The sequence below is a fragment of the Bufo bufo genome, chromosome 3 (genome assembly GCF_905171765.1).
Source record: "Bufo bufo chromosome 3, aBufBuf1.1, whole genome shotgun sequence".
Lineage (NCBI taxonomy): Eukaryota > Metazoa > Chordata > Amphibia > Anura > Bufonidae > Bufo > Bufo bufo.
The window spans coordinates 591,891,429-591,963,517 of record NC_053391.1 but is presented as its reverse complement, the minus strand read 5'-3'; the positions used below and the strand labels follow the sequence as shown (position 1 = coordinate 591,963,517).

Sequence of the window (72,089 nt, the reverse complement as noted above, 5' to 3'; positions counted from 1 at the left end):
GTGGTGATTGTTTGACACTTACAAAATTGTTTACCTATCCCCAATTAGGGTCTTCTCTTTTTGTGTTTATGACTGATGCCATGTTTCAGTTAGGCCATGGATGCATTACATAGGACTGATACATGGGATATACCATTCTTCTAAATGTAGGGATCAGCTGCCTGATATAAGAAAGGGATGTATGTAGAATTTTAATTATGTGTATATTAGAATATTGTAAGATTTCCTATTATATAAACAAATAAAGTTAAAAAAAAAAAAATTGGAATACCCCTTTAAACTGAAGACAGATTGATCCATTGCCATATCCACAATACCATACATTTCTTTAAAATTTCCACTTACGAGTTGAAATGGTAGGTAAGGAAATTTGTTTTTTCTTTTATGTTTTTGCTATTTTTTCCAAGGCATATTGTTCAGCGAGTCTCTTGCTGAAGAGATTCACTGCTCAGGCCAGTGATTGACTGAGTTCCTTTCCTATCAGTGGGGACTGGAGCAACGTCAGAGCGGCAGTAGTCATGGAATGTGGAGGGGAGTAAACCTTCTTTGACATTTTAAAAGGGACCTGTCACACTGGCAGCATGTTGAGAGCTGAGCAGATTGATATTTAGTTTGTGGGAAAATATTCAGTATAACCTGTATTTAAAGGATAACTGTCACATTTAGACCCTAATTTCAATTTTCATATATGTAGTTACTAATAACATGATATTCCAGAATCAGTTACTATTAGACTGATTTACCCCATATTTAATAAGATTCAGCCCTTAGCAACCAGTCTGCATAAAACTGCAATCTCACTATTCAGTTAAGATGGCCGCCACTGCCGTCACCCTGAGGCTAATCCCGCCTGCCCTCACTAGCCAGTAACAATAGCCCCCCAAAAGTGTCAGTAACCAGAGCCCTCCCCCTAAAGGGTTAATATCCTGCAGCACAAAGGGGTCCTCTTACCACATGTTGCTTTCATTTATACACTGAGCAGATGGCAGATCTCCCTTCCCTGTTGTGCGCAGCTTCAACTCTGCATTCTCCAGCTCTGCTGAGTGAGGGAGCGTCTGCCAAGCGCAGGGACAGGGAGAAGTGCACACAGCCCAGGCACTGTTATCAGCTGCTGGGGAGGACCTGGCTTTAATCATTTACTTACAGTCCCTGGCTGTCAGTAATGTGACCTTGCACGCAGCCTGCTTCTGCGTCCTCCGTCCTTCAACAGATAGACGGAACATGCCTAGCAACCCTATTTTAAGCACAGGTAAAAATAGGCAGTACAGGGAACAAAAATGTGGAATTAAGGGGTAATTAAATACACAGTGAAAAGTTGAAATAGGGCCACCAAGGAGATATTAATCACCACAATCCAATACTCCAAAAAAATAATAATACGACAGTTATACTTTAATTCATTTATATTGTGGTTATGCTGGGCTTTGAAGTCCAGGAGACGGTCCTATCAGTGATGACAGCCTTCCCCCTATGACTGTGTATACAGACAGAGCAGTCAATCACTGATAGGACCGCCTCCTGACTTCAAAGCCCAGAATGAGCAGAGATTTAAAAGAATATATTTCAAGTTTTACGTTTTTTTTTCTGCTGCCTAAGGCAAAAATTGAAACGGTACTCCCCTCTCCCCGTGCCAAATTCTCGACCTAACTCCTTCCCTCCAGCCCTACTTTTAAAGACATACTTGGAAAATATGACATGCAGCACTACAAAACAAACAGGGTGAAACTGTGCCACATACCTCTTACATCCAGTGACGTCTCCTCTGATGTAGACAAGCTTTTTCCTTATGTTTTACATTCAGACCAGACTGCCATCATAAATTTAGTCCCTGACATTAATACTGTAAATAATTGTGCTAAGCTGTGCCCCCAATAGTAATAATGCCCCCATAGTGCCTATATTAGTAATCATGTTTGCCAGTAGTAATAATTCTCCGTATAATGGGTTTCAGCAGAAAAATTCCCCCTTATAATGTGCGCCAATACAAAAAATACCCCTTACAGTGTGCACACGTACAAAAAATGCCCTGTATATAGTGCACCAGTGCAAAACATACCCTCTTATAATGTGTGCCAGTGCTAAAAATACCCCCTTACAATGTGCGACAGTAGAAAAAATGCCCCTCATAATGTGCACCGGTCCAAAAAATACCCCTTTATAGTGTGCGCTAGTACAAAAAATACCTCTTTATATTGTGCACAAGCACAAAAAATACCCTCTTATAATGTGTGCCAGTGCAAAAAAATGCACCATTATAATGCATGCCAGTGCAAAAAATGCCCCCTTAAAATGTGTGACAGTACAAAAAAAAGTTACCTTTTATTTGCCAGTACAAAAAATGCTCCCTCGTACTGCCCCCAGTACAGGCAATATCCCCATAGACCCCCCCCCCCCCTAATGTGTGCCAGTAGAAGAACATGCCCACTTGAGTGTGCCAGTACAAAATGCCCCTATTTAGTGCCCCCATAGTGCTCCACCCCCCTTAGGGTGGCCCAACAGCACGATGCCAAATAAAAAACAATAAACTCAAATACTTACCTCCATGCAGCTGTCAGCAATGCAGTGCAGGCCTCTTCCGCCCTGTTTCCTGAGCTGTATACTGTCCGGCTCAGGCGGTACGATGATATGTCATCATGCCACCTGTGCTGGACTGGATCGGCTACAGGGACTAGGCCGATAGCCTATCAAAGGGATAGGTGGGGCAGGGAGACATCTTGCCTTGCCTCAGCACCTAACTGTATCGCTGTCTTGAGGATGGCAATACATAATTGGTGGTGGTGTGCCACTGGTGAGGTCTCCCCTGGCTTAGGGGTCTGGTCTCAATTGAGATGGCGGAGACCCCTATAGCTATGCCCCTGATGATGCACTTTTACGTGGCAAAAGTATGGTTGGTTTCCTCAGAAGTCTGTGTGCAACTGCTGCCTCCGCACACCTTTAGCTATACCCCTACTGCTAAGACCACTGACTCCCATTGCCTGTAAGGTCTATTTTGTCATTCATATATATAAAATCCAGCCTAAACTCATCTTTTGAATGTTAAACATATTAAACCCAAATATACTGCTTTCCTCAAGTTTTCTCGCATAGTTTTACTTCATGTATAACTTCATATCTCCACGCTCCCTAATTCACTCCATACAATTTCTTCCATTTAAATGTATGTGTAAGTGGTGACCTCTAGTGGCAATAGTGAGTATAACAATGCAAAATTCTTAAACTTTTTTTTTGGACAGGAAAGCTAATGAAGTCATTTTCAAGAAAACACTTTGCCAGAAGGCAGATCATTTCCCAGTATGGTCAATCTAATGCTGTTATTATTTAGAAATTAGTTATGTTATGCATTTATATAGCGCTACTATATTCTGACATTAGCATCAAGCTGGGGCTCACAATCTAAGGTCCCTATCAGTATGTCTTTGGAGTGTTGGAGGAAACCAGAGTACCCGGAGGAAACCCACGCAAACATGGGGAGAACATACAAACTCCATGCAGATATTGTCCTTGGACGGATTCAAACCTAGGACCCCAGCGCTGCAAGGCACCAGTGCTATTGGGGTCATACGCTGTACTCACAGGAGACCCAACAGTGTTTGATTTTTGCAATATCACATGCAGTTTACATTCCTTTAGAGTTTATAGAACTTCATGTGATGGTGATTTTATACAAAGCAAATCACACTAAAAAGGTTTTTCCATCAATGTTTATAAAATCAAATATTTAAAGGGTTTTCCGACTTTTTTTTTATACTGATGACCTATCCTCGGAATAGAAAAAATATATCAATAGAGCAGCACTATAGTACCTCGTGGATTTCTCAGGAATGCATCAACCAGTCCAAAGCCCCAGATCCTCAGGGTTAAGCCTCATGCACACGACCGTTGTTTTATTCCGTGTCCGTTGTTCAGTTTTTCGTGATTTTCTGCGGACCCATTGACTTTCAATGGGTCCGTTAAAAACTCGGCTAATGCACCGTTTGTCATCCGCGTCCGTGATCCGTGGTTCTAGTCCGTCAAAAAAATATAACCTGTCCTATTATTTTCACGGAAAACGGTTCAGGGACCCATTCAAGTCAATGGGACCGTGAAAAAACACGGAGGCACACAAAATTGTCATCTGCGTCCGCGTCCGTTTTTTTCCTATCATTTGCATGGCAAACTTGACTTAGACTATTTTTTACTTTCCTTCATGTCTGGTGATCCTTCAAAAATAAAGGGAGACACACGGAAACAAAAACGGAAACGGATCACGGAACAACGGAACCCCATTTTGCGGAACGGAACACAACAACGGTCGTGTGCATGAGGCCTTAGTGCGATAGTATCCAAATGAACGGTGAAGGCAGCATTTCCAATCCAAAAAAGGTTTATTCTCACAATGAATGAACGCCAAGGCGATATGCATGTGCCCAGTATGGGGTATCCAGTCGCAGCCATCCTCCAGGAAATGAAAGTTTTATTCGCTGGTGGATTGTAACGGCAATTAATGCAGGAACACAGGCTATGGGTGAACACACATGAACAGGGGACACTTTGCTGTAATTATACATTGTATTGTGAGGAGGGGTCGAATGCACCTGATATACTCCTGTTTTGCACTTCATAAGTAGCTTGAGAAAGGCTACCATGTAGCCGAAACGTTGCCCTTTATTTGACCTTTGTACTGTCTCATGGACCCTGTGTGAATAAACCTTTTCTGAATTGGAAATGCTGCCTTCACCGTTCATTTGGATACTATCCTCGGAATAGGTCATCAGTATCTAACCAGTGAGGGTCTGACACCTCGGACCCCTGCCGGTCAGCTACTCAACGTGACAGGAGCTCCTGTGAGCACCGCAGCCTCCTCGCAGCACTGTACACTGTATAGCGGGTGTGCTTGGCATCCCATTCACTTGATTGGGGCTGAGCTGCGTCAAGGTCACATGACCGATAAATGTGACGCCACTAGCCCAGGGCAACCTGCAAGAAGGCCGTAATATGGCTTGTAGATGTTTAGGGCCACTGCTTTTTGACTGTGGCCCTTGCACTCAATTGTACCTGTGTCCACTGCGGCAGCAACGATGGGAACCACTGGCACATTAATAAGATGTAGGCAGCGAGATGATGTCATTGCGCCACCTGCGACGATCCACAGGAGCAGACCCACCAGAAGAGCTTGGGTCTACATCACTGCATCGTGGGACCACGCCAGGACAGGTGAGTAGAGACTGCCCCCCCTTTTCTCTCCATGTGCCCTTACCCTAATACTGACTCCTAACTAATACTAATCATCTGATGGAGTAGAGTTAACTCTCCTGTTTTCTGAGATTTCTGAGTTGTGTTATCTAATCTAAACACCTTCAATTGCTTTTCAATGGTTTTTGTCTCAAGATAACGCGATGAGTAAAGAAATTTGAGTTAAGAGCTGGAGTGCTAACCCTGCTACATCTGTATGTACAGATACTGTATATACCCGCTGCATCGATTATACCTCTTACCACGTGACCATCAGCAGCGTGTAACCGGTGAGGTCACACCTTCTGTTACCCACTGCATTCTAGCTTCTACCAAGTATTATAATAATACACTGTATTCAGGAGGCACATATAAGAGGCACTATACATAAAGGGGGCTCATATAAGAGGCACTATACACAGGGATCTCAAGTCTCCCGGAGGTTCAGGGAGTCTCCCGCTAATAGATAGCGGCTCCCTGACGTGACAGGACAGAGTTTAGATTACAGGTTGAATTAACCCTTTAGGGTCAAATTGGTTTCTCAAGGAGATATATATATGTTAAAGGCATCCCTTCTTCTGTCTCATTCAGTAGCTATATAACTATTGAGAGAGATGTATATTTTTTTAAATACATTTACACATTTAACCCTCCATTTTAATTATATTATTTACCCCAGTGTTAAATTCACACCCCCTGGATGCTTGTTTTTTTCCTACAGCGGGGTAGAAAATTACACACAGGGTTTTAAAGAATAAACTTCCTGACTCAGACCAAGAGCCGACTCAGCGAGTCAGCAAGTGAATGGAAGCATGCGCATTGCGCAACCTAAGCTTCGGTTCACTTGCTTCTTGTCAGCTTAGCGAATGAACCGAAGATTCGATTCATGAATTGGTTCATTTGAATGAACTGATTCAAATGAACCGATTCATGTGAAACATCCGAACTTCCCATCTCTAGTTTACTCGCAGTAAACCTTTCCGGCAACCTGTAGCAGTGTCCCCTTCTCGGCACGTGCGCACAGTGCAAGAAGAAGCCGATGCCAGCAGTCCGCAATGGCGCATCAGGCTGAGCCTGTGCGCACGCGCGGGATCTCAAAGCGGGAGGAGGGGGAGGGAGGGAGAGGCGGCACTGAGGAGTAGAAGGCGGCGCTGGGCACGAACGGCGATGCGTGCGGCCGGGCACAATGCATCCACAGACCTCCCCTGCTTGGGCACCTTAATTCAATGATTGACAGGTTAGTAAAACCTGTTTTTCCGCAGAATAAAGCCACAAATAGCTTTTATTAGGCCACCTGAGAAATCAGAATGCTACCCTGGACATGAGCATATGTTTAGCTCACAGGGCTTATAGGTGGTGACAGAATCCCTTTAATCATATACATAAATATGATAATTTGGGGCAGGGTAATGAGCCCAGTCCTCCACACCATAGAGCAAAGTGTGCAGATACTGCATATGTTTGGAAAATGTAATAAAAAATTTGTGAAAGAAAAAAAAAGAAAACCTCCCTGAAATGAGAAGTGCGCCTCTCTGAAATGAGTTCTTGCAGGTTGGGATGTCTGTATACATAAAGGGGCTCATATAAGAGGCACTATACATAAAGGGGGCTCATATAAGAGGCACTATACATAAAGGGGCTCATATAAGAGGCACTATACATAAAGGGGGCTCATATGAGGCACTATACATAAAGGGGCTCATATAAGAGGCACTATACATAAAGGGGGCTCATATAAGAGGCACTATACATAAAGGGGCACATATAAGAGCCACTATACATAAAGGGGGCTCATATAAGAGGCACTATTCATAAAGGGGCACATATAAGAGGCACTATACATAAAGGGGGCTCATATAAGAGGCACTATACATAAAGGGGGCTCATATAAGAGGCACTATACATAAAGGGGGCTCATATAAGAGGCACTATACATAAAGGGGGCTCATATAAGAGGCACTATACATAAAGGGGCACATATAAGAGGCACTATACATAAAGGGGCTCATATAAGAGGCACTATACATAAAGGGGACTCATAAGAGCCAGTATACATAAAGAGGGCACATACAAGAGCCACTATACATAAAGGGTGGGCATATAAGATGCTCTTTACATACAGGGGGCACATAAGAGGTGCTATATATAAAAGGGACACATATAAGTTGCCCTATTTATAAGGGGCACCAAGCATGTGGCACTTTATAAAGGGGACACAGAGCATGTGGCACTACCATTAAGGGCACTGTGTGTGGCACTATATTCAGAAGCCACAGAGTGTGTGGCACTATATACTAGGGGCACAGGGCATATGGCACTATGTACAGAGGGCACAGAGCATGTGGCACTATATACAGAGGGCACAGAGTATGTGGCACTATATACACAGGGCACAGAGTATGTGGCACTATATACAGAGGGCACAGAGTATGTGGCACTATATACACAGGGCACAGAGTATGTGGCACTATATACAGAGGGCACAGAGCATGTGGCACTATATACAGAGGGCACAGATCATATGGCACTATATACAGAGGGCACAAAGTATGTGGCACTATATACAGAGGGCACAGAGCATGTGGCACTATATACAGAGGGCACAGATCATATGGCACTATATACAGAGGGCACAGAGCATGTGGCACTATATACAGAGGGCACAGAGCATGTGGCACTATATACAGAGGGCACAGAGTATGTGGCACTATATTCAGAGGGCACAGAGTATGTGGCACTATATACAGAGGGCACAGAGCATGTGGCACTATATACAGAGGGCACAGAGCAAGTGGCACTATATACAGAGGGCACAGAGCATGTGGCACTATATACAGAGGGCACAGATCATATGGCACTATATACAGAGGGCACAGAGTATGTGGCACTATATACAGAGGGCACAGAGCATGTGGCACTATATACAGAGCAGATAATGGCCAAAAGGATAGAGGGTAAGTAAATTCATAGGGTAAGTAAATTCAGCAAATCAGATTTCTAATAAAAGAAATGGTTTGCTCACCTATTGCGGTCAATTGGATGCAACTGCAATGAAGATCGAGTGTAGATAAGTGACGGTTGGTGCAGCCTAGATTCGTCCGATCGCCTTGGGCAGGAGCCACCCTGCCACTTGGATAACGGTATGAAGAAGAGTACGCTGGACCTTAGGTAGAGCGTGTGGACCACAGAGGGCGCACGAAACAACCGGTCAAAGGCAATATTTTGGTTTCAGCAGTATTCCATTTATTTGTAAGACAACGCGTTTCGGGGTGCTAGGGTCCCCTTTATCAAGTCTGAGCCGGAGAGCTGGAGGGATGTCACGGCTCGTCTGTAGAGACACGTGCAGCCGTGACATCCCTCCAGCTCTCCGGCTCAGACTTGATAAAGGGGACCCTAGCACCCCGAAACGCGTTGTCTTACGAATAAATGGAATGCTGCTGAAACCAAAATATTGACTATATACAGAGGGCACAGAGCATGTGGCACTATATACAGAGGGCACAGAGCATGTGGCACTATATACAGAGGGCACAGAGCATGTGGCACTATATACAGAGGGCACAGAGCATGTGGCACTATATACAGAGGGCACAGTGTGTTGCAGTATATACAGAGGGCACAGAGTATGTGGCACTATATACAGAGGGCACAGAACATATGGCACTATATACAGAGGTCACAGGGCATATGGCATTATATACAGAGGGCACAGAACATATGGCACTATATACAGAGGTCACAGGGCATATGGCATTATATACAGAGGGCAGAGAGTGTGTTGCACTATATACAGAGGTCACAGGGCATATGGCGCTATATACAGAGGGCACAGAACATATGGCACTATATACAGAGGGCACAGAGTGTGTTGCAGTATATACAGAGGGCACAGAACATATGGCACTATATAGAGAGCACACAGTATGTGGCTCTACCATTGGGGGCCCGTGTGTAGCACTAATGCTGCTATTATATTCAGGGCACAGCATGAGGAGTTTGTCTTAGCACACAGGGTGCCAATGTGTTGGTAAAGTGAGAAGCTGAAGACATCTTCTTAGTAAAATCTGCAGAGACGAGTTGTGGCTGGGAGATGTCATCAAGGATGATCTGAACCCGATGGAGGAGACGTCACCTGTAAGTCACTAAATGGGAATGATTATTCTGCTACTGACTGTGTATGATGAGTGCTGTAGTCACCTGGATGATCTGCAGCTGATGATGAGAGGTAGCATGCTGTTTTGTGAAACAACAACTCTCAGCATCCCTTTACTACTGTTCAGGCCATTCTGGGAGCTGTAGTTTCACACTGTACAAGTTTATATGGCGAGGGGATGCCTGAATTAGGCAGGGAAAATGTGTTGGAAGCAGGAAAATGTGCAAGCGTAAGGATCTCAGTGACTTTGACAAAGGCCAAATTGTAATTGGTAGATGACTGGTCAGAGTGGGATATGCTGGAAAAACAAGTCCAATCCACAGAGACTCGCAACTTACAGGATTTAAAGGGGTTGTCTGGGTTCAGAGCTGAACACGGACATGACCCCTTCTTCACCCACTCAGCCCCTCTGACATTTCATGCTCTGACGCTCTGCCTTGCCCTGGGCTGTATCACGCATTGCAAGCGCTGTTTGTTCATATTTTTCGCACTGCTAGGCGGAGGCTTCCACCTAGCAGTGTTCCCAGGGACATCACCGGGACTGATGGTTGGGCTTTAGCGCTACCCTAGCCTGTAAAAAAGTCCACCCGTTTGAGCCCGGTGACGTCACCAGCACTCTGCTAGGCCGAAGCCTCCGCCTAGCTTACACATGGAGAACAGGTATATCACCGGATCTCCAGAAAAAGCTCTTGCCCTGCGCGATTTAGCACAGAGCAAAGGAGAGCATCGGAGCATTTCATGCTACGATGCTCACGCCACAGGGGCTGAGTGGGAAAAGAAGGGGATATGTCCGGGTTCAGCTCTGAACCCAGACAACCCCTTTAAAGGATTTGCTGCTAATACCTTGGTACCAGATATCACTTATCACCTTCAGACGTTTTGTGGAGTTCATGCCTTGATGTTTTGGTGGCATGAGGCGGACCTAGACAATATTAGGCCCCTTGCAGACGAGTATGTACGGATTAGGTCGGTAATCTTTGCGAATGCATTCAGTGAAAAATGCGCAATTTCGCAAACAAAGTCATTCAGTTTTGTCTGCGATCGCGTTCAGTTGTTCAGTTTTTTTCGCGCGGGTGCAATGCGATTTAATGCATTTTGCACACGTGTAAAAAAAAAGCTGAATGTATACAAACAACATCTCTTAGCAACCTCGCCGTGAAAAATGCATCGCATCAGCACTTGCTTGCGGATGCAATGCGATTTTCACGCAACTGCATTCACTTCTATGGGGCCAGCATTGCGTGAAAATCTGAGAATATAGAACATGCTGCAATTTTCACGCAACGCACAAGTGATGCGTGAAATCCAAACGCACATGTACAAAGCCCCATTGAAATGAATGGGTCCGGATACCGTGCAGGCGCAATGCGTTCTCATCAATACTCGCTCGTGTGAAAGGGGCCTTAGGCTGTTTAGTGTATGTTGCTTCAAAGAAGTCTATTGATTCTGTAATGTCTGGACTTTCAGACCTAGTCACGTCATCTTTTGACCCTGGTAATTTGCTTCCAATTCTACGCCAAAAATTGGTCAAGATTGGGGAATTCACCTCTCATTTGTTTTCAATAGGAGGCCGCACGTCTGTTCATGTGGTGGTGCTTAGCGGAGTCATGGCTTTAAACTGCCGGCCACATGAATGACCGTATGGCCTCCCATTGAAAACAATGAGAGGCAGATTCTGCTCAGCCACTGGTGATGACCTCTAGGTATAGAATCCAGGCCAAATTTCCGATGTCAAAGACGCCTTGTGAGCGGGGCCTAACTGCATGTACACACTTTAATACTTGTGCTATACCATTCATATCTTTCTGCAGATGTTTGAATAGACTGCACTCAGTGATTTGTACCAGTTTGATTACTGAAGGCTTAAAACAAATTGATGTGTTGGAAACAGTGATGGCCAGTTCGCCGTGTTCGCCCGCGAACACATGCGGGCTGCCATCCTAACTCACAAGTCCGGCGATGCACAGGTAAGCCCTTACCTGTGCCTGTGTCGGGAGCCGGTCTGAAACAAATGCGGTCACCGGGAGCAGGCAGTTCCGAGAACAGCCCGATGAAGGCCCCCGGCGGCTGTTGGCGGAACTGCCTGCTCCCGGTGACCGCAGTTGTTTCAGACCGGCTCCCGACGCAGGCACAGGTAAGGGCTTACCTGTGCATCGCCGGACTTGTGAGTTAGGATGGCAGCCCGCATGTGTTCGCGGGCGAACACGGCGAACTGGCCATCACTGGTTGGAAATAAAAACGTCCCATAACGGTATATGTTTACACACAGCAAATTCTTTAATTAATATTCATTTTTTGCATAATAACTAATTACTTCTATTATTCACAAAACTGTAAAGCCGCAGTATAATCACATTCCAATGTTCTATCTAATCAGATATATTTTTTAATATGCATGAAATATAAATACTTCTAATTGTGATTAATAAGCACCAGTCAAAACGTGTAGGAACAAATTTACACAAAACAATAGGAAATAGTCATATTATACAAAAAAGAAATCATGTAAAGCCGCCCCAATGTACACAGTTCTATATTTCATTTCAAGTTTAAACACAAATTACAATAAAATGCAGAGTTCCCAGAATCAGTACTTCAGTAATGTGGCATTTAATGGAGTATACCACAATAAAATTACTATTGTGTCTGCAAAGACAATTATTCTCCCTCCTAACCTGAAGATTTATTTCTTGAAAGGAAATCTTAAAGGAACACATCTGGTAAAAAAAAAAATAGATGGTACACTGATTTATGGCTAGTGAATGGTTGGGGGTGGGGGGTGTTCGGTTGCAGTACATAACTTCTCTCATTTTTGGGTCATCATGTATCACCCAGGCAGGTCCTCTACTAGGTTTAAATCAGTGTATCGTTTTACTTGAAGTGTCCCTTTAAGGCCTAGGTACAGTAGATGTTTTATACTTTAATACAGAATTAGTACATATAAGATTAAAGGCCCAGATTTACTAATGTGTCTGTGCCAAAATCTGCCTAAAAAATCGTACATATTGGAAGCAGGGCTCAGCGAAAATTGGGAGAAGCGTCACTGAAAAGGGCAAGCAATCTAAGATCCACCATTTTATGCCAAAATGTCAGCACAAAATCTGTCTCATAATAAGCCAACCAATAGCTGGTGTAGAGCAGGGATCAGAAACCTTCGGCACTCCAGCTGCTGTGAAACTACAACTCCCAGCATGCACGCTTAACTTGGCTGTTCTTGTAACTCCTACAGAAGTGAAAGTAGGATTCTAGGAGTTGTAGTTTCAGAACAGTTAGAGTGCCGGAGGTTGCTTGATCCCTGCTCTAGAGTAAGGGCTCATGCACACTAACGTATTTTCTTTCCGCTTCCGTTCCGTTTTTTTTTTGGCGGACCGTATGCGGAACCATTCACTTTAATGGAGCTGTAGAAAATACTGAAGTTACTCCGTGTGCATTCCGTTTCCGTTTGTCCGCATAGCCGTTCCACAAAAAAGTAGCGCATGTCCTATTATTGTCCGCAAATCACGGTCCGAGGCCCCATTCAAGTCAATGGGTCCGCAAAAAATACGTAACGCACACGGAACACATCCGTATGTCCTCCGTATTTCATCCGTACTTTGCGGATCCATACTGTAGAAATGCTATGCTCAGCCCATATTGCTCACGTGTTTGGTGATTAATAAGTTACTGTTTCCGTTTCCGATCCGCAAAAAATGGATCAAATACGAAAACAATACGGATATGTTTTGTGGAATAATAGAACGGAAGAGGACAGAAAAAAAAACTTCAGATACAGACAAACGGATCCGTGAAAAACAGACCGCAAAACAACAACGGTCGTGTGCATGAGCCCTAAGAGAAAGGTTCTATCCCTGCACCAGATTTATCATCCAAGCCACACAAAGAAAACAGTTCCTTATCTAGTTTGTGTCTAAATGCTGCAAGATCCCAAAAAAGTAGGTCTCATTCTTAAAGTCACAATACGCACACAAACCAGATCCGAACTGCTTTTTCTTCAGGGATATTGAGCTCTGTAAAAGAAAAAAAGGCACCAACCACCTTTTCTCAAGTATCCTGTAGTCTCCTCTCCAGTCTTGAGCAATCATTCATCCAGTTGATTTTGCCTGGAGCCGTCAGGGATGCCCCTAAGGCCTCTTGCACACGACCGTATGTATTTTGCGGTCCACAAAAACGGATCCGCAATAAATATGGATGACGTCCGTGTGCATTCCGTATTTTGCGGAACGAAACAGCTGGCCCCTAATAGAACAGTCCTATCCTTGTCCGTTATGTGGACAATAATAGGACAAGTTCTATCTTTTAGCGGAACGGATATACGGAAATACGGAAACGGAATGCACACGGAGTACCTACCGTTTTTTTTTTTTTTTTTGCGGAACCATTGAAATGAATGGTTCCGCACACGGACCGCAAACGGAAACAGCAAAAATGGAACGGAAACGGAAATAAAATACGTTCGTGTGCAAGAGGCCTAAAGAAGAGGTGAAACCTGGGTTGGGCATTCCTGGAAAAGGCTATGATTTTATGATAGGTGCACATTGACTTTTAAACTTTTTTAAGTATAATAAATCATGGGGTATGTAGTGTTCAGAGAACTTCTGTATTCAAGTACGGCGTACAAGGTTCGGGTTATCTAAGAATTCCGTTATGGATACCGCTACCACGGAGTTCTTAGATAACCCGAACCTTGTACGCCGTACTTGAATACAGAGGTTTGCTCATCCCTAGTGGTATGCTATCCAGGAGTGGTAGTGCTTTACTGTCAGATGCTGTTTTATTGTTCTGTCCAATATTTAGGAGCAGATCCAAGGGAGAACAACGGCTCCAGCTAAATCCAACTGATTGCAGGAGATCGGAGAGGAGATTACAAGATACTTGAGGAAAGAGTTATCATCCAGCCTGGGCCACTGTGATAAATCTGGTGCAGGTCTAGACAGCCAGATCTGCAAAATAAGGATGGGGTCCATGTGCGTGCTGCATTTTTTTGGCTGACCCATTAGATACAATGGATCCATGGTCCGCATTTTGCTGACATATTCTATCTTTTTGCGGAACAGACGTACGGATGCGGAAAGCATATGGATGATCCATGTGCTTCCTACATCCCTATGTCCATTACACAAAATGATAGAGCATGCCCTATACTTGGCCGACCACGGACCCACTAAAGTTAATGGGTCTGCAAAAAATGCGGATGCAGCACGGATGGCATCCGTATTTTGCATATCCGCAATTTGCGGAGCACAGAATACATATGGTCATGTGCATGAGGCCTTAAGTTTAGCAAATCTGTTTCTAAAGCGCAAGTTATTAAGAATGGTAAGATTAGCATTAAAATTCTATAATGCCCCCCATATGTCCAGGCCCCTCACAGAGGTTGTACTTCACTCCCCAGCACCCTCGTCGCTAGGAAGGCTTGTTCCCATCACGGGCTGCCCCCCTTCCCCCCCAGCGCTGGATGTTTTTATCCTTGCGACCGGGAGATGCAGCGGTGGCCATGCTGGTATGAGATGCGATGCGGGTGCTGGGGAGCGAGGTAACAACAATCTGTGTGAGGGGGCCGGGCATAAGGGGGGCATTATCGAACTTAGATAACCCCTTTAACCATTCTAAAATGTAGCATAGGCTGTAGCGATGAACTTCTTGCCTTCGTCATAGAAGGTTTTGGTCCATTCATAAGTTTGTATGTCTATTTCATGTCCTCCCATGCTGACAGTGCATCTGCAGGTGAAATGAAGAGAAGTTAGTAGTAGTAGTAATTATCTATGCATAATGTTACATTGTAATTATTATATAAACTCATGCACATAGATGTATAATGGTTCCAAACAACCTATAGGTTATATGTGGCCATCATATGATACCCACAGACCTATTTTAGGCCCTACTGTACCTCTTGGATTCCATGTGAACTGCACAGAAAAATAATAATAATAGTAATAATAATAGTGTACTATGGACTGGAGCTATTCTTTTCAAGTTCTTCTCCAGTAGAAGCAAAAATAAAGCAAACATCTCCATAATAGAGTATTTCATTGAGCATACTACAGTGTTTTTTCTGTCTGGTTCAGTAGGAAATTGGAGACCTATATTATTACAGTAGACCCCTCTAAAAAAAAAAAAAAAAAAAATCCCCTATTACATCTCTACGTACTAGAAGGTTGTACAGAATCACAATATGGTCAGGCGCCTAAGGCCATATAGATGTAATGGGAATATTTAAGACACAACTTACTTTCTACCAGGGCGGGTGATGAAGCACAGGCTATAAAGTGCAAAGTCAAACTCAGGACTGGAGCCAATTATTTGGGTGCCAACTTGTTTATAGAAACCGTCCCACTCGAACTGTTTCCCCAACACATCGGGGTAGGTTGTCCACTGTCAAGATAAAAAATATATAACTAAATTGAAAATACTACATTAAGCTGCTGTGGATCATATTACATTGGGACCATTTTTCTAGAACTTGTTGCTTTCAATGTGTTATAAAAGGCAGAAGCCAATCCAAAAAAACTTGATAGCTCCTGGACTAAATGGGTTCAATGTATTATGAGTAAAAGATTGGGTTGGGGGAAGGGGAGGATTTAGTTGATGACCCCAGTGCAGCCGCCTGCAGCTGTCCGGGCACAGCGTCTTCTGACAATGAACATAGTGAACTTAACCTAATTTGTCCTTCAAACAACCGTATCTGAGGTGTCAACAAGACAAGACGGCGGTGACTTGTAATCAAATTGTGTCCCCACCACTTGGAACTAAACTTGATTGTCTTGTGTGCTCTGCTGCCATTCTCATGGGTACAGGGATAGATTGCAGTGCAAGGAATTTGTAATAGTTAATGTAATTATGTCTAGTAGAAAAGGCTGGAGGTTTTTTCTATGTGACCCATGAGCGGTATACAACAATCGCTTATATATCAATGCTCTGGGTGAGATGTATCATCATTGTCTAAGCAAACAGAACAGATTCTTGTTCATATAATAGATGTCACTGGCAGTTTTACATATATTACATTACAATGTCTGTCCAAACGCTGATCTATATATGTCCTCCCTGGGTCAGTGCTCTGTATCTCTTGTGTTTACCCTACCACGGGCCCTTTTAGACACAAGTCGATCAACTTTCGCTTATGTAGCCTGTACATGGGCTGATTGAAACCGTATGGGGGGACAAACAATCAATACCACGATCATTTATCCTCCATACACTTTACATTATGTCGGCAGCACATCCCCTGTTTACTCCGAGAGATGTGCTGCCGACCAGCGAACATTCTTATGTGTCGGTTGGTTGATCGGTGGGGAGTGATAGAACTTACCGGACCATCATAATTATGACTGTAATAGTCAATCTTTTTCTTCTTTTCTAAGCGGTAGAACTGAATCCAACTGTGGAAACCAGATACTTTGTTTTTCTTGACTTCACCTGGTAACAGTCAAAATGGGATTTGTTCCGGTTTAGAACTTGCAAATCATATTAGACAAAGGCATCGCTATATCTACATATAGAAAATATTCTTTTTTTGTAACAAGCAAACTAGTAATTTTACTATTGTAATTTAGTGAGTCATACTGGCTCCATTATTTTTAAGGGGTTCTTAGAAATTAGAAAAAAAGGGGCTGCATTTTTCCCAGAAACTGTGACACTTTTGTCCTTGGGCAGCGCCTGGTATTGCAGCTGAGTCACATTCAAGTTAAAAAGGTTTTCTGACTGTTTTATACTGATGACCTATGTATGCTTGGTGATACCCCTGTGTATTAAAGGGGTTCTGCATTTTGTTTTAACTGATGATCTATCCTCTGAATAGATCATCAGCATCTGACCGGCGGAGGTCCGACACACAGGACCCCCGCCAATCAGCTGTTTGAGAAGGCAGCGGCGCTTCAGCAGCGGCGCTTCAGCAGCACCGCGGCCTTCTCACTGTTTACCGCTGGCCTAGTGACGTCACGACTAGTATCAACTGACCTGGCCGGGGCTAAGCTCTATTCAAGTGAACGGAGCTTAGCCGCGCCCAGGCCAGTTGATACTAGTCATGATGTCACTGGGCCAGCGGTAAACAGTGAGAAGGCCGCGGCGCTGCTGGAGCGCCGCTGCCTTCTCAAACAGCTGATCGGCGGGGGTCCTGGGTGTCGGACCCCTGATGATCTATCCAGAGGATAGATCATCAGTTAAAACAAACTGTAGAACCCCTTTAAGCTTATTTAGCCTCTATTTTAAAAATGTCTTCATGGGGTTTTAAACCCATCTCCTTCTCAATTCAAGGTGAAAACCATGAACACTGAGCTATAAGGCTCAATGCTAATTAGTAGAAGATATTCTCTGTCTAAAAACCTCAGTAATATTTTCCCATGTATTATGTATTCATATATAGATAAAGTAATCATTTTATATTTTTTTAATAACCGCAAAAAAATGTATGGCACAAAATAAATTACAATAAACTCTCCATTATAGAAAAGCAATTAAAATAATTGAAGCACTGTCTCCATCAAATGACAGAAATGAACATCACTTGATGGACTGCACTGACGATAAGGCCTCATGCTCACGATCGCATCCGTTTTGCAGGCTGCAAAATACCATGCATCCGCATTTTTTTATTGACTTCAATAGATATTTAGACCACATTTTAAGGCCCAGAATAGGTCATATTTTATCATTTCTGGAACGGACATATGGATGTGGACCCCAAAATTGGTATAGTTGTGTGCATGCGGCCTTATAGTCAGTGCGGTCCATCAGGTGGCGTTCATTTACATCATTTGTTTGGGACGGCACTTTATTTCAATTGTTCTCCTTTTATAATGGACAGGTTTGTGCTTATTGTAATTTATTTTGCGCCATAAAACTTTTTGCAAAAAAAACAAAAACACCTGCAATATATGAATACATAATACATGGGAAACTACTAATGAGGTTTTTAGCCAGAGAATATATTTTTCTTGTCAGTATTGAGGTCTATAGCTCACTGGCTACGGTTTGTGCCTTTAATGCAGATGATGGTGGGTTCGATACCCAGCAGAGACGTTCTAAAAAGAGGGATTAAATAAAAGTAAATTACACAGTGGTGTCCCCAAAAGGGAAATAGAGTTTTTTTTTTTTAAAGGAGCAAAATTTCAAATTTGATATTTTTACCTGTGTAAATTTGGCTGGTATTTTTTCTTTAGTTGGGGTCCAGCATTCAGGACACCCGCCGATTGGCCTTCTCACAGCTTACCAAGCACAGCTCCATACATTGTATAGCGGCTGTGCTTGGTATTGCAGCTCAGATCCGTTAACATGCACTGCTCCTAGGCCATGTGACTGATGAACAGACTTCCAGTGATTGGTAGGAGATGCACTGGGAACTAATTTTCAGCCTATCAGTATCCATGGAATACAGATGACACATGGAGGGCAATACATGGACACATAGACCAAACATGGATCCTTCACGGACATCTTCATGGATGAACCACTTATCATCTTGTCATGAACATCGTCACAGACACGGACATGTGGAAGAGGCCTAATACCTGTTACAAATTTGTGCTTTTGGTGATGTACTTTGAAAGTTTCTGGATCAGACACAGTTGTATCCACGTCTCAGCTGTGACTATGTATTGGGTGTTGGCTCCAGGATACATTAGTTTATGTACTTTTATGTAAACAAAAACTTAATATGTATAGAGCAGTTGAAAATTAAGATGAAAGACCTGAAGTTAAATTGTCTTTCCCATGAAATAACTCCTGCCCATTTACAGTACAGACCAAAAGTTTGGACACACCTTCTCATTCAAAGAGTTTTCTTTATTTCCATGACTATGAAGGCATCAAAACTATGAATTAACACATGTGGAATTATATACATAACAAACAAGTGTGAAACAACTGAAAATATGTCATATTCTAGGTTCTTCAAAGTAGCCACCTTTTGCTTTGATTACTGCTTTGCACACTCTTGGCATTCTCTTGATGAGCTTCAGGAGGTAGTCCCCTGAAATGGTCTTCCAACAGTCTTGAAGGAGTTCCCAGAGATGCTTAGCACTTGTTGGCCCTTTTGCCTTCACTCTGCGGTCCAGCTCACCCCAAACCATCTCGATTGGGTTCAGGTCCGGTGACTATGGAGGCCAGGTCATCTGGCGCAGCACCCCATCACTCTCCTTCATGGTCAAATAGCCCTTACTTTCAAAGTTTTCCCAATTTTTCGGCTGACTGACTGACCTTCATTTCTTAAAGTAATGATGGCCACTCGTTTTTCTTTACTTAGCTGCTTTTTTCTTGCCATAATACAAATTCTAACAGTCTATTTAGTAGGACTATCAGCTGTGTATCCACCTGACTTCTCCTCAACGCAACTGATGGTGATGGTCCCAACCCCATTTATAAGGCAAGAAATCCCACTTATTAAACCTGACAGGGCACACCTGTGAAGTGAAAACCATTTCAAGGGACTACCTCTTGAAGCTCATCAAGAGAATGCCAAGAGTGTGCAAAGCAGTAATCAAAGCAAAAGGTGGCTACTTTGAAGAACCTAGAATATGACATATTTTCAGTTGTTTCACACTTGTTTGTTATGTATATAATTCTACATGTGTTAATTCATAGTTTTGATGAAATCATAGTCATGAAAATAAAGAAAACTCTTTGAATGAGAAGGTGTGTCCAAACTTTTGGTCTGTACTGTACCTTATTAGGGCATTTGGACATCATAGTTGGGGGTTCCAGCTTGTATCATCTTCGGTTACCCAGAGCAGTGAGACCCTGTTAATTCAGATGCATATTACACCATCAAGCATTGCTTTGAAAGGTCACCACATAATGCTACATTTGCCCTAGTGATGACAAATGATCACTGGGAATTCCAGGGGTGGCTGGTTGTTTGGAAGGGATTGTCTTGATGAGTGAAGTCATGGTGAGTGTGGCACTTGTAGTAGTGGTGGTGGTTCACAGTTGCTGTCCTCACTTCTGCACTCTCTGGGGCAGTGCATTGAATGGAGAGACACAACCCTTTCCCCCCTCGGGGCATACCCTGGTACTGGGGCTCCTGCCTGATGGTGGATGGGGTGCCTTTGATGTTAGATGCGTGTTGTGATGGGCTGCAGGGCAGGAGGCCTGGGCGGATAATGGTTGATGGAGGTGCAAGACAATAACCAGGCCGTATTTGCGGGTAACAAGTCCAAGGAACTTTACTGAGGTAGTGTTGGCAGTTCATAAACAAAGTCACTGGTAGTAATAAGTTCAGTTTTTCTCTAGAGAACACACACACAATATTTCCAATGCTGAATATGGGATGGCAGGCTGTAAGATGGCTGACTCTGAGTTTCTCTATTAAATCCAAATAACTTCCCAATTCAAACAAAGGGCTGCAAAATGTCTCTCACAATATGTAATGCAGTTCCCAGGCTGCAGAGTGAAGATCCTCAAATGGATAGCCAATCCATTACAGAAGTGTGGTGGGCGCAGAAGCAATATACCCTCTCCACAAGCAGTAAAGTCTGTTGCCATAAACAAGCGATTACCTTTATTATTTGTCGCTGTACCAGTCCTGGCCCTGTAATGACCCTTTACTGTGTAAATCGAATGCTTCCTTCTTTCAGAGCTTTGACACTTGTGCATCGCAAGCAAGTATGAAGGGTCCATGTAGTAGGCCTCACACTGCACAGGAACATTCATCTCCCCACACTTTGGCGGCCTAGACCAGACTACACAGCAATCCTAACCCAGACAGGGCAGAGCCAGCCTTACTCCACTGAATAGGGCCAGGTAGCTAATCTGCTTTACCCATATACAGATCTTGGATTTACAGACATGGCATAGAAAATTAACCATTTAGCAGTGATATTAACTCTTTAACAGTGATCCTCTGGGTCACTGCACATCTCCTTTCCACATACAGTATACTGTATGTACATGTTCCAGTCTCCTAAGACAGAACAGTCAATTGATTATACATACCTACAAACACATGTTCAAAGCCACTTGAGTCTTGTTCCCCAGAAGACCGAGAGTAAAGTCCAAACCACATCTTCCTCAGGTCATCAACAAACTGCTTCTCATTTCTGTACAGTCCTACAGATAATACAGTATATATAGGTATTTGTATACAGATATATAAATTTAATTGTATGGTTAAAACGTCTCATGCAGATTTAAAACCGCCTCACTCATGGAAATTCTGCTATTGCGCACGCTCCCTGGGCTCTCCCCCCTGTCCATAAAACACTCAGCCTGATCATAGAGAGAATTGTGTCGCTGTAGAGTTACAGGTGCACAGTCCTCTCTATCTCTTTGCAATGTCTGCTGTTACAAACTGAACTAGACTAGAAAAGACTAGAAAATTAACTTCATGAATGAAGGATTAACCCCCCAGCTTCCTTAGACCATCATGGATTTTAATGTGAAAATGTTATCAGCTCTACAGTATATCCTAAAGTATTTTAACATTAAAGGGGTTTTCCAGGACTTTCATATTGATGGCCTATCCTTAGAATAAGGCCTCATGCAAACGACCGTTGTGTGCTTTGCGGTCCGCAAATTGCGGATCCTCAAAACACGGAAGGCATCCGTGTGCGTTCCGCAATTTGCGGAGCGGCAAGGACAGCAATTATTATAACTGCCTATTCTTGTCCGCAAAACGGACAAGAATAGGACAGGTTATATTTTTTTTGCGGACCAGGGAACCACACGGAGTGCTGTCCGCATCTTTTGCGGCCTTATTGAAATGAATGGGTCCGCATCCAAGCCGCAAAAACTGCAGCTCGGATGCGGACCAAAACAGCGGTTGTGTGCATGAGGCCTAAATAATATCAGATCAGTGTGGGTCGGACTGCCAGCAACCCCACCAGGCACCCGAATTGCAAAACTCTGCCTAATGTCCTTGTTCTAGTGAATGGGAGCATAACCGCAGTAATAGTAGATGCTGATTTGTAGATACAGAACTTATTTCCAGTGCCAGAACTCAGAATTGGTGCGGTTGCTGGAGTCGGACGGCTACCTTTTCTGTGCCCTAGACTACCGAGAATATAGACATTAACCTTTTTACTAGACCTCAAAGGATGATGTCATTAACCTTTTCATTGTGCCAGACCACTAGGGATGTACACATTTACCGTGTAGCTACCCTAGACTACCAGGAATGTTACAATTAACCCTTCATATGACTTAAACCATCAGGGATCCTGATAATAGCCATGTTCTTGGCAATAAACCCCTGGGTTCCCTTATCTGCTATAGACTACCAGGGGTACAGACATTAACTCTTTCACTGCCCTGGATCACCAAAATTGCAGACATTAGCCCCATGTTACTGTAAATCCATTAAGTACCCTAGCTTATTGTGGCTAATTATTTGGGGCTATACTGCAGTATGTATTTGCTGCTCTTTTTTATCCCCCAAGTAAAAGGGAAAAGTGCCCACCCCCTTAAAGGGGTTCTGCACTTTGTTTTAACTGATGATCTATCCTCTGGATAGATCATCAGCATCTGATCGGCGGGGGTCCGACACCCGGGACCCCCACCAATCAGCTGTTTGAGAAGGCATCGGCGCTCCTGCAGCGCCGCGGCCTTCTCACTGTTTACCGCAGGCCCACTGACGTCACCACTTGTATCAACTAGCGTGGGGGGGGCTAGGCTCTGTTCACTTGAATGGAGCTTAGCCCCGCCCACGCTTGTTGATACTAGTCGTGATGTCAGTGGGCCTGCGGTAAACAGTGAGAAGGCCGCGGCGCTGCTGGAGCGCCGCTACCTTCTTAAACAGCTGATCTGCGGGTGTCCCGGGTGTTGGACCCCCGCCGATCATCAGTTAAAACAAAGTGCAGAACCCCTTTAACTGTCCCAATCAGTAGCTACAAAGATGTAGATAGAACATTTGTCCCAAGTCAATTTGTTCAATACAATAATATCATACAGTACAGAGTTTTTGGATCATTGGATTCCAGATTAAAAAAAAAAATATATATAGATTATTATACAATTTGGATGGATCTGAAGACTCATATATACAACAGGCCTTAATAAATGAGAGGTCTTATGGCTGTAGAATGAGGCCCCAACAGGTACTGGCAGTTTCTATCTTGGCCAATTTCTTTCAATAGCTTTGTACGATCAGTTTCTGGATACTCTATTATTAACATAAATAAATTGAATAATCTTGCAAAACATAGAATCCTCTTTACTGTGACATTTCACCAGGTAAAACCTTAAAAAGTACCTTTTTTGTGGAAGAATTTATAAAGCTCCTTCATAACTTTTGTTTTCATAATCTCCTTTAAGAAAATCTCCTGCTCCTCCAGTTCCTCTTCTGTGAATGTTTCATCTTTTCCAGTCTTCCTGTCGTAATTGTCCAGTAGCTTGATAAACGCTTTATATGTAGGACGTTTAAATATCTCTTCATTCACATACTTGTACAATCTGATAAAAACAAGATGCTGTGTAATGAATCATCATCAGCAACTACCACTCTCATCATCAGCACTGGTCACATACTCTATGAATTGGTTTCTTCTCTTTCCAGATGAGATGACCTCTTTGATTTGCAAAAAAAAAGGCTTTGCAGAAATGACATTGCAGGGACCAAAACGGACACGTTCCCCATTGCCCTAACAATAGGAAGTGCACCAGTTATGTAAATGCCACATGGCAGATGGGGGGACCTGTCAGGCAGGATTTACATAGCGTACATGATTAGTGACCGCCCAGAGATGGACACAATAGTCGGATGTTTTGAGTTCTCCGGTCCAGCATACCACTTGATCGGAAGGCGTATCGGAAGGGGCATTACATATTGTCAGGAGCTGTAAGCTGCACTTCTATTAAGGCTACTTTCACACCAGCTTGCAGCGTTATTCTGTCTGCGATGGGGACGCAATCAAACGGAACGGAATACATTCTGGTGCACTCTGTTTGTTCAGTTCAGTTTTGTCCCCATTGACAATGAATGGGGACAAAACGGAAGCGTTTTCCCCCCCCGCTATTGAGATCTTATGACGGATCTCAATAGCGGAAAGGGAAAGCGCAGATGTGAAGTTGTAAGCAAGGATGCAACTAAAAGCTCAAGGGCTCTGCTGCAAAAATTCAACTTGGACCCCAGTGCATCTTCTCCGTCTCACCAGCTGCAGCCCACCCATAACTTTTTAGCAGCATTGCTGGGTCTCTTAAGTGACCCATCAATGCTACGCTAGCGGCCAGGTTCGCTGCTAAGGTTTTAAAAGATCAGGGGCACAAGATATATACATTTTCATCCCACTCCCATATCTTTAAGACAACATTTCTAACATGGCAGGCTCACATACAGTGGCTCAAGGGATTGCAGCCCAGATATATCTTTTGTGATTGGAGTTTTGCGTTTCCCAATTGCGCCTTTAACACCACCTTTTGCTTTGTATACAGTTCTACGCAAGTACTTGCTCTCTGGTGTCAGTTAATGTATGAACAGTCAACTTAAACTACTTGAGCTGTACTGTAGGTTGTGATATGGAGCTCACAATGGTGGTGGTGTAGTATAATCAGAAGTACAGTTGAGAATCCCCTTCTATACAGATGAGTGATATGAGAGCACTTTAACTCTTGCAGCCGCCAATCTGCATTCTTTTCCACAGCCTCCCTTCCTTTACTTTACAGTATGCTGCTATTTCTTTTGCCATTAAAAGGGTAATGATCTCCTTTCTGACAGTGGAGGATATTATGTAGCTTGTGCATCCATAAGTCTTCTTCTGTCTGCTCTATTCCTATATCTCAGTGCACCATAAGATTTTGGCCTCATGTACACGCCCGTTGATGGGCCGCTCCGTGCATTGGGGACCATAGATTGCGAATCGAAGTATTCGAAGTGGACTTCGATCTGAATTTCAGGAAAAAATCGATTTGCCGCAAAGCCGAATTTCCTCACGCTTTGTGGTAACGAATCAATTTTCCCTAAAATAGCGTTAAAAAAAAAAAAAAAATTCATACTCATTTCATCCATTTGGGCGGGAAGAGGCCGCCGGCCGGGAAACATGGGTTGTAATTAAATTGTTTCTTGATACCTTTCACCCACTCCCCAAATGATCGTAGGAAACGGCTGTGTCAGAACTTACGGGTGATCAGCCAGGTCATCTTTTTTCTTAGTGTTCTCAGACATTTCCTGCTTGTTCAAGATAATATCTTTGTCTGCTGCTTTGTTCACATCTGACTGATACAAGATCTCGGACGCAGCCTTGATGTCGCTCTTGCTGATATCAGTTCCTAAAAAAAACACAAAAGAAAAAATGATTTAAATAATCCTGATAATTTTGTGAAGACTTTTAATTGCAGTTGGCGGTGGTAGAGAAGGTTGGAGGTTGATGGATGATTAGCCATTGAACAAAAGATCACCTGGTGAATTATTGTCCAAAAATGTTGCCCTATAGAAATGACCTTTTTGGAAAGATCGTTCATGAACAATTGGTTGCTGCCTAAAACAATCATTTTAGTTGTAATTGTCTATTTTGTGTTTGTAGCCACCTTTAGATAGCTGCCATCCAAACACTACTTCCTGACTCTTCCACAAATGCAGCGACCTTCAGGGAAGGCGAGGATGGGGGTAGTGGCAGTGGATATGCTGGTGGTAGCAGTACTTTTAGTTCACAATTGCAATCTCAACTCTAGTGCTCCCTAGGGCCGTGCAATGACTGGAGGATGCTTCACCCTTTCTTCCCTCGGGCCACAACCTGATATTGGGGATCCTGCCTGGTAGTAGTTGGGATGCTCTTGATGGAGTAGGCTTGGACGGGTACAAGGTAGGAGTGCGGATGCAGAGGGCCAGCTGATGTATGGTGGAGTCAATAATCAGGCCGCAGATTGTAATAAATAACTTTTTTTTTTTTACTGTAGTGAAGATGGGGTAGTAGTACATAGAGCAGCACAACTGCACAGATCCAAGTTATGCCACAGTGCAATCCTTTCCCAATAGCAGTGCATGGATAACAAAAATGATGATACTTGTACAACCTTTCTCTAAAGATACTCTTCAGTCTCTCAACAGAACCAGAGGCATGCAGTGAGTTTTCTTTTTAGCTATTTCTGCAGTTCTCGAGCTGAAGCGTGAAAAACTAAGATATGGATGGCTAATCCATCTCAAAATGTGGTAGGATGCTTTTACAATATTCCCTTCCACAGCAGCAAAGCCTTTCTGCCATAGATGTCCCCAACACCTTGCTGGCCTGGTAGGTTCTAGTCCTTCTTTTCGCCTTTTCTTAGGCATACACTAATAGTAGAGTTGCTTCTTTGGCAGCTGAAGTCTCAGAGACAGAGGTTCTAGCGCTCAGAAGCTAGGACATGTAGGTCTTGTTCCTGGCTATGCTCAGACTAATCTCACTAACTAACTAACCAGGGGCAGACTCATTCCATCTCCAGGTAACTTAACTGCCAATTTGTCAACTGTTGTCCATACAATGCTATTCAGTGCTTATACATAATAAATCACAAAATTTAACTCAATAATTGAATTACCTGTCATAGTAATAATTATCCCTTTGCAGTAGTCCTGCTGGGGTACTGCATGCATTTGCTCTCAGTAGGGAGAGGGGCATAAACCACTGCTAGATATTGCTTATTTCTTGTCATAACAAACGATTAGGCACATTGAAATCCAGCATGCCCAAACCCTTCTTTTCCCTGACATCTGCCATGAGGGGAAAGTTGGGACACCCCCATACAAGTTAGATGGTCAATTCATCTAGCCAAAATGAGCATGGTCACCTTAAGATTTCTCTCTCTAGTACTGCATGTTATTTTCATACTGCCCTGAGTACGGCTATCTTCAAACTTATGTTGGATGCAAATTCCACCAGTTCTCAGCCTCATTCACGGCCATTTTGTGGTCTGAAAATTGTGGATCCTCAAAACACGGATACCGGCCATATGTGTGCCACATTTTCACATTCTGTACATCCAATCCTATGTTAAAAATTGCTTAAAGAATAGGACATGTTCTATTTTTTCATGCAGGACGGCAGAACCGACATACGGATGCGGACAGCACACGGCGTGCTGTCTCCATTTTTTGTGGCCCCTCTGTAATTAATAGTGCAGACTAACAATATGATCGTGTGCATGGGGCCTAAAGGATGGACACCATTACAAAACCCAACAAAACCAAAGTCAAAAGGTCTGTTAGGAGTCAGTCTCATCTATCGTATGATAGAACTGCCATTGTACACAAAGGGGGTCATTTATCAAACTGATGTAAAGTAGAACCCATAGCATCCAATCAGATTCATACTTTCATTTTCCAAAGGAGCTGTCCAAGATGAAAGGTCGAATCTGATTGGTTGCTATGGGCAACTAAGCCAGTTCTACTTTACACCAGTTTGATAAATGACCCCCAGAGACATTTTTGATATATTTGACATGCAACATGTTTGAAGCAATAGGACATTCCCTATAGTCCATGCTTCTCTATATGCAAGTGATGAGACAAAACTGACATGTGCTCTGTAGCTCAGATTTATTATACACACTGTGGCCTTGATTTATCATAACTGCGCTCCAGACTTCTGGCATCAAAAAGTCGCACATTAGGGCTTTTGCGACTTTTTGCACTCATTTGCGCAAAATTTTGCAACTCGTTGTATTTTTACACCACTCACTCCAATTTTGTAATATGGGTGGGAAAGTGGGTTTGGTTAGCTATGTTAAAGGGAACCTGTCACCGGGATTTTGTGTATAGAGCTGAGGACATGGGTTTGTAGATGGCCGCTAGCACATCCGCAATACCCAGTCCCCATAGCTCTGTGTGCTTTTATTGTGTCAAAAAAACCGATTTGATACATCTGCAAATTAACCTGAGATGTGTCCTGTCCCTGACTTATCTTACATACAGGACTCATCTCAGGTTAATTTGCATATGTATCAAATCGGTTTTTTTGACACAATAAAAGCACACAGAGCTATGGGGACTGGGTATTGCGGATGTGCTAGCGGCCATCTAACAACCCATGTCCTCAGCTCTATACCCAAAATCCCGGTGACAGGTTCCCTTTAATGATTTATTATTGCGACATCTCGCTCCAGGAGCAGGAAAAGTAGAGGAGCTTCTCTAGACACAAGTGTTAGGTTTAAGGACAAGACAAATTTATCAAACAACATGTGACATTTGATAAATCTCCAACACAGACTAAAGCAAAATTGACTTTAAATATTCTCCTTATGATAAATTCCCCCTGTATGTCATGTATATGACAAAGCCCCTCATGTGCAGCTGGAGAATACCCTACATGCCCATATTAGTGACCTTTGAAGAGGTTCTGTGACATACAGCACCAAGGCATTAGCAGCAGACGCTGTCACTCCTGTGATGAGGTGGGGCCTCCATTGATCTCGTTCTTTTTCGCATAAGGCCTCTTTCACACTTGCGTTGTTGGGATCCGGCATGCACTTCCGTTGCCGGAGGTGCCTGCCGGATCCGGAAAAACGCAAGTGTACTGAAAGCATTTGAAGACGGAACCGTCTTCCAAATGCTTTCAGTGTTACTATGGCACCCAGGACGCTATTAAAGTCCTGGTTGCCATAGTAGGAGCGGGGAGCGGGGGAGCGGTATACTTACAGTCCGTGCGGCTCCCGGGGCGCTCCAGAATGACGTCAGAGCGCCCCATGCGCATGGATCACGTGATCCATGCGCTTGGGGCGCCCTGACGTCACTCTGGAGCGCCCGGGGAGCCGCACGGACGGTAAGTATGCTGCTCCCCCGCTCCCCGCTACACTTTACCATGGCTGTCAGGACTTTAGCGTCCCGGCAGCCATGGTAACCACTCTGAAAAAGCTAAATGTCGGCTCCGGCAATGCGCCGAAACGACGTTTAGCTTAAGGCCGGATCCGGATCAATGCTTTTCAATGGGCATTAATTCCGGATCCGGCCTTGCGGCAAGTGTTCCGGATTTTTGGCCGGAGCAAAAAGCGCAGCATGCTGCGGTATTTTCTCCGGCCAACAAACGTTCCGTACCGGAACTGAAGACATCCTGATGCATCCTGAACGGATTTCTCTCCAGAATGCATTAGGATAATCCTGATCAGGATTCTTCCGGCATAGAGCCCCGACGACGGAACTCTATGCCGGAAGACAATAACGCAGGTGTGAAAGAGCCCTAACCCCCAGACAGTTGATCAGATTGCGATCTGGGGACTTTGGAGGCCAAGTCAACAACTTTTTGTCATTTTCCTTGCACTGTACGAAGGACAGGGTGTCAGGAAACCGGACTGTTTGGCCTAAAGCCAGATGTATGGCCACCCTAGTTCAGGTAGGTGGTATGCGTTTGGCTCCTTTCACACTGGCGTTTCTGGGTCCGCTTGTGAGATCCGTTTCAGGGCTCTCACAAGCGGCCCAAAACGGATCAGTTCAGCCCCAATGCATTCTGACTGGATAAGGATCCGTTCAGAATGCATCAATTTGGCTGCGATTGGTCTCCGTTGCGTTTTTTAGACTGTCACTAAAACGCAGCTTGCAGCGTTTTGGTGACCGTCTGACTATGCGGAGCCAAACGGATCCGTCTTGACTTACAATGTAAGTCAATAGTGACGGATCCTTTTTTCACTGACACAATATGGTGCAATTGAAAACGAATCTGTCCCCCATTGACTTTCAATGTAAGTCAAGACGGATCCGTTTTTTTTATGAATAATGCAAACGGATACGTTCTGAACGGATACAAGCGTTTGCATTATTGGTGCGGATCCGTCTGTGCAGATACAAGACGGATCCGCACCGAACGCAGGTGTGAAAGTAGCCTTAGATCCACATGAATAAAGGAACCCAAAGTTTCTCATCAGAACATTACATGGAGCTTCACACTGTCTCCTCCAGCTTCCCTTCTTTATCCTGGTGCCATCTCTTCCCCAGCTAAGCAACACACGGGGGGAGAAGACTGTCTTAGTTGTCCATAGCAACCAATCATATTGAGTCTTTCATTTTCCAAAGGAGTTCTGAAAAATGAAAGATTAAATCTGATTGGTTGCTATGGGCAACTAAGCCAGTTTCCTTTGCAACAGTTTTGATAATTCTCCCCCAGTGTCAATGGTTTAAATGTCATGTGTATACCAAGTACAGTATTGCACCATGGAGGCTGAAAATGCGTGTGTGAATAGTTATTACTGTAAAATGATATGAATGCTCCTGTATACAGTGTTCTAGGTGCAGTAATACCTGAGTTGTCAGTGTACGGATCCTCGTGCGACTTGTCATCGATATCTGTTAATTTAAAACACACATTTTATTTAAGCAATCACCTTAGCTCAGGAAATGAAGCAACACAAGGCTGTAGGTAACACTCTCATCATCCACCTCACTGCCAGTCTAATTATGCTAATGTATGCTGTAAATGTATAAAGGCACAATGGGAGGGACAATTTTTTTTTTTTTAAGAAGTGATGCCAGGATTTTATGGTTTTTGCTTAAATATAGATATAGACACATTAAAAATAACCACCACAAATTCTTTAAAAATATGTTAAACATAAAAATGTGCACTTTCAGCAGTACAATTGGTTAATGTGGCTATATTACGCATGTCTGCTTCTAAAGGCAGTATATGAGAAGGGAATAATTAACTGGGGACAGTTGCCAGGAGGTAGGCTGGCCCTACCCTCCTGATTAGAGTGTTTTTGGCAATTAGGCCAAGAGAGATGTTTTTGCTTTTTGCTGGTGTAAACTACAGAAGCTGTAGCTTAAAGCAGAAAAGTATAATCCTTATTCAGGGATGTCCGATCCCTGTGAGTGCAAAGCGGCAAGAGAAGTAACTGGCCATCTGTTGACAGACTGCACTTCACAGTTGGGCATTGCAGAGATAGTAGGAAAGAGATTGCATGCCTCTGATCAATTGGCAAGATTGCATTGTATAACTAAAAAGAGGGACTGTTACCATTTCCACCCCTATACACAGCCTTTGCCTACCCTGTGATATATCTGAGGGACTATGCCCATTATCTGTACAGTGACACACATCATCAACTCAGTAAAGAAAATACTATATTTTATTTTAACCAAGCCAACCTGGTCATTTGTCTGTCCATCTAACCTGGCCCCCTGGTCTCTTGCCTTGCAACCCTCTGCTCATCTAACACCAGACACCCCAGGTACTGCTAGGGAGGAGCCCCCAAATCCTGGATGTGCCCCGAGGGGAAGAAGGGTTGCGCACATCATTATTGAACGCCCAGCCTGGTGGAGCACTGGAGCGGTGCACTGGTATAGTTATAGGGGGCGCAGCAGTCTCAGTTGCAACCGGAACCCTTGCCAGTGGCGCTGTATTTTTCCCTTTATAACATGAAGCAGTCACTAGTATGCTGGATGGGGAAGTGAAATGCTGTGAGTGCTGTACTTACCCCTCCTTCCTGCTTGCTATTCTCATGGCCCACGCTATTTTGTCCTGGCTGCCTACAGCATCAGGACGTACAAAGCACACTGTGAACTGACGCTGCAGGCAGTCAGATGACTGCAGCGCGGGACCTGAGAAGAGAGCATGGGAGACAGCTGGACCAGGAGAGTGGCGGTGGAGCAGGAGAGGTAAGTTAATTTATTTATTTTAAAGTCTGATATGAGGTCTGATATGGGGGTTCTGGAAGTCTAACTGGGGTCTGATATGGGGGTCTGGAGGTCTAATGCGGGTCCGATATGGGTGTCTGGAGGTCTAATAGGGGTCTGGACGTCTGGTCTGAGGTCTAATGGGGGTCTGGAGGTCTTGTCTGAGGTCTAATGGGGGGGTCTGGAGGTCTGGCTTGAGGTCTGATATGTACATCTGGAGGTCTAATAGGGGTCTGTCTGAGGTCTGATATGGGGGTCTGTAGGTCAAATGGGGATCTGGTCTGAGGTCTGATATGGGGGGTCTGAGAAGTCTATTGGGGTCTGATCTGAGTTCTGAAACTGGGGTCTGATATGGGGTCACATGGGGGTAGTTCTCATCAGAGGTTTGATTTGGGGGTCTGATCTGAGGATCTGTTATGGGGGTCTAATCTGAAGTTTGATATGGAGTCTGATCTGAAAGGTAAGGGCAGGGTTGTCTTTAACGCGGGGCAAAAGGGGCAGCTTCCCCGGGTGCCCAGTTGCTTCTGGGGGGCCCAAGGCATCTGCCTCTTGAGCCCCACTGCAGTGGCGTAACACCAATATAGGCAGACCATGCCGTTGCTATGGGGTCCGTGGCACAGGGGGGCCCAGAGCACATGGAAGGCCCCGCCCCCTATGTCTACTCTGCACAAGACACAGACTGTAGACAGTTTTTATTCATGGTTAATGCATTGAGGCGGCCCGCCCACTTCTCCCTACGGCTCCGACTAACAAGTCAACCCGACTACCTCCCCCCCGGCCCGCCCACTTCTCCCTACGGCTCCGAGTAACAAGTCAACCAAACTACCTAACCACCCACCCAGAACCCCGCCCCGCTCCTTGGTTCACGCGCCCACTCCCTGTCTGACCTCCAGCTGCGGGCGTGCACCCGCCGTTGTACTTGTCCTCCACTCTGCGCTTACGTGCTGCCCGCCATCTGGCCATCAGCCAGTGAGTGCACCCCCCCTTCCCGATACTGTTTTCTGAGAAAGGCATCTGAGCTTATCATGTGTGATATTTCTGAGAGGTGTATCCAGTACTGTCATTTATGAAACAGTTTTCTAAGTTATCCAAGTTTTCTATGTGTGTCATTATCTGTGAGCATCTGTATCTAAGCTTATCATCTGATACTAATTTCATATGTGATACTATCTCTGGGCTGCCGTATCTAAGCCTATCATGTGTTGTATACTTTCTGCCCAGCTCTGTATGTCATATGTGACACTGTCTTTTCAGGGGTGTATCTAAGCCTATCATGTGTTATACTTTCTGCTCAGCTTCTGTATCTAAGTTTTTCATGTGTCTACTGAGATGTGTATCTAATTTTATCATGTGTGATACTGTCATCTGAAATGTGTATCCATGTCTATCACTGTCTTCTGAGAGGTGTATCTAAGTCTATCATGTGTGACGCTTTCTACAGTGCTGCCCATAATTTTTCAAACCCCTGGCAAATTTTGACTTAAAGGGAACCTGTCACCTGGATTTTGTGTATAGAGCTGAGGACATAAGTTGCTAGATGGCCTCTAGCCCATCCGCAATACCCGTCCCCATAGCTCTGTGTGCTTTTATTGTGTAAAAAAACCCGATTTGATACATATGCAAATTAACCTGAGATGAGTCAGAGCTTGAAAATATGACTCTTCTCTGGTCACACAAGTAAGATATGACTCTTTTATGATAATTTGCATAAAAGGCGCGAAGTACAAAAATGCATAATAATTAAAATTAAAAGTGTAATTTATATGTTTAGAGTAACACAATGAACATTTAGAAACGCTCAGTGAGGGTAGCATAGTAGTGGTGACAGGTTCCCTTTAAAGTTACTTTTATTCAACCAGTAAGTAATTTTTGGACGGGAAATGACATAGATGTCTCCCAAAAGATAATAAGACGATATACAAGAGGCATTATTGTGGGGAAAAAAACATTTCTCAGCTTTTATTTACATTTGAGCAAAAAGTGTCCAGTCCAAAATTATTCATACCCTTCACAAACCGTTACAGTCTGTGGGAAAATCAAGAGTTCTATACCATTCCAAATAGTCCAAGCTGTTCTAAAGCATTCTAATTACCCTGATTAATTGGGAACAGCTGTTTTAATCAACTCAACAGGTGAAAAACAGCAGCTCTCTGCAGTTGGTTTGTGGACAGTCATGGCTAAGACAAAGGAGCTCAGTAAGGACCTGCGGCTGCGCATTGTGGCTGCTCACAATTCAGGAAAGGGCTACAAGGCCATTTCAAAATGTTTTAAAGTTCCAGCGGCTACAGTGCAAAGTATTATAAAAAAATACAAGATGTTCCGCACTGTGGAAAATCTCAGAGGACGTGGTCGGAAGCCAAAAGTGACACCTGTGCTGGCCAGGAGGATAGTTAGAGAGGTGAAAAAGAATCCAAGGATCACCACCAAGGCCATGCTGGTGAATCTGGGCTTTGCTGGTGGCAATGTCTCAAGGCAGACAATCCAACGGACACTGCACAATGCAGACCAAGGAGGACGCCGCTTCTCCAGATAAGGCACACAAAAGCTCGCTTGACCTTTGCAAAAGCTCATCTGGACAAAGAAGAAGACTTCTGGTCTTCTGTGTTATGGTCAGATGAAACAAAGATTGAATTGTTTGGTCACAATGATGTTTCTTTCATTTGGCGTAAAAAAGGAGAAGCCTTCAACACAAATAACACCATCCCCACTGTCAAACATGATGGTGGGAACCTAATGCTTTGGGGGTGTTTTTCAGCCAATGGACCAGGGAACCTAATCACAGTAAATGGCACCATGAAAAAAGAGCAATACATGAGGATTCTCAACGACAACATCAGGCAGTCTGCAGAGAAACTTGGCCTTGGGCACCAGTGGACATTTTAGCTTGACAATGGCCCAAAACACACAGCAAAAGGGGTGAAGAAATGGTTAGCAGACAACAACATTAACGTTTTGGAGTCCAGACTTGAATCCAATTGAGAATCTGTGGAGGGAGCTAAAGATCAGGGTGATGGCAAGAAGACCCTCCAACCTGAAAGATTTGGAGCTCATTGCTAAAGATGAATGGGCAAAAATACCTGTGGAGACATGCAATAAGCTGGTCTGCAATTAAAGCAAGCGTTTGATTGCTGTAATAGCCAATAAAGGCTTTTCTATTGATTATTGAGAAGGGTATGAATATTTTTGGACTGGACACTTTTTGCTAAAATGTAAATAAGAGCTGAGAAATGTTTTTTTTCCCCACAATAATGCCTCTTGTACATCGTCTTATTATCTTTTGGGAGACACCTATGTCTTTTCCCGTCAAAACATTACTTGCTGGTTGAATAAAAGTAACTTTAAGTCAAAATTTGCCAGGGGTATGAAAAATTATGGGCAGCACTGTAAGTCTATCATGTGTGATAATTTCTTCTGAGAGGTGTATCTAAGTCTATCATGTCTGATAATTTCTTCTGTGAGGTATATCTAAGCCTCTCATGTGCCCAGAATACTGTATAGCATTACATATGGCTATAATTTTATTTGATACTTTTGTGCTGATTCTTTTTTTTTCTCTATATTAAGGTACACTATAGTCACCAGAACCACAACAGCTAAACGTAGTAGTTCTGGTGGCTATAGCATGTCTTTGCAAGCTTTTTAATGTAAATACTGCCTTTTCAGAAAAAAAAAAAGGCAGTATTGACATTACTGCCAAGGAACACCTCTAGTGGTCACTCATCAGACGGCAACTAGAGGTGCTTCCTAGTCCAATGTTGCACAACGTGCAACACTGGCATTCACACTAAACACTCCTCATAGGAATGCATTGATTCAAAGCATCTCTATGAAGCCACGCATGCGCGATAGCCTCCCAATGCTTCTCTATGGGAAAACAGTGGGTTGGCTATGATATAATCACACACTGCACATTCCTGTGCATTGTATATGAGGCGTGTGGATTGTTTGTGTGTGTGTGTGTGTTGTGGTGGAGGGAGTGATTGCATGCGTGTGAGAAGGCAGGTGTGGGAAGGCGGGATCCAGGGGGCCCAAGTAAATTCTTTCCCAGGGTCCAATCAATATTAAAGATGGTCCTGGGTAACGGGGTTATTTTTGTACTGGAACACACTATAAGGGGGTGTAGTATTTGTACTAGCACACATTAGGTGGTAATTTTCTATTAACACAAATTATAAGGAGCAGTATTACTACTGGGGGGTGTGGGGATTTACTCTGGTAGTTGGGACTAGTGGATGCAGTAATCAAACAGCGGTGTTTATTCACACATTGGTGTATAACAAAATGCATATAAGGTGTATCACAAAACGCAGGTGGCTTGGTGTTTGTTCACACACAAGGAAGGTCCATATACAATAAAAGTCACCTTTTCTCCTGGGTGTTAATTCACACCATGTTAGCAATTCAGCCTCATCAAGTCCATAGGCGGCCTGTTCGCCTTTAGAGGGGCCTGAGTCCTCCAGCTCGACTCAAACCTCAAATCCCAGCACAGTCCTCAGTTCACAGCACACAGACTCCTGAGCTCCACTGTCAGAGGGAGGTAAATCCACACACCTGGCAGTGCTGGCTGGTTTTTATGCCTGGAAAAACCCGGCCTGGAAAATGGGGAGTAGTCACCCACCCAGCACTTTGACTACTCCCAGTAAGAGCCATGCCGAATCAGCTATGACAGCCATGCTAAATCTCACAGTGTTAATTAGCAATAGCTGCTGCTGACACATAAAATACCGGCTCTTAGTTCACCAAGCCCAGGAACCTCGGTGACACATATCTTCCATCCACGATGATTCCAGGTACCTTTTTACAGGGGCTATGGGGAACATGATTACTAGTATGGGCACAATGGGGGCATTATTACTATTGGGGGCACTGCTAACACTAGATAATTATTTCTGTTGGTGGGTTTTTCAGTTGGACTGTTTTTGCAGTATAATATTGGGGAGCACAGCTGGCACAGTATTGGGGGTGGCAGGGTGGGGTGTTCTGAGTGTGCGAAGATGATGAAAAAGTAGGAAACTAAGATATCTGTTTGTCAAACTCTGCAGAGATGAGAGATGGCTGAAAAAAATCATCATGGTGGACTGGTCCGAATGGAGAAGATGAGGAAAGAGAACGTCTACATCAGAGGAGACGTCACTGGATGTAAGAGGCATGTGGTGCTGTATTCTCCTGTATGATTTGTAGAGCTGTATGTAATGTTTTCCAAGTATGTTTTGAAAGGGGTTGTTCACTTTTTATTGTTGATGACCTATCCTCAGGGTAGGTCATCAATATCAGATCAGCTGTTTGAAGAGAAGACAGCATTCACATGAGTGCTGCCTTCTCTGCTCTGTTTACCTGCTCTACGCAGCAATTGCAGTGGTGAGCAGTGTAATTACAAGTATGGCGTCCCCATTCACTTCTATAAGGTGGCTCTGTAGTATACACTTGATCAGACAGAGCCGTCCTATAGAAGTGAATGGGGACGCCATACTTGTAATTACACTGCTCACCACTGCAATTGCTGCGTAGAGCAGGTAAACATAGCACAGAAGGCAGCATTCTTTAGAAGCAGTGCCTTCTCTTCAAACATCTGATCAGCCGGGGTGCCGGGGAATAGGTCATCAATAGTAAAAAGAGGACAACCCCTTTAACAGTAGGGCTGGAGGGAAGGGGTTTGGTTGAGAATTTGTCACGGGCAGACAGTTGTTTAAATTTTTACCTCAGGCAGTAGAAAGGCTAGGTGCTCCCCTGCCCCTTGCCACAAAGCACTGGGGGATGGCCAAGCTGAACTCTTGCACCAGGGCCCATGAACCTTTAGCTACCCCCCTGGGAGCAGGGTTAGCCACTGTGAGGACAACAACCACCCTCATTGCTGCAGACACCACTCCTATCCTCTACATCTCATTATTACTCTACTATGCACCAGCACATTGCAACTACTGCAATTGCTGTATTCAGAGTGTTTTGTGTCACAGGGAATTAGATTTGCATTGTTATACTTTTCTTTACATCTTCCTTGACAGGAGGTGTCTGCAGATTAAGCAATGAGTAGAAAGTCCTCACTATTTTATACTAAGCATTGTAATTGCTCAAGAAACAGCTGTCTGCAGATGATAACCCTAACTTATATCTCAAGTCTGTTTCAAAGGTGGAACATTGACTTATAGGATAGTTACCTTCCGTCTGGTGACACCAGAGGAACAGCTTTTGTTTCTTTTTTTTTTTTAAATAGAGCTAATTTACACAACCGTATGGACATTACATAATTGTGGATGATCAGGTTTCTGTCAGTAGCATAGACTTTGAATGAAAAAACAGGATTCATGCTTCCTCTCTGTTTAAATGCTCCTAGCTACAGTCTTGTTGCTGGAATGAAAGGGGCATCGGGGCCTCTCATAATAGTGATTACTGGAAGTCCCATTGTTTGAATCCTCACCAATCTAGCATTAATCATCTGTTTAGGGAATAGATGATAAATGATTCTGGCTGGAATATCCTTTAATATTTTGTAGATCCCCATCATTTTGCTAAAACAATTCTGAACCATTGAGACATGGACTTCACAAAACCTCTGAAGATTTCCTATGATTACTGCCACCAATACGTTAGTAGCAGATCCTGTAGATCATTAAAATTTTGAGGTGGGGCCTCCATGGATTGGATTTATTTTTCCAGTAATCTCACAGACTAGAGATGAACAAACTTCTTTAAATTTGATTCAGAACTAATTAGTCCGAATCGACCATGAGATTCAATTTGGGTACGAATCGATTCTACCCAAACTGAAAGTACTATGAATGCCTGGAAAATCCCACTGTCTCTCCTTGGAATCAAAATTTGCCCAGAAATTCTGACGCTGACGAATCTGAATTTAGTTTTTAAAAAATTCTGGTTGAATTTTGATTTTAAAGAATTGTTTTGCTCATCTCTACCTTAGACGCTCCATCAGACGGAGATTTTTGAGGTATTTGCAGTCCAAGTCAACACCCTGATCTCTTTGTCATGTTCCACAAACCATTCCTGAACGATGTTTACAGTGTGGTAGGGTCAGGGGTGCACCTAGCCTTTCTGCTGCCTGAGGCGAAAACTGAAACGGTGCCCCCCCATGCCAATTTCTTAACCTAACCCCATTGCCACAATGAAAGCGCTCATTGCCCATGGCCCTTCCGCTGCCCCCCTCTTGCCCCTACCTAGTGCTGCTTGAGGCAATCGCCTCACCTGGCCTCTTTGGTGGTGCACCCCTGGCTAGGGCTTGCTATCATCATCCTTGGTCTGCAACAATGTTTAGGTAGGTGGTACATTACAAAGTAACATCTATGTGAATGCTGAGACCCAGGGTCTTCCTAGCAGAACATTGCTCAGACCGTCACACTAACTCCTCTGGCTTGCTATCTTTCCATAGAGCATCCTGATGCCATCTCCTCCCCAGGTAAGCAACAGTGGCTTAAATGTCATGTATACCATATACTGTATAATATTGCACCATGTAGACCGCTAGTTCAAATTCAAGTAGCATTAAGTCATATTCTAGAATCAATCCTTCCTTTCTGCTGGTATTTATACCTCTAGCTTTTTGGGGAGGCTGGAACAGTATGTGTAGTTATAAAACTGAAATGTTAAATTCTGGTGGTAGTAATACCTGATTTATCAGTGTAATGGGCCTCGTGAGACGCCTTGTGAGACTTGTCATCAATATCTGGTGAAATAACAATACATAATGAGAAAATATCGTCACATAATGCTGTAGCTGTAGAAAGGCACAACGTATTACAAAAATATAGACAAATATGTTAGATATAAGATTGAGGAATACAGCACTACCTGAACTGCCATGATGAGGAACGTCATTCAGTTCTGAATCAATATCTGTTATAGAGAAAAAGGCAAGAAATCAGTCGGTATGTTATTTATTATGTGTACATTCAACGATGCAGGGTCAATGTGTTGTATTATGCATTGTCTATTGCATGGGGCTGCATACAGGGCTGGTTCTAAGTTATTAGCATGTACTATATGATTTCTGATTTTCACTTTTTACATCAATCATGGCATAAACTCTTTAGGAGCAAAAACACCATACTGTGGCTCAGTGGTTAGCACTGCAGCACTAGGGTCCGTCCTAGGTTCAAATCCAACCAAGGGTTTCTTCCCGTGATTGCAGGGGTTTCCTCCCGCACTCCAAAGACATACTGTGGTAGCAACGTTCCTCCTGCATTCAGTTTGCATTGGCTTGTGTAATCAGGCCAGTGCAAACGAGCACCGATGGATGCGTTCTCATCCATCAGAGCTTGCGCCGCCCCAAGACCGGGCAGTGTAACACCACATTAAAGGGGTTGTGCGCCTTTTATTTATTTTTTTGTGGGGGTAAGCGGTTGGCAAACCTCCACTCTAGGGCAGACCTTTGAAAGGAAGCATACTTCCCTGCACTGTCTCCCAGCTCCTTCTCTCCCTGCTCCGCTAGGCTCCCTAGATGTAAACTTCTCTTTTGACGCCGCCCTGCTCCCCTTGCATCATGTGACCATTTGACATGACATAACGGGAACAGGTCACTGCTGCAGCCACGGAATGGCTGCAGCAGCTTTTAAACGTAATGTTTCATCAGAGAATGATTGTTTAAATCACATTTTTATGTTTAACATATTTTTAAAGAATATTTGGTGGTTCTTTAAATTTTCTATGTCACTATATTTAAACAAAAACTGTAAAATCCTGCAGTTTTCACACTAGCCACTAAGCTTAATAATTTGCGCCACTTTGCGGCCTGTACAGATCACTTTACTGCATTTATCTACTTATCTGTACACAGAGGTTTTTATTTATTTACTAGCAAAAGGACCCGGCTTCGCACGGGTATATTTCATCTATTTCATTTCATGTTTGTGTGTGTCGTTAAAAGATATTGACAGTATCCCCATTACAGTGAACTCCACAGTCCCCCACCCCTTAACACTGACCCCCCGCACTAGTGTTATGCCATTCCATAAATGGAAGCCTTTAAAAGGCATTCCGTTTTGCTCCCTGCTAATAGAAGTCTGTGGGCAAGCATAACAGATCCGTCTGGTCTCCGTTATGCAGGATGTATCCGTTATGCTTGCCCATAGACTTTAGGGTGGAGAAAAACAGAATGCCTCTTAACCCTCTCACCCCCCGGAGTTTTTTTTTTTTTTACGTTTTCGTTTTGCGCTCCCTGCCTTCGCAGAGCCATAACTTTTTTAGTCAGTTCACATAGCCATATGAAGGCTTTATTTCTGCGGCACAAGTTGAACTTTCCAACGCCATCATTTAATATTGCATATGATGTAGTAGGAAGCGGGGAAAAAAATCCAAATAGGGTGAAATTGCAAAAAAATAAAGAAATTCCACCACAGTTTTACGGGTTTTTTATTTACGACGTTCGATAAAACTAACCGGTTACTTTTATTCTACAAGTCAGTACGAATCCGGCGATACCTTATATGAATAGTTTTTCTTGCGTTTTGATAGTGCTAAAAAAATTCAAAAGTGGGAAAAAAATCAGTTTTATTTTCTTTTCCGCCATATTTTGACCCCTATAACGTTTTTGTAACTATGTGTACGGAGCTGTATGGGGGCTCATTTTTTGTGAAGCGATCTGAACTTTTCATTGATACCATTCTGGGGTGTGTATGACTTTTTGATCATTTTTTATTTAATTTTTTGTAGAAAATGAAGCAAAACGGCGAATCGGCCATTTGGACGCTCTTTTTCCGTTTTGCTGTATGCCATATGGGGAATATACAGTACAGACCAAAAGTTTGGACACACCTTCTCATTCAAAGAGTTTTCTTTATTTTCATGACTATGAAGGCATCAAAACTATGAATTAACACATGTGGAATTATATACATAACAAACAAGTGTGAAACAACTGAAAATATGTCATATTCTAGGTTCTTCAAAGTAGCCACCTTTTGCTTTGATTACTGCTTTGCACACTCTTGGCATTCTCTTGATGAGCTTCAAGAGGTAGTCCCCTGAAATGGTCTTCCAACAGTCTTGAAGGAGTTCCCAGAGATGCTTAGCACTTGTTGGCCCTTTTGCCTTCACTCTGCGGTCCAGCTCACCCCAAACCATCTCGATTGGGTTCAGGTCCGGTGACTGTGGAGGCCAGGTCATCTGGCGCAGCACCCCATCACTCTCCTTCATGGTCAAATAGCCCTTACTTTCAAAGTTTTCCCAATTTTTCGGCTGACTGACTGGTCTTCATTTCTTAAAGTAATGATGGCCACTCGTTTTTCTTTACTTAGCTGCTTTTTTCTTGCCATAATACAAATTCTAACAGTCTATTCAGTAGGACTATCAGCTGTGTATCCACCTGACTTCTCCTCAACGCAACTGATGGTCCCAAGAAATCGCACTTATTAAACCTGACAGGGCACACCTGTGAAGTGAAAACCATTTCAGGGGTCTACCTCTTGAAGCTCATCAAGAGAATGCCAAGAGTGTGCAAAGCAGTCATCAAAGCAAAAGGTGGCTACTTTGAAGAACCTAGAATATGACATATTTTCAGTTGTTTCACACTTGTTTGTTATGTATATAATTCCACATGTGTTAATTCATAGTTTTGATGCCTTCATAGTCATGAAAATAAAGAAAACTCTTTGAATGAGAAGGTGTGTCCAAACTTTTGGTCTGTACTGTATTTTTATATTTTTATACTATGGGCGTTTTCGCAACACCCATGATGTTTATTTTTATTTTTATTTCTTTAATTTTTCTTTTGGGAAAAGGAGGGTGATTTTATTTTATTTTATTTTTTTTACACTTTTTTTTATAGTTCCCATACAGAACTATAACATGCAATCATTAGATTGCTATTCTCATAGACTCCAATGCACTAGCATTGGAGTCTATTGGAAAATTGCTTGTTTCCTATGGAGCCATATTACAGACAAGGGCTTCACACGAAATACTATGCACCAGCCTGTCATTCACAAGCTACGGCTCCTCTGATCGCCGCACGGGGTAGCCAGAGCATCACCAGAAGCGCGCGCTTTCAGTTTTCAGCGCGCTCAGATGCCGTGGTCAGGATTGACCATGGCATCTGAGGGGTTAAATGTCCGCGATCCGCATTACTGCTGGTTGTGGACATGAGCCGCGGGTGTCTGCTATAAGAAGCAGGCGGCCACCCGCGGCTATGACGCCCGCATCGCTCAGGAGCGGGCGCATCTTTAAAGACCCGGCCAGCGCCGTACTATTATGGCACTGGTCGGGAAGGGGTTAAAGGCTTCCGTTTTGTATTCCATCTGGCCATTCCGTTATATTCCGTTATAAACTGAACCTATAACTGAATGGCATAAGGCTAGTGCGAAGTATGCTTCCTTCACATGTGAATGTGGTGCAGGTGTCAGTGACCTCCAGTCGTCCCTCATGAAAAACTGCAACTCACAGCCCACTCCATTCACTACTATGGGAATTCCAAGAACAACAGCCCAAATGTGCATGCTGAGAGTTGTAGTTGCACAACAGCTGAATCCAGCAGCTTGCTTATTGCTGGTCTAGAAAGTAGACGGTTGTCAGTGTTTCCATGAATAAAACAATGAAGGCCCTGTAGTTATTGCTGCAGCCCACCAGAGGGCAGGAGACTTCTTTACTACCGATTCATCTCCAGTACTGCACATTCAGTTAAGGCTTCAAAAAGAGCTGATAATTAAAGGGTTTCTATCACTTCATATGACATAATTAGCTGGCAGACACTAGCGATCGCGAGAATTCGGCCGCTGCGTCACACGGAGGAGGACATGGGTGGGCTGGAGGGACGCGCTGGGCGGCCGCTGTGTATGAAGGTAGACGGAGCCTCTAGGTGCTAATGACGCCCACATAGCACCTAGAGGCTCATTAGCATATTTATAAAAGTTAGTTTTTTAGCAAAACCGCTGCCCCACAAGTGATTATAGTAGGATGGTTGGCCAGAGCAGACACTAGCAGATCGCTAGTGTCTGCCAGCTAATTATGTCATATGAAGTGATAGAAACCCTTTAAACAGAAGGTATTCCTCCTTTGTACACAGAACTTTTGGGTTCTGAGGCTCTATAATGAATGACTAATGCGACTTCTGGCACTAGATAAAGCAGAGGGCTGGACGCCAAACCATGCACGAGGAATGCAAGACTATTCTAAGCCTCTTTGCCGTACAATATATGGACGCTGTATAGCATTTATTAATATAGTTACACTACCTATACACCTATACATTGGGCCTCATGCACACAACCGTATTTCATTCATTTCAATGGGTCTGAACAGTGGCGTGCCTAGGGTGTTTGCTGCCACCCAGGGCAGGTCCTTTCTCTGGCACAATCCAGTAGTATTGCCCTCATTGTACAACCTTCACAGTAGTTTTGTACAGATGTGTGCCCCCTCACAGTAGTTATGCCCACATTGTGCCCCCCTCACAGTAGTTATGCCCTCTCTGTGCCCCTTTCACAGTTGTAATGCCCTCTTTGTGCCCCCTTCACAGTAATATTCCCCATTGTGCCCCCTTCACATTAATAATTCCCATTGTGCCCCCTTCATAGTAATAATCCCCATTGTGTAGCCCTTCACAGTAATAATGCCCATTGTGCCCCCTTCATATTAATAATCCCCATTGTGTCCTCTTCATAGTAATACACTGTTCCCCTCAATCACAAATGTAGTATTACATGCCTGCTTTTCAAATGAATAAGGCCTCATGCACACCACTGTATCCATTTTAGCGGTCCCCAAATAGCGGAAACTGACCATGTACATCCCGCATTTTGTCCTTCCGCAGGTTCTGCCCTATATTAAAAAAGCTTATTCCTGTCCCCAAAACGGATAAGAATAGGACAAGGGTCTATTTCTTTTTTGAGGCTGTGGAACGGACATATGGATGCGCACAGCACACCGTGCGCTGTCTGCAGTGGTGTGCAGAAGCAATGAGCGCTTCCATCAATACAGATGGAAGCACTCATTGCTGGAGCGCAGGGAGCTGTGGTCCTGTCACTCACTGCTCAGCTCCCCACTCTCCTTCTTCAGGCCGGGGGCGCTCTGAATGGTGAAGCAGGAAGACTTCTCCGTGCTCCACCATTCAGCCTGCAGACACAGATTGCGCTGCCAGCCTGTATGGGCGGAGCCTGCAGTCCAGAAATCTGCATAAGCTCCGCCCACACAGTGCTGTAGAGTGATCTGTGCCTGCAGGGAAGAGAGGTATGTGAGTTTCAGGAACGAGACAAGGTGAGTAGTTACTGTGTTATTTATATTTTTTTAATACAGAGGAGGTAAATAAGGGATTTATTACTATGGAGGGGGCACAGAGGGCTTTATTACTATGGAGGGAGCACAGAGGGCTTTATTACTATGGAGGGGCACAGACAGAGGACTTTATTACTATGGAGGGGGCACAGAGGGCTTTATTACTAGAGAGAGAACACAGAGGGCTTTATTACTATGGAGGGGGCACAGACATGACTTTATTACTATGGACGGGGCACAGAGGGCTTTATTACTAGAGAGAGAACACAGAGGACTTTATTACTATGGAGGGGGCACAGAGGGCTTTATTACTATGGAGGGGGCACAGAGGGCTTTATTACTATGGAGAGGGCACAGAGGACTTTATTACTATGGGGGGGGGGGGGGCACAGAGGGCTTTATTACTATGGAGAGAGCACAGAGGGCTTTATTACTATGGACGGGGCACAGAGGGCTTTATTACTATGGAGGGAGCACAGAGGGCTTTATTACTATGGAGGGGGCACAGAGGGCTTTATTACTATGGAGGGGGCACAGACAGAGGGCTTTATTACTATGGAGGGAGCACAGAGGGCTTTATTACTATGGAGGGGGCACAGACAGAGGACTTTATTACTATGGAGGGGGTACAGAGGGATTTATTACTATGGAGGGGGCACAGAGGACTTTATTACTATGGAGGGGGCACAGACAGAGGACTTTATTACTATGGAGGGGGCACAGAGGGCTTTATTACTATGGAGGGGGCACAGACAGAGGGCTTTATTACTATGGAGGGAGCACAGAGGGCTTTATTACTATGGAGGGGGCACAGACAGAGGACTTTATTACTATGGAGGGGGTACAGAGGGCTTTATTACTATGGAGGGGGCACAGAGGACTTTATTACTATGGAGGGGGCACAGACAGAGGACTTTATTACTATGGAGGGGGCACAGAGGGCTTTATTACTATGGAGGGGGCACAGAGGGCTTTATTACTATGGAGAGGGCACAGAGGACTTTATTACTATGGGGGGGGGGGCACAGAGGACTTTATTACTATAGAGGGGGCACAGAGGACTTTATTACTATGGAGGGGGCACAGACAGAGGACTTTATTACTACGGAGTGGGCACAGACGGCTTTATTACTATGGAGAGGGCACAGAGGACTTTATTACTATGGGGTGGGGGCACAGAGGGCTTTATTACTATGGAGGGGGCACAGAGGGCTTTATTACTATGGAGGGGCACAGAGGGCTTTATTACTATGGAGAGGGCACAGAGGACTTTATTACTATGGGGGGGGGGGGGGTGGCACAGAGGGCTTTATTACTATGGAAGGAACACAGAGGACTTTATTACTATGGAGGGGGCACAGAGGGCATTACTAATGTGAAGGGGGCACAATGGGCATTTCTACTATGGAGGGGGCACAGAGCCAGAGGGCATTACTACTATTAAGGGGCACAATGGGCATTATTACTGTGAAGGGGGCACATTTTTTTTTAAGTATTGGGGGAAGGGGGTGCTAGAGAAAGGACCTGCCCCGGGTGCCAAACACTCTAGGCACGCCACTGGCTGCATTAAACATTGGAAAATTCCAAAAATAAAGGCTTGTTAGCGCAGGATCTGAATCCTTAGCATGTTCTGCTTTATTATCTGCTCTGTTATGTTGGACTGATCTAGTATCATATCCGTATTGCTAATATATAACCATAGGTTCACCTACTGTATATAGGCAGACTTTAGTGCAAATTTGGCATGAGTAGCTGCGTCTTAAACCACACCCCTTTCCCACAAAGCCACACCTTTCTCAGTTAAACCACACCCCTTAGTGAGCCCAGTGCAGCGGAACGTTTCGAAAGGAAATGCACCAAATTATGGCGCGTTTTACAAGGTCTTGGCGCAATCACTTTAGTAAACATAGCCTATGAAATGCTATGTTCAGAGCATCAGCCCCCTGCCCATGTGGATGTTCCACGCTGGTTTATTACATTGCAATGTTCCCTAATAAAAGGTTTCTTTTCTTACAGGAGCAGATGGAGTAGTCCTTGCAGCAGTCTCCGAACCTTTCACAGTGAGCATTGCACTGACAGCTGAAGGACTTGTCTGGCTTGTCTCCACAGCGATTCTCACACGAATTCTTGCATTCTGCACAAGGGAAACAAAAGAAGATGTTAGAAGATGGTTTGGTTTGCAATTCAGCAGCATCAGAATGGTTAAAGTCACTGGCGAAATGTATCAAAAAGGACCTATCACCTCTCCTGTTGTGTCTGTTTTAGGAAATACTTTATGTTGTGCCAATTCTCTATTATTCCTACTAGAAGTTTATTAATGAATTGCCAGCAGTCTGCAATAAAGGTCCAGCTAGGTGTTACCAGTTGGGAGCGTGTCCCTGCGCAGTCTGACCCTGGCAGCATTGACTGGCAATGAAGGTCACCCAGCTGGACCTTCATTATAAACTGCTGGCGATTCACTGATAAACTTGTAGTAGGAATAATAGAGGAACAGCAAGACATACAGTCATAAGAATGCATGCTCCAGGATTGTTATTACATGGGAAATGTGATTAGGTAGTAAAAAAGACATGTCAGGAGAGGTGACAGGTCCTCTGTAATAGTGTCACATTGTACAGGTGGCGTGCCAGGACCACAATCATTAAAGAGGTTCTACACCTTTTCATTTACTGATAATCTATCCTCTGGATAGGTCATTAGTGTCTGATAGGTGGGGGTCCTACACCCGGGATTCCCGCCAATCAGCTTTATGAGAAGACAGAGGCGCTCATAGTAGCCCCATAGCCTTCTCGTAGCTTTCAGTGATGTCACATGGCCTTCTCGTAGCTTTCAGTGATGTAACATGGCCTTCTCGTAGCTTTCAGTGATGTCACATGGCCTTCTCGTAGCTTTCAGTGATGTCACATGGCCTTCTCGTAGCTTTCAGTGATGTCACATGGCCTTCTCGTAGCTTTGAGTGATGTCACATGGCCTTCTCGTAGCTTTGAGTGATGTCACGTGGCCTTCTCGTAGCTTTGAGTGATGTCACATGGCCTTCTCGTAGCTTTCAGTGATGTCACGTGGCCTTCTCGTAGCTTTCAGTGGTGTCACGTGGCCTTCTCGTAGCTTTCAGTGATGTCACGTGGCCTTCTCGTAGCTTTCAGTGATGTCACATGGCCTTCTCGTAGCTTTCAGTGATGTCACGTGGCCTTCTCGTAGCTTTCAGTGATGTCACGTGGCCTTCTCATAGTTTTCAGTGATGTCACGTGGCCTTCTCGTAGCTTTCAGTGATGTCACGTGGCCTTCTCGTAGCTTTCAGTGATGTCACGGGGCCTTCTCGTAGCTTTCAGTGATGTCACGTGGCCTTCTCGAAGCTTTCAGTGATGTCACGTGGCCTTCTCGTAGCTTTCAGTGATGTCACGTGGCCTTCTCGTAGCTTTCAGTGATGTCACATGGCCTTCTCGTAGCTTTCAGTGATGTCACGTGGCCTTCTCGTAGCTTTCAGTGATGTCACGTGGCCTTCTCGTAGCTTTCAGTGATGTCACATGGCCTGGGTGCAGCTCAGCTCCATTGAAGTGAATGGGGCTGAGCAGCGCCCAGAACTGGTATTCAGTCTGAATGCAATGTTTTTCAAGGTTTTTATAGCTTTTAACACAATTGCCCAGCCAAAAGACACATTAAAGGGGTTGTGTCCCCAGTATATGTTGATGACCTATCCTCAGTGGGGGTCTAACTCCTGGCACCTCCACTGATCTGCTGTTTTGAGGGGGTGGCACTTGCATGAGCGTTATTTCCTCTGCAAGATCATACTGCGCGTCGTCTCGGAAGTCTTGGCTGCGCTGTGTAATTACAAGTGCTTGTTCCACTCACTAAAATGGGAGAAGCACTTATAATTACACCGCGCCAGCGCTGTAAACGAGATGACGAGCATCATCTCCTCTTTGAACAGCTGATCGGTGAGAGCTGTGTGTTATAGTATATATTTATTACTGTAGAGTGTTATTCTATATGTGGGGTGGTATACTATAGACTGTATACTGTCAGGTGTTATACTATATACTGTGGGGTGGTATACCATTTACTGCATACTGTGCAGTCTTATACTATATATAGTATGCTGTGGGGTTTTATCAGGGCCGATTCTAACTCTTCTGCTGCCTGAGGCAAAAATGTAAATGGCAACCCCCCTCCCATTAAAAAATAGTATGAAAGCCAAGTGTAACACCCCAGAGTGGTGTTACCACTACTGCACCCTGCTACTATCTCTAATGGGCTAATATAATGTCATCTTATGTATGTCTTTCCAGGTCCTCCACACTGTGCATTTCTAATATTATGTAACTGTTTATTACATGTAATATGCCTGGTTCACCAGCAGGTGGCAGCAAATATGACAGAGCTGTACTTATATAGAATGGAACTTACCATTCCATTCTAACCTCCTCTGGAGAGGAGTGGGCTAGCCCTACTTCCTACTTTCCTTATAATTGCTGTTATATTGTTTGGATCACTGTAAACCAGCAATCTAGATAGATATAAATAATCATAAAAACAGGGAAACGCACAAAAAACGCAACAATAACGCATGAAAAACGCAATAGCGTTTTTTGACATGGAAAATCCACATATATTCGCAATAGGCTTCTATATTTGAATCTTCCCCCTTTTTTTAGGAAGTGATTATGTCTCTACTCACCGACTATACTGATGTGGAAAGATTTTAAAAATGGAATCTTAATTCCTTTTTTATATATATATATATTTATTTTTTTATACATGTCATTGCTGTCATTCTCTTTTTCACTTTTTTTCTTACAATACCCCTCATTATGTATATTCATGATAAGATGGGACTCCAGTCCACCTTTTACCTAATCTCAATTGGAAATCTGGTTACACCCCCATTGGAGATATAAAAAGATGCAATTATACGGGATAACGTTGATAGCCACTGATGAAGAAGCAAGCTGCTTTGAAACGCGTATGGCCATTGCGTTATCCTGAGGGACTCTGATACTAAATGAAAGTACTTTAACTATCCATAAATTGGCAATAGCGTACTGAAGGAATTTGAAATCCGGCCTACAAACCTGTCACGTGGGACGCCACGTGACTCGCCGTCCAACACCTTCGACCACCATCTGTTTTAATCACGCAGGAGATACGGTAAAACCGAATTATTTAACATTTGTTGACATTTTCCTGTGCCACAACTCCGTTGAATTAAGAGGAATATTCATACAAGTGTACACTATACTAAGTGCCATTAAGTAATGGACCGTGTGAAATTGGCAATACTATCAAAATAGATACAAATTAGGCCAGTATGGGTCACAGTAGATCCGATTGACCTACTATCTTTGCAGTTCTCATAACCTGATATATTCTACCTTGTTCTTATGTATTACACAGAGAAGTGACACGGTATAACTATCATATAAAGGAGGACTATTGGGACATTATTAACCTATCCTTACCAACGCTATATGGATTGATATTTTACTATCTGATAAGGGTTTGCAAGACTAATAACCCAGTCTAATTCTTTGTATTTATTTCTAATTTACTGTTTTAATTCATTGCTTTCATCCTCCGATTCCTTACAGACAGTACCTTGACGCACCTTGCCTGCTATTTCTACTCCCACATACACAGCCCCGATTAGCTCGTAATGTCTTATGTATAGTTTTTATATGTATTTTAAGAATTTTTAACCGTTGTTTGAAATTAAATATCTTTCTATCTTCAATTTCGGGTGATAGAGTGCCTGTTCCACCAGAAGTTATAGAATTTTACAGCCCTACTTCCTGCAGGAAGGGTGTGGACCAGTACCAGTTAGTTCCAGTTTACCCCCTGCTAGGGGAAGGGTGTGCAGGGGCACGTCTCTGCTGGACATGCCCACGCCAGCCAGAGCACCTTAAGCTCTGCTGGCCATGGAGGCCAAAGCTTAAAGCCTCAGGAGCCAGGAGGAAAGTTCCCTGGCATAACCTAGAGTCATACTACAGAGAAAAAGTGCAACATCAAGAAGAAAGCAAAGATACTATTTAAACTTGTCAGTACAGCAGAGTCAAAGAGAAAGAGAGCAGAGTTGAGTTTGCCTGCCAGTTTAATGCTAAAGCCTGTTGGAACCAAGACAAAGCCCGCAAACTGTTTTGGAAAATTGTTTATTCAAAGTAAAGCTGCCATTAAACCTCATTTCCAGGTCTGGACTAAATTCTTTTCAATCCCTCATTTATTCCCCCTATTTATTGCTTCGGAGTCAAAGCCTGGTGTCCAGCTGTATCCAGGTAGGAGCACCGTGACACACAATAAGAGACATTTAGGCCGCACTATACCACTCGACTTTCCTACACCTGGGACGAGATATAGGAGGCCCCTGGGGGGAGGCGCCCATTGCACAAGTAGCCACCGAACTATGAGATCTGTGGAGGTACAAGTACAGATAATGTTATTGATATCACCTGCAGTCCTATGTAACACCACAGATAACACAGTGATACATCTGAGTACAAATACTATAGTAGATGTTACCTGCAGTCCTATGTAACAGCACAGATAACACAGTGATGGCTATCTTAATACAGAAAATGCAGTAGTGTTACCTGCAGTCCCATGTAAAACCACAGATAACACTAGTGTAGATCATGTGGTAGTGTTACCTGCAGTCCTATGTAAAACCACTGATAACACTAGTGCTGATAATGGGGTAGTGTTACCTGCAGTCCTATGTAAAACCACAGATAACACTAGTGTAGATCATGTGGTAGTGTTACCTATGTCAGTAGTGTGCCTCTCCCACGGGACTCCATGCTGGCGGCACTGCCTCCTCTTCTTTCTTCTTGCCCCGCACAGAACGTCCTGATGCAGCCGCGTCAAGACATAGGAACACTGTGGGCATGGTGATGGTGACACGGACAGACACATCTGTGCCCCTTTCATATGGTAATACCCTCTTTGTACCCCCTCACAGTAGTTATGCCCTCTCTGTGCCCCCTTCAGAGTAGTAATGCACTCTGTGGTCCCTTCACAGTAGTAATGCCCATTGTGCCACCTTCACAGTAATGCCTTTTGTGCCCCCTTTACAGTAGTAATGCCCACTCTATGCCCCCATAATAGTTATGCCCCTCACAGTAGTTATGCCCTCTTTGTGCTCCCTTCACAGTAGTAATGCCCATTGTGCCCCCTTCATAGTAGTAATGACTACTGTGCCCCCTTCACAGTAGTAATACCCCCTGTGCACCTTCACAGTAGTAATGCCCATTGTGCCCCCTTCTCACTAATAATGCCCATTGTGCCCTCTTCACAGTAGTGAACCCCTCTGCCTCCCCTTTATAGTAGTAATGCCCGCTTGTGCCTCCTTTATAGTAGTAATGTCCTCTGTGCCCCCTTTATAGTAGCAATACCCTCTGTGCCCCCTTTATAGTAGCAATGCGCTCTGTGCCCCCTTTATAGTAGTAATGCCCTCTGTGCCCCCTTTATAGTAGTAATGCCCTCTGTGCCCCCTTTGTAGTAGCAATGCCCATTTTGCCCCCCCTTTATAATAGTAATGCCCTCTGTGCCCCCCTTATGGTAGTAATGCACACTGTGCCCCCCTTTGTAGCAGTATTGCCCTCTGTGCTTTCTCTGTTAAAAAAAATGAAAACAACAAAAAACACAGTACCTACTCACCTTGTCCCGTTCTTGAAGCTCACAGTCCTCTCTCCCCTGCAGACACAGATCACTCTGCAGGACAGTGTGGGCGGAGCTTATGCAGATTCCTGGGCTGCAGGCTCCTCCCTCACCGACTGGCAGTGCGATCCCTACCTGCAGGCTGAATGGTGGACCAGGGAGAAGTCTCCCCGCTTCACCATTCAGTGTGTCGCCAGCCTGAAGGAGGGAAGGAGCGCAGGGAGCTGAGCGGTCGGTGAGTGATTGGACCGCAGCTCCAGGAGGGAGAGGGCAGGGGAATGCACAGCTTAAGGGTCCATTCACACGTCTGTAGTGTATTGTGGATCTGCAATACACCCGGCCGGCACCCCCATAGAACTATCTATTCTTGTCCGCAATTGCGGACAAAAATAGGACATGTTTTATTTTTTTACGGAGCCGCGGACCAGAAGATTGGGGGCGCGCTACGGAAATGCAGATGCGGACAGCACACTGTGTGCTGTCCGCATCCATTCCTGCCCCATAGAGAATGAATGGGTCCACACCCGTTCTGCAGAATTGCGGAACGGGTGCGGACACATTCACGGACGTGTGAATGGACCCTAAAGGGAACACTGGTGGCATCCACCAGCAGTGTTTGACTGCTGTGTGGTTGCCGCCCCCTCAGAAATACAGAAAACTGCCGCCTGAGGCGAGATTCTCATCTCTCCTCATGGCAGAAACGGCCCTGAGTGTTATACTATATACTGTGGGGTTTTATACTATATACTATATATTGCAGACTGTGGAGTGTTGGACAATCACTATGAGGGTCTGGGGTGTTATACTATATAATGTGTGGTGTTGCACATTATACACTATGAGGGGATGGGGGTGTTATACTATACACCGTGGGGTGGTATACCATATACTGCATACTGTGCAGTCTTATACTATATGGTATGCTGTGGGGTGTTATACTATATACTTTGGAGTGCTGTACATTATATGGTATGAGGGGCTGGGATTGTTATACTACAGTATATACTGTGGGGTGGTATACCATATACTGCATACTGTGCAGTCTTATACTATAGATGGCATGCTGTGGGGTGTTATACTATATACTGTGGGGTGTTATATTATATACTGCATACTGTGGAGTGTTGTACATTATACACTATGAGGGGCTTGGTGTTATACTATATATGTGGTATAGTATGTGAAAGGGAAGATGGTCAGGCCAAATCGAGGGAGGGGTCCAACAGCCCGGGCCTATGATACACTGAATCCACCCCTGTCTGTATTAGCCCTGTACTACTGTCTCCACATTTACCTACCTACTGCACAGAGACAGCCCCCGCTCCTCTCAGCTCCCTGGGCTCCTGGTACCGATCATCCTTCTACATAGTAAATCCAGTTTGAAAAGACATGTCTGCCAAGTTTATCCAAGGGATGTGGATGTTCTGTTTTTATTTTCTGATTGTAGATTTTTTAAGGCTACTTTCACATCTGCGTTTTCCTTTCCGATTTTGAGATTCGTCATAGGATCTCAAAACAGGAGGAAAACGCTTCAGTTTTGTCCCCATTCATTGTCAGTGGGGACAAAACTGAAATGAACGGAGTGCACCAGAATGCATTCTGTTTGGTGGCGTTCCCATGACACACACCAAAGTGCTGCAACCAAGCAGTGTTTTTGAGTGCGTCATGGGATACGGAACAAGACGGATCCAGCATGAAACACAATGTAAATCAATAGTGCTGGATCCGTTTTCTCTGACACAAAAGAAAACGTATCCGGCGCCCATTGACTTACAGTGGTTTTAGTACCGAATCTGTCTTGGTCATTTTAGAGATAATACAACCGGATCAGTTCATAACGGATGCGGACGGTTGTATTAACATGACGGAAGCGTTTTTGCTGATCCATGACGGATGTGAAAGTAGCCTTATTAGCCTGAACATGATTATGGGGGCGGCCATCTTGCTTGAGCCATTGTTGACAGAATTTAGAGGTTGACCATGTTGTAATATACAAAACTCAGTTGGATGCCCAGTACAGTCTATTACGTTAGTGCAGACCACCAAGTATAATAAACCTGAGTGCAGATGGGGGATGGTAGGCATTGCTGCGTAAGCCACGGGGAAAACAGTCTTCTGCGAGACCCCAGGCCCCATCTGTCTGAACAGCTGGATGGACACTTCTGGGGATCTGTGCGGTGTGGCAATGTAGGGCAGAGCTAAGCGAGTGCTCTCAGGGCGCAGCTCCGTATTTGGCTGCGAGCCCTTACATGAGACATTCTGACAGTCTACCTGGGATTGGCGGGGGATCCAGCGTGCTCTCCACATTTCTGTTTCCCAGTACATGTTCTCTAAGTTAATGAACAGGCAGCTACGTTCCTCCTTGCCACATTACAGATATAATTATACACTTTGTGTACTATACACAATACTGGATCCAGTTTAACAAGGTTCGTCATACGTTATCACTCACATTAAAACATATATTTTTTTAAAGGGCCACAGTTTTAAAAGGGACATTAGCAAAAATATTTGGTCTCATGCTTTATGTCTTGAAAACTAAGGTTGTCTCACTTCAGCAAATGGCAATTATCATGTAGAAAAATTAATAAAAGGCCCTTACTTAGGGCTCATGCACACGAACATATTCTCTTTCCGTGTCCGTTCCGTTTTTTTTTTCAGACCGTATGCGGAACCATTCACTTCAATGGGTCCGCAAAAAAAAATGGAATTTACTCCATGTGCATTCTATTACCGTATGTCCGTATTTCCGTTCCGCAAAAAAATAAAACATGTCCTATCATTGTCTGCAGTACAGACAAGGATAGTACTGTTCTATTAGGGGCCAGCTGTTCTGTTCTGCAAAATACGGAATGCACATGGATGTCATCCGTATTTTTTGCGGATCCGTTTTTTTGTGGACCGCAAAATACATACAGTCGTGTGCATGAGCATTAAGGCTGAGGTCACATCAGCGTTCAGCCTTTCCGTTCTGCTCCGTTATAGGAGCAGGAGAACGGAAAGGACGGATTCGGCACATAAATGAACCGAACTGAGCCTACAGACCCCATAGACTATAATGGGGTCTGTTAGGTTTCCGCTCAGAGGAAGATTTTTGAAGCAGAGACAAAAGTTGTGCATGCAGGACTTTTGTCTCAGCTTCAAAAATCTTCCTCTGGACGGAAACCTAACAGACCCCATTATAGTCTAAGGGGTCCGAAGGCTCAGTTCGGCTCATTTATCTGCCGAATCCATTCTTTCCGTTCTCCTGCTCCTATAAGATCTCATCTTGTGTATTATTTCATTATTTGATGCAGTTGGGATTTTTCGAAATTTCTATATTCAGATTATTTTTGCGCTATTTCACAAGAGAAAACTATTGATGTGTGTAGATATATGAAGGAAAATGGATCGTTCATGCAATGAACCATAAGTGTCCCTCTTTAAAAGTCCATAAAGTTGTGACGTATGACTAATGTACTGTGATTGTCCATATTGGCTCCTTTGCTGGCTGGATTCATTTTTCCACCACATTATACACTTCTCATTTCCAGGGGTTATGACCACCGTACAATCCAGGAGTGCACACCATAGGAAAAAGTATCATCCTATGCACACTCCCGCTGTCCCGGCCACCAGAGAGGCTGAGGGTTCTCTCCATAGTGTGCAAGCAATACTACCTCTGCTGGATTACATGGTGGTCGTAGCCCCTGGATACTAGCAGTGTATAATGATCTATCCTCAGGTCTACTAATTGGACTTGAGGATAGGTCATCAATTTCAGAAGCCTCGAGAACCCATGAAGCATCATTCTTCCTGTCATGACTCAGGCCTTGTGCTATTATGATCAATGGTTTTTCGAGCAACTAAGGGGAAGTTATTTTTGATATACAGCATATGATATGGGTGTAGATAATACAATATATAGTGAAATTCAGTTGTGCAAGTTTGTACTTAGCTTTAGCCTGTAAAACAGGATTTTTTATTTCTGCAGTCTTCAGTCTTGTGCTGGAAACTAACTTTTGGAAGATTCACTTTATGAAACTTTATGTTTTGACTAGTCAGTAAGTGTCTCATGGTCTTAATGCTACCTGCTAACATAATGTAGTTATAGTTTATACCCGCTGACTCATTCTATGAAACTGAGCAATCTAATCCTTCTCTCACATGTCAGCTCGTAAGGATGACTCTACCCATAAATATCTGATTTAATCCTTTTATCTTCCCACTTGTCGCATTGTTAAAACATAAGCCTAAATGTCTTTCCATTGAGACAGATTCGACAATGAAAGCTATATGACAACACTCTCCAAATCCCTATTGTTGACATAATCTAACTTTTACAAGTTAGTTCCTGGTAGTTATTGCCATAGTTGCTTGCAAACAAGATATTAAGAGATTTAGCAATAAAACTAAAGATTACAAATTGTTTATTCTGTTCGGTCCTCCAATATATGAAACTTCTAATGTATATGCTGTACAGTTACACTTAGTAAAGCCATCTTTTTGAGATAATTGTGGTGTATAATGATCAGTGAAGTTTACAAAAATTTTATTTAGGCTGCTTCACCGTCATTTCACAAAGATCTCCCCCCCCCCCCCCAATCCGCGGCAAATTAAATTTTCCCCCAAATTCGGATCGAAGTCCGCGATCCCTCTGTTCCGCAAAAAGATAGAGCATGTTCTATCTTTTTGCGGTGCGGAGGCACAGGCGGAACCCCAGAAAGCACTTCGTAGTATTTCCGTAGTGTTCCGTTCCGTGCTTCCGTTCCGCATCTCTGGATCCGGGATGCGGAATGACAATGTAACGGTGCCTTTGTATTGCGGATCCGCAAATGCGGTCCACAATACGGGAACAGGACACCAACGGTCGTGTGAACGAGCCCTAAGACAGGAGTGTGGTGTGACCCTTGGGCCAATTTCCCTTACTTTGTATCCTAACAATGGTAGCACTCAGGAGAGCTAGGACCCTGAACATATTTCCAGTGGCTATTGGAAGAGGGAATACGAACTAAATCTGGGCATGCAAATAAGATCAAAAACCCAACAATAGGTGTAAATTCTATGGTTATGGGGGATTACCAACTTACCTCTGGTGGCAAATATTGGAGGAATTGATGATTGGACACATTGGATTTCAACATGACCAGCCTACTGTTGCCACAAGAGACAAGTTGTCAGGGGCGGACTGGGAACTTAAAGTGGCCCTGGAAAAACTCTAAAAGTGGCACCATGTTGTAGACAGGTCCAAATTAACCAAAGATGAGGCAACACAAGTAGACAGGGCAAACACAAGTAGGCAGGGACAACAAAAGTGTGGAATAAGGCAGCAATACCACAGTGCAGCACAAAATACTGATGTCCCTGCTGCAGTATTCAACTTTATTACTGTCCTGAGGACAGCGATATGGTTGAATTCAGAATGGCACCTGTGGCCATCAGCCAGGTGCTTAGTACTTGATGCCCCTAGCATTAATGCTAAGAGAATCATATCCTTATTAACTCAGCTGGCGGGGGTGAGCAGGTCTTCTGTGGCCCCCTGGGCATCAGAACCCCGGGAAACAGCCATACCAGCCTTGTTAGTTGTTGCCAAACACTTGTTACCAGTGTCGGACTGGGGTGCCTAGGGCCCCATCAGTGGAAATTATTCTAGGGGCCCACCTTACAGCTACCAAAAATAAATATTACTTGTTCATTTTTCGGGCTCATGCACATGAATATTTTCAGTTTAGCACACAATACAGTGTGCAAAACAGAACAGTATTGTGCACTGCTCTATGTTAGATTGTTTCTCATTAAACAGCTCATTGTAGTTGATAACCTAATCTGTTAAGGTCCCTTTACACAGGGCGACAGAGCAGGAGATTGTTGGGAAGGAAGCGTTCCTTCCTGACAATTGCCTGCTCTTTAACGGAGGAGAACGCTGTATTTACATGCAGTGATCTCCATGTATGGGGAGCAGTGATCACTACTGTCATTGTTCTTCCCCATACTGACTACTTGTTTGCCGGCAGCAGATTGTGATTACACAGCACAATCTACTTCCAGTAAATGATCATTTTTATGTGCACACAAAGGATCGAATTACTGTACCCGATGAATGAGCGTTTTGTTAGTTCATCAGGTAATCAGCCTACACGGCATCCACCGCAGCCGGTACGCCCAAGAGCTACTAAAGCGAGCAACATGGTAACCCGTGTCACAGTGAACTACTGTACACTTTGACAATATGTCTATCTTTATTTTTTTAACATAATAAAGCATTTTTTTTTATCATGTTTCCATTTCTGAAAGCCATATATTTTTTATTTTTCTACCAATGATCTTGTGTAGGGACTCCTTTTTTGCAGGAAGAGTTGACATATTGTTGCATTTCTTGGTTGCATATGATTTTTAGATCGTTCGATATTACACTTTTTTGGTGCAAGGGGACCAAAAAAAGGCAGTTTTTTTTATTTTATGGCATTCGCCTGAGGGGATAGATGATGTCATTTTTATAGAGCAGGTCGTTACAGACGCATCGATACTTAATATGTCTATTTTTTTTATTTCTATTAAATGGATTTTCTCATCTCAGACAATGGGGGCATATTGCTAGGATATGCCCCCATTGTCTTATAGGTGCAGGTCACACCTATGCTGGATCCCACACCTATATTGAGAACAGAGCCGTGAAAGTGGTGGAGGGCGCACTGTGCATACGCATACGCCCTCCATTTATTTTCTATGGGGCCGCCACAAATAGCCGTGCGGTGACTCGGCTATTTCCGTCGGGCCCATAGAAGTGCATGGGAGCGGTGGCTGGTCATGAGCAGTGCGCTCCCATTCACTTCTATGGGGAGACTGCTTGGTGGTGGCCAGATTGGAGTCCTCCAGCCACCACCTTGTGGGGCTCCGCTACTGATATAGGTGGGACCCACATCTATAAGACAAGCCATATGCCCCCATTGTCTGAGATAAGACAATCACTTTAAGTTTTACACAGTGAAAAATATCTTTTTGTGTTACCATTTCCTGAAAGCCATATTTTTTTAAATTTTGTGGGCGATTGTCTTATGTAGCAGCTTAAGCATGTTAGGAGTTTTAATTTCCAGAGGGGAATGCAGTAAAATGTGAAATTATATTTTTATTAAACTATAGATTTACCTATATTTCACGCTGCCATACACGGCGCCCAGCTGACGCTGCCATACACAACGCCCACCAGACGCTGCCATACACAGCGCCCACCCGACGCTGCCATACACAGGGCCCACCTGACCCTGTCATACACTGCGCCCACCTGACGCTGCCATACACAGCGCCCACCTGACGCTGCCATACAGAGGTCCCACCTGATGCTGCCCTACACAGAGCCCACCTGACGCTGCCATACACAGCGCCCGCCTGACGCTGCCATACACAGCGCCTGCCTGACGCTGCCATACACAGCTCCCGCCTGATGCTGCCATACACAGGGCCCCCCTGACGCTGCCATACACTGTGCCTGCTTGAAGCTGCCATACACAAGGCTCGCCTGACGCTGCCATACACTGTGCCTGCCTCAAGCTGCCATACACGGCGCCCACCTGACGCTGCCATACACAGCACCCACCAGACGCAGATAGAACTACTTTGTGCACATTACACAAAAAACTGTACAATAGACTGGTTACACTGACATAGCTCTGCTTTATATACACCTTCCATACATAAAGTACCTCTGCATTCTCCACCAGCACAGTCCTACACGGAGCCTGTGTTCCCCTAACTCCTCCCACACACATGGCTGATCACATGACTGTGACATCACCACAGGTCCTGTAACCATAAAGTAGTGTCTAGTCCAGTCTCTGGAGCTGCTTCTGGTGAGAGAGCTGTCTGTGATGGGCGGGGCTTCTCGGGAGAGGGGCGGGGCTTCAACTAGTCAAGGGCCCACCGAGCATTTCCCAGACTCCCCCGAGGATTTCCCCGACTCCCCGGTGGGCCAGTCCGAGCCTGCTTGTTACTACCCTCTCCTCCATCTCTCCGCACTGATCACATTACATCAGATAATGACCAAGTTGTCTGACTTAGACAACAGTTTTATTTGACACGTACATGTTACAGGATCTTTCATGACATCCTATTCTAAAGCTAGCGACATTAATATGAAGTTGACAGCTTCCACTCTTCAGGGGAAGCTTTCTACAAGACGTTGGAGTTTGTCTGTGGGGAATTTTGCTCATTTAGCCTGAGGATTAGTCTGATACTGATGTTGGAAGAGAGGGCCTGGCTTGCAATCTCTCTTCTAGTTCATCCCAAATGTGCTAAATGGGGTTGAGGTCATGGCTTTGTGCAGCCAGTCGAGCTCTTCCACACCAAACTCACTAAACCATGCCATTATGGTCCTTGCTTTGTGCTCTGGGGCACAGTCATTCTGAAAGGGAAAAGGGTTTTCCCCAAACTGTTCCCAGAAAGTTGGAAGCATATAATTGTCTAAATGTCTTGGTATATTTAAATATTAAGATTTCCCTTCACTGGAACTAAGGGTCCTAGGCCAACTCCAAAATACAACCCCATAGCATTATCCCTGCTCCACCTAACTTTACAGAATTGGAACAATGCAGTCAGGCCGGTAACGTTCTCCTGGCATTTGTCCATGAAACTGCCAGATAGAGAAGGTGATTCATCACTCCAGAAAACACATTTCCACTGCCCCAGAGTCCATTGGTGGTGTGCTTTACACCACTCCATCTGATGCTTGCTATTGTGCTTGGTGATATAAGGCTTCCAATTAGCTGCTCTGTCATGAAAACACATGCTGTGAAGCTCCCTGCATATAGTTTTTGTGTTGCTGTTAATGCCAGAGAAGGTTTGGACTCCGCAGCTTTTGAATCAGCAGAGGTTTGGAGAATTTTATACAATATGCACCTCAGCACTCGATGGCCCAGCTCTGTAACTTTATGTGGTCTCCACGTTGTGGCTGAGTTGCTATGATTCCTAAACGCTTCCACTTTGTAATAATATCACTCACGATTCATGGTAAAATATCCAGGAGGGAAGAAATTTCATGAACTGACTTGTTACAGCGGTGACATCCTATTACAGGACTACGCTGGAATTCGGTGACCTCTTTAGAATGACCCAATTATTTCTGAGCTGTTTGCAAAGGCAGACTGCATAGCTAGGGGCTGGATTTTATATCTATTGCAATGGGACCGAATGAAACACCTGAATTTAGTGATTTAAAGGTATATCCCAAAACTTTTGTCCATATAATTGATTTATATATTAAATAAGAACCATATGAAACTACAGCAAGTCAATTTCCAAGTTGCTTCTTATATAATGGGGTTACTGTATCTATTAAAGTAGAGTCCATGGCATAATTTGTTACTTTTCACATACTTTATAACCCTATGTCCACAATTCCGAAAAGTGTGTAGAAAAAATGTTTTCTCGAGTGAAGGAAGAACCAAATTTACCATTTTGGTGTATTTAAGCACCAGCCATTTGTACAGGATGTGTATAGTACAATATGCTTAGCTATGCCAAATTAATCATACCACTTGTGTCATTTTGATAAATAAAAAATTGTTTATAAATCTCCCCCATTGTGTATGCACCAATGGTTTTACTAGTTAAGTGGTCATGTGGTCGAACAAACATATGAGAAAGGTTATACAAAATGTAGCAGTAAGAATATAAAGACTAGTTATAATTATTACTAATACCCTTGATGTTTAGGATAATAATTGCTATTATTGATTATAATCTTACTAGCAGTGTGGAAGAAAGTAACCTGTCAACTTACTATCACTGGAGCAGGTCTCGAATGCCCAATTGACTGCAAAGCCAGACAGCAAAAGGACAGCAAGCAGCGTCTTCATTGTGGATGAGAATGCTGCACCAGTCCTCGACTGAATCCAATTTATTGTGAAATACTCATTATAAAGAAGGGTGTGACTTCTTCTATGCTAATTTGTCAAGGAGGTGACACTCCAAAGGTTATAATCAAGAAACAACTTGTTATTACATTTCTTCATTACGGCATTTCTTCTGACAGTGTAAAGAATATTGTTTCCTTATACTATTGTCTATAGCAAGCAGGATGGTACCACCCAAATGCTGAATGCCTCTAATATTTCAGATGGCTGCTCAAGGTGCATAGCATATACCATTATGCTTGAACTCAGCGATTTCTTCTATAACCTAAATTAAAGGGAACCTGCTGTCATAGGGGCACATTTATTAAGATCGGCGTTTTAGATGTCGGTCTTAATAAAGGCCTGCTCTGGCGGTGTATCCGCTGAAACTAACTTCGGCGCATCCAGCGCCGGTCTAAATGTAAGACAGCTTACAGCCTGTCTTACATTTAGACCATTTTCTATGCCTACAACAGTGGTAGAAAATGATGAATAAGATGGGCCTACCGGGCCGTTCCCTTCTCCATCCAGGTCATGCCCACTTTTTTAGACTTGAAGTGAGCTAACCCTTGCGCCACCATGTGCACCTGAAATACGCCTAATTTAGGTGTATTTCAGATTAAGAAATAGCCCCCATAGTACAGGAATAGCTGAGCAGAATCATATATAGCTTTATGGGAAATTATTCAGTAAAACTTGTAATTAATTTATTTAAGCCACTGCTCATTCTTGGCTCAGGAATCATGTAGGAGGTCCCATCAGTGATCGACAATAGAGATGAGCCAATTTTTTAAAAATTCAATTCGGCCGGTTTGCCGGATTGTTTGAAAAAATCTGGTTGGATCCGAATTTATTTGCGTCGAATCTTGTTAAAAAACGTCTATTTCCTGGCTGCAGAGAGCCTTTATAGTGGTGTAGAACACTGTGCCTTGCAGTAACACGCATAGGGAGTCTGCTGTGGTAGTGAAACAATACTGTGAGTCCGTATGACATTCAGATGACAGGCGTCGCTCTTAGAATCACTGCACACTTCACTTATTTGGGCAGTCACGGGCCAAAATTGACCAAATAACTCAAGTATGAACTCAGCCTTACAGGTCGATGTTAGCACCAAGAAGAAGCGCACTCATTTTACACCGTCGTCAGCTGATTCCACATAGATGTCTACAGAACCTGTTCTATTAAACGCTAATACAAGTAGAGCACCCCGGACAGAGTGGAGAGGGTGTCAGCAGTAAGTTTGTGTTGATGTCACTGATTATTTGCCCTTCCTCTCATCCGTCAGAACAATAGCCCCAAAAAACGGATCATGTCTGTTGAGCATCCGCGTTCACTCGGTCAGCATTTTGTCAGTAATCCATCAGTATTGCTAATACCAAAAAAAAGGAGTGGATCCAAAACAGAAATGACACATGAATGGAATATTTGCATGTACAGTTGTGTTCAAAATTATTCAACCCCCAATGCTGTAAAGGGTTTTAGGGAATTTAGTGTACATTTGTAATTGTGCTCAGAATGAAATCTTACAAGGACTTTTTAAAGAACCAAATGCAACTAAAATGACATCAATTGTTTTTGTAATACAGTATTAAATGTTTTTTTTTGTGATTTCTTCATTGACACAATTATTCAACACCTTAAAGACTACCACTCTTAAGAACAGAGGTTCATTCAAGTGTTTTCGATCAGGTATTGAAAATACCTGTGGATGTCAAGGAGCAGCAATCAAGCATAATAAGCACCAATTAGGCAGATTTAAAAGGACTGTGATACTCATCTCCTTCTAGACATTTACTGGTGTGTTTACAAACATGGTGAAGTCAAGAGAATGGTCCAGGAAGACAAGAGAAGAGGTGATTTCTCTTCACAGGAAGGGCAATGGCTATAAGAAGATTGCAAAGATGTTAAACATACCAAGAGACACCATAGGAAGCATCATTCGCAAATTCAAGGCAAAGGGCACTGTTGAAACGCTACCTGGTCGTGGCAGAAAGAAGATGCTGACTTCGACTGCTGTGCGCTACCTGAAGCACAAAGTGGAGAAAAGTCCCCTTGTGACTGCTGAGGAACTGAAAAAAGATTTGTCAGATGTGGGTACTGAAGTTTCAGCTCAGACAATAAGGCGCACACTGCGTAATGAAGACCTCCATGCCAGAACTCCCAGGCGCACCCCCTTGCTGTCTCCAAAGAATAAGAAGAGTTGACTGCAGTATGCCAAAAGTCATGTGGACAGTTTTGGGATAGTGTTCTGTGGACTGATGAAACAAAATTAGAACTGTTTGGGCCCATGGATGAACGCTATGTTTGGAGGAGGAAGAACAAGGCCTATGAAGAAAAGAACACCTTGCCTACTGTGAAGCATGGCGGGGGGTCAATCATGCTTTGGGGCTGTTTTGCTTCTACAGGTACAGGGAAGCTTCAGCGTGTGCAAGGTACCATGAATTCTCTTCAGTACCAGGAGATATTGGATGAAAATGTGATGCAGTCAGTCACAAACCTGAGGCTTGGGAGACTTTGGACCTTTCAACAGGACAATGATCCCACGCATACCTCCAAGTCCACTAGAGCATGGTTCTAGATTAAAGGCTGGAACATTTTAAAGTGGCCATCGCAGTCACCAGACTTAAATCCGATTGAGAACCTCTGATGGGACTTAAAGAAAGCAGTTGCAGCGCGCAAGCCTAAGAATGTGACTGAACTGGAGGCTTTTGCCCATGAAGAATGGGCGAAGATACCCGTAGATCGCTGCAAGACACTTGTGTCAAGCTATGCTTCACGTTTAAAAGCTGTTATAACTGGAAAAGGATGTTGTACTAAGTACTAAGATTGAATGTCACTTGGGGGTTGAATAAAACTGATAATGATGTGAGCATTTGTGGTTATTTCATTATAAATGTTATGTTATATTTGTCTGACTTACAAGTGCCTCTTTGATTTAATTGTAAACAAGATGACTGAAATGATCAAAATCAATGTCAAACTGGCCAAAACACTCAATTTCAGTGGGGGTTGAATAATTTTGAACACAACTGTATTCTGTGTTTTGTACCCACTCCTGCTTTTGGCTACCAAATCACAAGCCAATTCTGATGGGACCATACAGGCCTTACAGCTGCTACACAGACAGGATCCGTTGTTCGTCTCATTTTTCCTTTCTTCTGACAGATCAGAAGAAGGGTGAAATAAATGATGATGTCACCAAGGCCGAAAGGAAAAATAGTGGCCCAGTCATGAATTGGGGAGGGTGGGAACAGTGTCGGACTGGGGTACCTAGGGCCCACCAGTAAAATTTATTTTGGGGGCCCACCATACAGATACATTCAAATATAATAAATAATCTAACAAGTTTTTTTATATGAACATAGGCTGGTTGAGGTGCTGTACATGTATGTATGTAGTGCAGTAAGTCTAATGTGTTATGTGCCACTTGTGCAGGTGGTGGGAGACAAGGGGCCCACTTCGCTCAGGGGCCCACCGGGAGATTCCCCTGTACCCCTGTGGGCCAGTCCGAGCCTGGGTGGGAACATCATGAGAAGTCCACAGAGTATCCCTATGACATAGTGGTGAGGTGGAAGCAGCATGAGGAGACCACAGAGTCTGGAGGTGGCGGCAGCATCAGGAGACCACAGAGTGACCCGGTGACTTAGTGTGGAGGTGGCAGCAGCATCAGAAGACCACAGAGTGGCAAGGTGACAGTGTGGAGGTGGCAGCAGCATGAGGAGACCACAGAGTGACATAGTGTGGAGGTGGCAGCAGCATCAGCATTGTGCAATTGACTCAGAGGGAATCCCTGCCTCTATCTCCACTGCATACTGCTACAGTGTGTCTGGGTCCTCTGCCTCGTCTTCCTCATTGCCCTGTAGCTCCTCTGCCTGCTCCTCCTCTCCTGTCACCTTTTTAGAAAAAACACCCATTTCGCTACACATTGCTTGTGCGCCAATGTCCTCCTCCTCCTCCAGTTCAGCCCCCACAGGGCTCATGTGGCCGTGAGATATAGGTGCCACATCTCAGGTCCCCTGACCAGCCAGACTTACCAGCATCTGTTCCGGGACATGAAGCAGTGGAATTACATTGTTCATCTTGTAGTCCTGGCAACTGACAAATAACGTGGCTTCCTCAAAGGGCCTGAGAAAACGGCAGGTGTCACGCATGAGCTGCCACTGGCTGACATGAAAGTTACACAGGGGAGTACTCCTGTCCGCTTGGATCATCAAGAAATTGTTTATGGCCTTTCTCTGTTCCTACAGTCGGTCCAACATATGTACAGTCGGTCCAACATATGGAGGGTAGAATTCCAACGGGTGGAAACGTCGCATATCAGGCTATGTTGGGGGATGCCATTCTGCCGCTGCAGCTCAAGGAGGGTGTGCTTTGTGGTGTACGAGTGGCTGAAGTGCATGCAAATGCCATTTTTAGGATGTCTTGCAGATGGGTGGAAGACTTCAGGAACCGCTTGACAACCAGATTGAACATGTGTGCCATGCAGGGCGCAGAGCTGACACCATGTTCTTCCCATTTTTTGGTAACCATGGTCCCGATTTTGAGCTGTTGCGGAGAAAGCCAGGATTCGATTTCTTGATGAAGGACGGAGCAGTTCCTCCCCTTTGTGACTCCATTCGCCGCCCAGGCAAACGAGTTGCAGAACAGCATGATACCGTCATGCCCTGCACATGTGGTAGGTTGGAAGGGCACTGCGAATTGTCCTTGCAGTGGAGGCTGAAAACACGGTGGAGGTGTCATGACCGGCGTCACGCAAAGGGAGGGAAATGGGAAGGCCCTGTCCAAGGGAGAGGGAAAGGTGGGTACCCCTGACTCACCTTGAGGCTGGCACCTGACTGCCCTGACGTCCCTAGACGGGTTCCTCACCCGTACGCCGATCACGTGCCTAAACCCTGGCTTTCCCTAAGATGAGCCCTACGTAGTGAACGGGGCGGTGGGAACACTAGTCCGCACCACTGACACTAAAAGGAAAACACCAAGGAGAGGACAGACAACACAGACAAAACATATAATCCCAGGTGGACGACAACAGTAGACAACAAAAGTCCAACAGGGATCCGGAGGGTAACGTTCTGGAACAACAACCAGGGAACACAGCTACACAGCTCCAGTGGGTCAGTATAGAAGTCCAGGCAGGAAGCTCTTTATCTGGCAACCAGAGAAGTGGGAGAGGGGAATATAAGGAGGTTGGGAGTGCTGGACAAGAAACAGCTGAGGAGAAGGAGCTACGGATCCCTGAGTGAGCCAAAAAGGGTTGCAAGGCAAACCCAGAAAGCTACTATTAAGAATCAGCACTATCTTTATACATAGAGCGCGCAGCCACCCGCTGCGACTTCCTGACCCCGGGTATAACGGAGTCAGGCGTGGCTCTTGACACCCTCGTGACAGTACCCCCCTCTATACGAGGGGCCTCCGGACACTCAGGACTAGGTCTCTCAGGATGAGAGGCATGAAAAGCCCGAACTAACCTGTCAGCGTTTACCTCAGACGCTGGAATTCACATTCTTTCCTCTGGACCGTAACCCCTCCAATGCACCAGATATTGAAGAGAGCGGCGGACCCGACGAGAATCAACAATTTTGGATATTTGAGACTCTAGATTACCATCCACAACAACAGGAGGGGGCGGCAGCGGTGACGGTTCTAGAGGTGGAACATACTTCTTAAGTAACGACTTATGGAAGACGTTATGGATTTTAAAAGTCTGAGGTAGCTCCAGGCGAAAAGCCACGGGGTTAATGATGGCTACTATTTTGTAAGGGCCAATGAACCTAGGACCCAGTTTCCAAGAGGGAACCTTTAATTTAACCACTTCCCATCTGGGCCATTTGCCCCCTTCTTGACCAGGCCTAATTTTGTAAAACTGACATATCTCACTTTATGTGGTAATAACTTTGGAACGCCTTTATTTATCCAAGTCATTCAGAGATTGTTTTCTCGTGACACATTGTACTTCATGATAGTCCTAAATTTGAATCAAAATATTTCACCTTTATTTATGAAAAAATCCCAAATTTACCAAAAAATTAGAAAAATTAGCAATGTTCTAAATTTCAATTTCTCAGCTTTTTTTTTTTTTTTTGAACAATAATTTTTATTGAAGAGTTTTATAACAATAGGTTACATAGCAATGAAAAGCAATCACATGCACATCTTGAAATAGGTAACATTATGGCAGATATGTAGCTAATATATAGTTACATTATTTTTCACAGCATACGGTTGCAAATGTTTAGCTTGAAAAGGTAGAAAAGTTGTATGGGTACATATACAGGCAAGAGAAGAAAGAAGACAAAAAAATAAGAGTAGCTACTTGACAAGGCTGTAGTGAAAATAAGCATGAGTCAAAACCTTACATTCTAATGGAGGCACTAGGAGGTAAATTACATCTTTTGTGGTTCAACCAAACTTCCCATCTCTTCAGAAATGTAATTTTCGTATTATTAGAAGATGCCCATAAACCTTCATATAAGCAGCTATTATCTAGGGATCTGCAAATCCTACTAACGTTGGGAAGGTTCCCAGATTTCCAACAAGCAGCTATTTTCAAACGAGTTATAAATATTAAGTGACTAGCTATGAATCTAAAGTGATAAGGAAGGTCTATCAGCCCTACAGACAACAAGGCCATCTGAGATGAAGGTTCAATAGGGTAGCAAGCTAACGATGATATAAATTTAAATATTGAGATCCATAAGACTTTAACGGTCGGGCAATCCCACCACATATGTAAAAAACTACCTGGAACTTGACCGCATCTCCAACACTCTGGAGATGATTCGGGAAAGATTTTATTAAGATATATAGGTGTTCTATACCATCTATAGAGTATTTTTCTCGCCCCTTCTAGATGATCAGAGCATTTAGACAGCTTGGATACAGAGGTAAAGGCTTCAGACCACTCTGTGTCCGATAGGGCAGAACCTAGTTCATGATTCCAGAGGTCTAGGATATGCTGTAAGGGATTAACACATGACTCTTTCAGTAAGGTATAGCCTTTAGTAATGCCTTTATCCAGTTTTTGGGCCATGTGTATCCATTGTAAGAAAGCTTGATTGTTTGTATTATGTGTAAAAATTTTTGGGGATTTCAGTAAGTGTCTTAACCTTAGGTATTTATAAAAATCTGAATTGGGGATATTAAAGTTTTTATGTAGTTGGGCAAACTCTACAAACACATCGTCCTTCCATAACTGTTTGACTTTAGTAATGCCCAACCCCACCCAATTGTCTAGTCTAATGTCTGGGATAGCTAGCTCACAAACCTTTAGGGGCATTGCGAAAATTGAGGTATTAATTAATTTATCTATTCTAGCAACAGAATACCAGGTGTTTAGTATTGTTGTCAAGGTTAATAATGGGGAGTTATGTTTGATACCAAAAGCCGCTACGGCAGAAAGGCGCAGATTTATGTTGTAGGGACCCATAATAGTTTTTTCTAGTGCTACCCATTTTTTTGTGGAGTCATCCTTGAGCAAATATCTCAGTTGGTCAAGTATAGATGAGGCATGATATTGCTTAATAGAAGGTACATTTAGACCTCCTGTTTTGAGTGGCTTGTTAAGTATGAGGGTTTTCACTCTGGGTCTAAGTTTACCCCAAATGTGGCGATTGATTAGTGATTGGAGCTTAATTATGTATCCAGAGGGAATAGATATAGGGATATTACGAAACATGTAGATAATTTTGGGTAGAATAATCATTTTCAAAGCAGCTATTCTCCCTAGCCAAGAAATGGATTCCATCCTTAAGTTGTTCAAGGAGCTATTAATTTTATCATATAAGGGCCAAAAATCTCTGCTTTTAAAACAGAAAGTGATACCTCATAAAATATTTATTACTTAACATTCCCCATATGTCTACTTTATGTTGGCATCATTTTGGAAATGTCATTTATTTTTTTAGGACGTTAGAAGGCTTAGAAGTTTAGAAGCAATTCTTCAAATTTTTAAGAAAATTGCCAAAACCCACTTTTTAAGGACCAGTTCAGGTCTGAAGTCACTTTGTGGGGCTTACATAGTGGATACCCCCATAAATGACCCCATTGTAGAAACTACACCCCTCAAGGTATTCAAAACCGATTTTACAAACTTTGTTAACCCTTTAGGCGTTCCACAAGAATTAAAGGAAAATGGAGATCAAATTTTTAAATTTCACTTTTTTGGCAGATTTTCCATTTTAATCAAATTTTTTCTTTAACACATCGATGGTTAACAGCCAAACAAAACTCAATATTTATTACCCAGATTCAGCGGTTTACAGAAACACCCCACATGTGGTCATAAACTGCTGTATGGGCACACGGCAGGGCGCAGAAGCAAAGGAACTCCACATGGTTTTTAGATGCCATGTCCCATTTGAAGCCCCCTGATGCACCCTTACAGTAGAAACTCCCAAGAAGTGACCCCATTTTAGAAACTAGGGGATAAGGTGCCAGTTTTATTAGTAATATTTTTGGGTACATATCATTTTTTGATCATTCATTATAACACTTTATGGGGCAAGGTGACCAAAAAATTGGTTGTTTTAGCACAGTTTCTATTTATTTATTTTTACAGCGTTCACCTGAGGTGTTCAGTCAAGTGACATTTTTATAGAACAGATTGTTACGGACGTGGCGATACCTAATATGTATACTTTTTCTCATTTATTAAAGTTTTACACAATAATAGCATTTTTGAAACAAAAAAAATATGTTTTAATGTGTCCATGTTCTGAGAGCTATAGTTTTTTTATTTTTTGAGAGATTTTCTTATGTAGGGGCTAATTTTTTGCGGGATGAGGTTACGGTTTTATTGGTACCATTTTGTGGGACATACGCATTTTTGATCACTTGGTGTTGCACCTTTTGTGATGCAAGGTGACAAAAATTGCTTGTTTTGCCACAGTTTTTTTTTTTTTACGGTGTTCACCTGAGGGGTTAGCTCATGTGATATTTTTATAGAGCTGGTTTTTACGGACGCGGCAATACCTAATATGTATACTTTTTTTTATTTGTTTCACTTTAACACAATAATAGCATTTTTGAAACCAAAAAAATGATGTTTTAGTGTCTCCATGTTCTAAGAGCTATAGTTTTTTTTATTTTTTGAGAGATTTTCTTATGTAGGGGCTCATTTTTTGCGGGATAAGGTGACAGTTTTATTGGTACCATTTTGTGGGACATACGCATTTTTGATCACTTGGTGTTGCACCTTTTGTGATGTAAGGTGACAAAAATTGCTTGTTTTGACACCGTTGTTTTTTGTTTTTTTTTACGGTGTTCACCCGAGGGGTTAGGTCATGTGATATTTTTATAGAGCTGGTTTTTACGGACGCGGCAATACCAAATATGTCTATTTTATTTTATTTTTTCTATTTTTGTTTTATTCTTTACTTGGGGACTTTTTTTTTTTACATGTGAAACTTTTTTTTATTTTATTTTTTCAACCCTTTATCTTTATTTTTATTTTTTTACACTTTTTGTCCCCCATAAGGTCATACAAGACCTCTGGGGG

General features: G+C 43.7%; 1 protein-coding gene across 1 annotated transcript; it reads right to left on the bottom strand.

Annotated features, from left to right (window-relative positions):
• Positions 1 to 14,355: 14,355 nt before the first annotated feature.
• ENDOU (endonuclease, poly(U) specific) lies at positions 14,356 to 62,589 on the bottom strand. The gene is made up of 11 exons (XM_040425865.1): positions 62,482 to 62,589; positions 47,095 to 47,214; positions 39,669 to 39,713; positions 39,487 to 39,543; positions 30,495 to 30,539; positions 25,414 to 25,561; positions 23,550 to 23,749; positions 21,296 to 21,409; positions 16,677 to 16,783; positions 15,597 to 15,739; positions 14,356 to 15,082 (listed from the first exon to the last, which is right to left on the bottom strand). The coding sequence occupies exons 1-11, from the start codon at positions 62,555 to 62,557 to the stop codon at positions 14,971 to 14,973; spliced, it is 1,167 nt and encodes a 388-aa protein (XP_040281799.1). The 5' UTR covers positions 62,558 to 62,589; the 3' UTR covers positions 14,356 to 14,970.
• Positions 62,590 to 72,089: the final 9,500 nt, after the last annotated feature.

Bases quoted from the DNA above. Each gene is read 5' to 3' on its own strand.
- ENDOU (XM_040425865.1), bottom strand. From the start codon at position 62,557: ATGAAGACGCTGCTTGCTGTCCTTTTGCTGTCTGGCTTTGCAGTCAAT. The intron at 23,750-25,413 runs GTAAGTTCTGAC...TGTTTTTATCAG, and splicing joins GATGACCTGGCTGATCACCC to ATTGTACAAGTATGTGAATG. The intron at 16,784-21,295 runs GTATGTATAATC...GACTGTTACCAG, and splicing joins CTTTGAACATGTGTTTGTAG to GTGAAGTCAAGAAAAACAAA.